The sequence below is a fragment of the Rhinichthys klamathensis genome, unplaced genomic scaffold, assembly GCF_029890125.1.
Source record: "Rhinichthys klamathensis goyatoka isolate OS25496 unplaced genomic scaffold, OSU_Roscu_1.1 h1tg000042l_1, whole genome shotgun sequence".
Lineage (NCBI taxonomy): Eukaryota > Metazoa > Chordata > Actinopteri > Cypriniformes > Leuciscidae > Rhinichthys > Rhinichthys klamathensis.
The window spans coordinates 915148-987236 of NW_026606589.1; the positions used below are offsets into that span (position 1 = coordinate 915148).

Consider the following 72089-nt stretch of genomic DNA (forward strand, 5'->3'; position numbering starts at 1 on the left):
ACATGGCACCCCAGCCCGTGGTGGAGGCATATGTTGAGGCAACAACATGCCTGGAAACTCGTTCTAAGGGCACTCTGGCCCATAGAAAGCTGTGGTTCGTCCACGGGGTGAAGGTCTGATGGCAGGTCGGAGTTACTGGTACTCGGAGCGTGCCTTGTTGCCATGCCCACCAGAGCTGAAGCGGTCTCATTAGAAGCAATCCGAGCGGCGTTGCTGCGGCTGCGGATGCCATATGCCCCAGGAGCCTCTGAAAAATTTCAGTGGAACCGCACTCTTGCCCTCGAATTGTTTCAGGCAAGTCAGCAGTGACTGCGCACGCTTGCTCGTAAGCTGCGCGCACATGGCGACAGAGTCGATTTCTATACCAAGAAAAGAGATCCTCTGCACGGGGCAAAGTTTGCTCTTCTCCAAGTTGACCCGAAGGCCCAGACAAGCTAGGTGCCGGAGCACTAGGTCCCTGTTTTCGCAAACCGGGTCTCGAGAGTGAGCTAGGATCAGCCAGTCGTCGAGATAGTTCAGGATGCGAAACCCGTGTTGCCATAGCGGCACAAGGGCTGCCTCGACGACTTTCCTGAAGGCGTGAGGAGACAGGGCTAGCCCGAATGTGAGAACCGCGTACTTGTATGTCCGCCTCTCAAAAACAAACCGAGGGAACGGTCTGTGTCGAGGAAGAAATGAGACATGGAAGTAGGCATCCTTCAGGTCGGTCGCTGCAAACCAATCCTGTGGCCGCACACATTCGAAAATGCTTTTGGCCATGAGCATCTCCCTTTTTAGAAGGGAACGGTTCAAGACGCGCAGGTCCAGGATCGGTCGAACCCACCGGTTTTCTTGGGTACAATGAAGTCGGGGCTGTAGAAGCCGGACTTCTTTTCGGCTGGAGGGGTGGTCTCGATCGTACCTTTCACCAGTAGGATGACGACCTCCGTACGCATGACAGGGGCATTGCCACCCACCACGGTATAGCAGATTCCCCGGAGAGGGGAGGAGACCGTGCGAACCGAATCGCATAGCCGAGCCTGATGATTCTCGTAAGCCAGCGGGACAGATAGGAAGCTCCAAAACTGAACCAACGGGGACATGTGAAGCACAGACGTACCCACGATGGGGAAGTGAGGCGGAATGTCTGGCCCAACGTGGGAGGCGGAGCGTCCCGATGTGGGGGCACAGTCATATGCCGCATCCTGACAGAGGAGGCCAGGGAAGGACCAGCGTTCCACGGGGGCCTGCTCTGTCAGGGGTCTGGCGACAGAGGGGGACGAGAGTGGCGAGGCTTGTAAGCGGCGCATACTGCCATCCGCACCCTCTGGGGGCTCAGAGATGGGAATGTCAGTTCTTTGGAGAAGAGGTTCTCCCCAGGCCCTCCACCGGGGGAAGGAGTGGCCCTGCAACCACTTCCTGAAAAAACTGCAACCCATCTCTGATCTGCCCGTAACGGGTGCGCCGCATCGCCTGGCGTTCGGCAGGCTGCGGGACTGGTGCTGCACACCTCTACGGCGTGGCCCGGGTGAAGGCTGCTGCTGGGGCCGGGCGGGAGGGGGCGGAAGTCACAGGAGGGCACGTTCGGCGGCAAGAGGACTGAGGCATCTGAGTCGGTGGCTGGGTGGCAGCAGCTGGCCGCGGGATCAGAACATGTTTGGTAGCCTCAGTCTGCTTCTGGGCGGCTGAGAACTATTGGGAAGAGTCCTCGACCGCGCCGCTGAAGAGGCCAGCCAGGGATATGGGGGAGTTGAGGAAGCGGGTTCGCTCAGCCTCGCGCATATCAACCAGGTTAAACCAGAGATGTCTGGCCAAGCATGTGGACATCACCTGACCCAGGGAGCGTGTGGTCAACTTCGTCGCTTGTAGAGCTAGGTCGGTGGGGGCAGGCAGCTCTTGGATGAGCCCTGAATCAGCCCTACCCTCGTGCATGTCATTGAGCACCCTGAAGGATGGCAATAACATGCAGTGAAGCGGCAGCCTGCCCCGCAATTCTATAGGTCTTTGCCACCGGAGTAGACAAAAACCTACAGGCATTGGAGGGGTGCTTAGGGTCGCCATGCCAGGTGGAGGCGCTGTGGGGACACAGATGTGTTGCCACAGAACACTCCACAAGGGGAACCCCAATGTACCCTTGGTCGAGGCCTCTGCGAGGGCAGAGAAGGTGGAAGAGGCTGCTGAGCAGTTGCGAAAAGTCAAAGTAGACTCCCACGATCTCATGACCTCTTCATGCACGTCCGGGTAGAAAGGATTTGGGTTAACCTCCCCAAAAACCAATCATCACCCTTGAGTGCTCAGGACATGGCAGAGGGTTCCACACAAGCCAGATACTTGCGGCGGCCCGGGAAAGCATAGCTGTCAACTCTGGATCAGACTCGTTATGCTAGTACACCCAAGGGTGGCAGCACAGAGGAACCCTCATCTCCAGAGGACTCCAGCTCACCTTGTGATGCGGCGATAGACATAATTTCATCAGCCGGGGAACCGAATGAGATGCTGGACCCGCCGGCGTCCTCGAACGCGTCCTGGTCAGCTAACTCATCCAGAACCACACGGGTTGCAATGTGAAAGAGGGGGGTGTGGACCGAGGATATTTCGTCGGTTTAGTTCCACACCAGCCGCCTCAGGTCACCCTGGCCACCAGCCAAAGTATTCTCTCGCTTGGAGAAAATAGATCGGGGTGTGGATGAGGAAACTCTCGCTCTATTGAGCTCATCGAGTCTTGACCATAACATTGCGATGGTCATGTTCCCGCTGTGAGAACATGACGCATCCACAGACGCTGTCTGAGCGTGATCGAAGCCCAAACATGCCAAAACAGCGTTCGTGCCCATCAGTTGAATCTATCAGACTACCGCACTCAGAAATACAAGGGGAATACTGTCGTTAAAAAACCGTGCCACGTGCACGCTCTTTTTGTGAGAGAAAAGCTTGCAGCAGTGCTGAAGCGCTCGGGGTGAAACACACACGCTGGTGCAGACCACTGCACAGTTCAGCAGGCAGGAATGTGAAACTCGCTGGAACACGCCATCACACCAACACCGAGTGGAAGCTGCTCGTCTAGAAGATTCTCGAAGATAGTCAGAGAATAGGATGCAGGAGTCTTGGCTCCGAAGCAAAAACATAACTGCATGTTGCCAGCGTACTTACTTATATACCCACGAGGTGGGGCGGAGTCACGCTATGCAAAATCCGCAGACCCACAGCATTTTTTTGCCATTGGCTCGTTTTGTAATACTCGAAGTTGATAGGCTTTCTAAGCGAAACCCCATTGGTCGTCACAACGTAACTCGTAGTGACTACGAAAGGGAACAGTCGTTACACAGTACAATGAAATTCTTATTCTGCGAATCCTCCAAGCAACATCGGACATCAATTAATCACCCTACAACATAAATAACAAGTGACAAATGACAAAGAGACATAAATAACTGTGCAAAAAGTAAGTAGTTGTGAATGTATATGCCATATAAACATGAGGAATCAGTGCAAAGTCTGCCGAGGTAGATTGTCAGTAGTTGTTCACTTCCATGTCCCTGTGCATGTGTTGCGTGTGTGTGTGTGTGTGTGTGTGTGTGTGTGTGTGTGTGTGTGCGTGCAAGGTGGGGTGGATCATTGCACCTCTCAAGATCTGGGGGAAGGGGCAGTGGGTGAGTGCCATTTACACGCCTGATGGCCTGTGGGTAAAAGCTGTTTTTCAGTCTTGTTCTCCTTGCTTTCACACTTCTGTAGCGTCTTCCTGATGGTAGAAGTGTGAATAGGTTATGCTGGGGTTGTCTACTGTCCTTAATGATGTTGTGGGCCCTCCTGTTGACCCTGATCTGGTAGATCTTCTCCAGCATTGTTAACCCTCTAGGCGCCACGGTCGAGTTTACTCGACAAGATGCGGCACTGAATAAAACGGCCGATTTTGTCAAATTGGGTGTCAAATTTCATTCGACCTCCCCTCCACTGGATAGCAGACATGTCATACTTCATCCCCGAATCAAAAAAACGTCATGTTTCTATACAAAATGTTCGAGTTAGTGCGCATTGAATCAGTGCGATCAAAAGCGGAGCTAGTGTGCGAGTGAGCCATGTTATCAGAGCCTCTCCGCAATCGCGGCGACAGTATTGTGGTGGAGACTTTGTCTAATACCACTGGGTATGTTAGACGAGGTCGAAGTATTCATAGGACAGTTAGGAGGCAACGTGGAGGCAGGGTGAGGAGTCGCAATGACAATGACAGTAGTCCGAGCTTTGCACACTCGGCGCGCGCGCGAGAGGCAGATCTGACCGCGCTGCTCGTATCATCTCACTCATGATCTGTGCCTTGCCGTGGCGAGTGAGCGTTTAAACTAAACAGGTCTTGTCTACTTGTGTTTGTATGTCATATGAATAATATATATGTGCCCCATACATGGAATCAGAGTGCCTACTGTATTTAGTAAATGGAAAATCTCTACAGCAAAAGGCCAACCACTACATGCATTCGGTTTGTTTCTACCATTTATTAGTAATGATTTACACAGTTTGTTTACTACTTACTATATACCTGAGCATTCAGTATTGTGCAATATAGCATACAGAAGGTGATGGACATTTTGGGGGGAAAGAAGTGCTGCATTTTATCATTTAAACGTGACTTTTCATGAAAATTCTATAATCCAAGATTGCCGCCACCATATGACGTCATATTATGCAAATTAGATGGGAAAATGTAATCCCTACATAAACTTTGGGTCATCCTTAATATTTCTCTAATTTACAGAAAGTCTCTATCTTTTATCACTTTTAAGATATAGCCTTTTGAAATTAAGATGTCAAAATCGAACTTTTAGGAAAAAACCTCTGGCGCCTAAAGGGTTAAGGCTGTTCCAGTAATGGTTTCGGCTGCTCTCACCACCTGTTGCAGAGCCTTGCGGTCCCGATTGTACTCTCGATTGTACATCTTGTAGAAGCTGCTGAGGATTTTTCCTGGCATGCCAGATTTCCTCAGATACAACTGCTGTCGGGATTTCCTCACCAGATGTGTGATGTTGTGAGTCCAGAAGAGATCCTCAGATATGTGAACACCAAGAAATTTTAATGTGCTCACTTTCTCCACCGCAGTCTCTCCAATATGCAGTGATTGGTGCTGCTTCCTCCTCCTCTGTGAGTCAACAATCATCTCCTTTGTTTTACTAACATTTAGGGAGAGATTGTTGTCCTGACACCACTTCACAAGGCCAGCCACCTCCCTCCTGTATGTGGACTCATCACCCCCAGATATCAGTCCTATGACTGTTGTCTCATCAGCAAATTTGATGATGCTGGTGTTAATCTGGGAGGCCACACAGTCATGGGTGGATAGTGTGTAGAGCATGGGACTCAGTACGCAACCCTGCAGAGTTCCTGTGTTTACAGTTATTGTCCTGGATGTGTGGCTGCCCATTCTAAAGCCCTATTCGCACTGGATTAGTATTATCTGGGGACCACGTATGACCCATTGCTTTCCTGTAGCTCAAACAATAGAGCGTATTATTAAGGGTCTAGATGTATGATGTATCATAAACAGAATAATGTTCCTTACCGCATGCTGCTAAACATGTCATTCATCTCCATCTAATCATTCTTTTTGTTTTTGCTCTTCTGATGGTTTTCAGCTTTCTCTTTCTGCAAATTGTATAGTTGTATGGTGTATAGCGATATGACCTAGCACCCAAAATACTATCAAAACACACCATTATTCGCGAAAGATGGATAAAAAAGCGCACAGGAAATAAAAACATTGAAAAAATTATATACGACCCCGCCAAATCACAGAGATGCCGATTCGCACAGGACTAATATTATCACAGGACCTCGGTGTTCGGCAAAATATGGTAGGTCATTTGCGGGGTAAGTTTTACTTTACAAATTACAGACATGGCCAATTCGCACCGAATTAAGATCACAGACAACCTCCGCAATTATTACAAATGACTAGAGGTCACCAGGTAATACTTATCCCGTGCGAATAGGGCTTAACAGACTGGGGTCTGCCTGTTAGAAAGTTCAGGACCCAGTTACAAAGGGTGGGTGGCACACCAAGGGTGGAAAGCTGACGAGCTTGGATGGTATAACAGTGTTAAACGCTGAACTGAAATCGATGAACAGCAGTCGAACAAAGCTGTCCCTGCTCTTTAGGTGCGTGAGGGCTGTGTGTATTGTTGTGCTGAGGGCATCCCCTGTAGACCTGTTCGGTTTGTACGCGAACTGGCAAGGGCCCAGAGTGTCCGGTATAATCGTCTGAATGTAGCTCATGACGATTCTCTCGAAGCATTTCATAACTATAGTTGTCAATGCAATGGGCCGGTAGTCATTAAGACAGGTTGCTTTATCCTTTTTTGGCAGTGATATGATAATGGTTGTCTTAAGGCAGGTAGGAATTGAGGTTTGTGAGATTGAATATGTCCACAAAGACATCTGCTAGCATCCATGCGCAGGTTTTGGGTGCTTGTCCAGGAATGTTGTCCGGGCCGGCTAATGATAATAGTGCGAGGTTAAATTTAGTTAATAAAGTTCACTCAAGTGCTATTTAGGTTTATTTAAACTCTAAAAGCATGCAAGTACCATTTTTGTTCATTAAAGACAGCATACATTCATTTAAACAGTGGTGGGCCGTCAGGGCCGGTAAGGCCTTAATATATTTTCTTCCATGAAGGAGTATTCAATTATTCCCAATAGTCCATTATCTTAATTTCATAGCTTTTCTCTTGGTTGCGTTGCTTCCAGTAGCGTATGTTTATGTTAGAGCTTTTATCCAATCATATTTCTGCCATCATGTATTGCCAGGGTCAAAGAAATCTGCCTTGAGGCCTTCATGATCAATAGTGTGGGCGCCTGTATCTTATAATAATAATAATAATAATAATAATTCATTACATTTATATAGCGCTTTTCTCTGCACTCAAAGCACTTTACATAGAAGGGGGAATCTCCACAACCACCACCAATGTGCACCCATCCACCTGGATGATGTGACGGCAGCCATAGTGCGCCAGAACGCCCACCACACACCATTCTTTCATAACTTATGAAGTTATGTCTTTTATAACTTTTCGGCCGGCCAGTTTCGATCCCTTAAGAAGCCTATGGAGGAGTGATCCAGCTCTCAGATTTAATCAAAAATATCTTAATTTGTGTTCCGAAGATGAACGAAAGTCTTACGGGGTTGGAACAACATGAGGGTGAGTAATTACTGACAGAATTTTCATTTTTGGGTGAACTAACCCTTTAAATGGCATTTCTGTGAATGTTCATAGCGCTTAAGGCGAGACACAGGCAAAAACATCGATTTTTCATGCAGTGATCAGTTTTGAGATTTTGGGCTAGTTTACTCCTTCAATATGTGTTCTTTCAAGCTGCTATAAAGAAAACGTTGAAAATAAATCATTAAAAAAAATCATTCCTGGCCTGATTTATGTGATATTTTAATTAAAAAAAAATATGGCGAAAATCGATTTTTTAAAGGGACATTGTGTAGGAATTTCTCCCATCTAGCGGTGAAATTGTTTTTTGCATTCAAACGAATAGGCTCTATGCACGATCGCTTCCATGTTTTGTCTCAGCCCGCCCAGTTACATCCGGTGCTGCGTCGCAAGCCGTTTTTGCATTAGGTGGAGATAATGGCAAATTACACTCGCTGTTTACAAGAACTTCCAGCAGTTAACGTGAATGATGTTAACAATATTGTGAGACAGTTAGCTGTCACACATAAGAGTAAGAAAGAGAAGGGCATTAAATTATATATTTCGAGCTACATCGACAACTTTGAGGGTGAGTAATCTCTCATATCATGTGAAATCCGACTAGCGAATCAGTTTCTAAAATTGTTGTCTCGTTTCTGAGAAAAAGATTTTTATTAAAGTTTGGCCGGTAGTACACTTCGCTATAGAACTCGCTATGCGGAGGTAAAGACACTGGCTGATATTCTACCGGAAATACGTCAGCAGCGTTCGTGCATAGAGCCTATTGTGCTCTCCAGCGCCTCGCTTTTTCAAATGCGTGTTGCATCTATGGTAGCCGTACCAAAGAGCTATGACAGGATGTCTTCTAATAGCACTTCGTCGAGTTTTCCTTCGGGTGAACAGGTTGCAAGAACAATCATATGTTCTATTAAAATATATTCTTATCGAATTTCTAGGTTACAAAAAGTAAACTTACAAACCTTGTTTTTAGCGCCTTCTCTACATAGCTGCTATTCATCAAAGAGCCTGTTTAACTTTTAACTATAAATGTTCTACTGTCTATATAATAAAGTACACAACCAAGCAATGAAAAAAGCTTGTAATTAAGACTGTAACATTGACTTACCTGTCGAGAAGAAAGCAGGACTTCAGCGTCTCTTGAAATCTTTCTCCTGCATTAACATTAGCTCTTTCCTTTGATTTCCTAGGTAATAAGCATATATCCTGAAATCCCGCTGAACTTTTTTTTTCATCTTGTGTGTAAACAAAACGAAAAAATAATTTTGCACCTGGCTTTATCATATGTTCAGATCTATCTACCTAAATGCAAAATCGTGCATATTTAATGAGATAATGCATAATTTGCATAATTAAACATCCAAATTTCAAAAACTTGTAATACATTTTTTTTTATATACTGTGTAAGTAATCAACTGAGGAAGTTTCATGGTGATATCTATTATTTAAAAATTTTACCCTATTCACCTGTAGTGTCTCGCCTTAAATTAACATTAATGTCTCTTACACGAATTCCATTTAAAAAGAATGTTTATAAATCGTCATTATCAACTGAATAAATATTCTGCTTCATAATTTGTAATAAAAGCAGCAGCACTTATCTCTCCCTTGCAATTGTGAGGGTTTTCGCGGACTTTTATTGTGAAAACCGCCAGAAGGAAATGTGTGTGACACGATGAATGAAGACGGAAGCGGGAAGTGTGTAGTACGATAATGGAGGATACACGTGCCGTTCTGCCGTCTCTGCCGAAACATTCCTATTGGTTTGATTTCTGGATGTTTCTGGTGTTTGATGTATTTTTTTTCTTAATCATGTACTTCGTCATTCCCTGAGTGGTGAGATTCATATCGTAACTTTTTTTTCCTACAAACTTAAAGTTAACAGTCACGTGATCATAACAAGACTCACCAGCAGTATGGTGTGTGTGTGTGTAACTTATGTATTAATATTTACAGCTTTATTTAATATATACTAAATGCATAAAAACCTTCGCTGGTGTATAGCCTATAAACTTAATTTTGTACACAATTTCATATTCCCGATCATTGTACCACATTGTACCTGCTATTTACACAGTGTATGACGCATACAAAGCTGAAATAATATAAAGCTTTATAATATATTTTACTGATGTATAAAGTTTAAATACTTTTAAAAGTTAATGTCCAGCCCATAATCATACCCACATCAAAATACTTTGTTTTCATGACAATTAACGTTACATTTCAAGCGTTAAGCTGTGTGTGACAATTTTTATGGTTGAGATTATATACGGTTGCGTGATTTCTAGATGTGGTTTTATACTGTATTTCTCTGTTTTTCAGCGGTAGACCTGTTCACCTCTGGTCCAGCTCAGCAGGAGAGCCTGAATCACTGCTAAAATGGTCAGTATGGTTGATTTCAAACATCACTTTTGTGTGAGTGGTAATCTTATACTGCAGTGAGTCATTTTATACTAAAATTAGTTCAGACTAGTGTTGTCAGATACCAATTATGACTTCGATATGATACCTAAATAAAATCTCAATACTACTACTGAACCGATACCACGACAAAAAACAGAAACAGGAAAAGTAATTGAATAATGTGACCCACATGGAACTTATATTCATTCTTTTATTTACTAATAAAAATAAATAAATAACTGAAATTTCTCACTTATTCAGCATGTGCCTGTCCTGTTTTTGAGCATTTGTTCCTCCACTTGAGCATTTCTTCCAAATAGTAGGGAGGTTAAGTGACTTTTGACTTCAAGTCATGATGCAAAGGTCCCCTTTGGTATGGAAGTACCTTAGGGCCATAGAAATAAATTTATCCTAAGACACAAGTGAGATCATGTTTTGTATCTTATATACGCACATTTTTAAAAAAATTTAGCTATAATGACAAATTTGGTATCAACGGGTACATTTTTGTGGTCAAGGAGTCCAATAAAATAGGTTCCAAGACTAAAAAACAATAATGTTGTCCTTAACATGACAATTGGAGGTGAAGTATGCAATTTTTTATTAAAAAACGCATGCCAAACACACAGTCCATTCTAGCCTGGGAAAACCCAGACAACTTCCGGCAAATTTAGATTTGCTCTGAAAGTTAGTCTGGCAAAGAGCTCATTCAAGCCCATTTCAGTGTGTCACAGCTCTGGAGCCCTGGAAGGCGGTCGACTGGTATCAGACAGGTGTAAACCTGGGAGTAATCTCTAAACTGATAGTGGTTTCGACAGACGCCTCCAATTCGGGCTGGGGCGCCATCTGTGAGGGCAGACCGACTTTTGGCCTGTGGTCAAGCCAAGAAAAGAGCTTGCACATAAACTGTCTAGAGATGAAGGCGGTCGAGAACGCCTTGCGGTTCTTCCTTCCCCTTCTAAAGGGCCACCATGTCCTTGTCCGCACGGACAACATGTCGGTGGTTTCCTACATAAATCGCCAGGGCAGTCTGAGATCACGGAACCTTCGTGCACTGGCAGAACGCATCCTTGTATGGGTTCAGCGCCCATCACTGGCCAAGCCCATCACTGGCGACTGGGCCGCCCATCACTGGCCCAGCCGCCCTCTCTATGCTTTCCCTCCGATCATGCTGTTACCACAGGTAATCAAGCCTATAAGGGAGAACGGTTCCTGTGTACTTCTAGTAGCTCCGTTCTGGCCGAACCAAGTTTGGTTTCCGGAGCTGATGCAGCTTCAGAGCTTGCCTCCGTGGCCTGTCCCGTTGAGGAGAGATCTCCTCTCACAGTCCGGGGATACAATTTGGCACCCACGACCCGAGCTTTGGGCTCTGCATGTGTGGGCCATCAACGGGTACCCGTCAGTCTCCCCGACGGAGTGTTAAACACGATTACGCAAGCTAGAGCGCCCTCTACTAGACGGCTTTATGCTTCCAAGTGGTCAGTGTTCTCAGGTCGGTGCTCAGCTCGCAACCTGGATCCACAAGATTGTGGGGTGTCGGAGGTTCTCTCCTTCCTACAGGAGCTCTTGGATAAGGATAGATCCCCATCCATGCTCAAGGTATATGTGGAGGCTATTGCTGCGTTTGTCAAACATTCGCATGGCCAGTCACTGGGTAGGAACAACCTTGTAGTCCGCTTCCTCAGGGGAGCTAGAAGGATGAACCCTCCTCGCCCCCCCCCCCCTCGGACCTTTCCTTGGTCCTGGAGGCCATGAAGGGTGCCCCTTTCGAACCTCTACAGTCTGTGGACCTTAAGTATCTCTCATTGAAAACCGCCTTTCTGGTGGCTATCGCCTCAGTCAAGCTGGTGGGTGACTTACACGCACTTTCTGTTAGGGCGTCGTGCCTTGAGTTTGGGCCTAACGACTCCAAGGTCATCCTCAAACCAAGACATGATTATGTCCCCAAAGTACTTGCCACTCCTTTCAGAGCACAAGTCTCTGTGGATCTGACAGCGAGTCTGACATTCTCTCGTCACAGGCGATTTTTGAGATTCGCCTTCGACGGCCAGGCATATCAATACACAGTCCTACCGTTCGGCCTGTCCCTGGCATCCTGTATATTATGATGTGCATGGACGCGGCTCTCGCGCCCCTGAAACTTCAGGGCATGCGAGCTTTGAACTATTTGGACGATTGACTGATTCTAGCTCGATCTCATTCAGAGCTCATAGAACACAGGACCATATTACTCGAACACCTCAAGAATCTTGGTCTCACAGTCAATTGGGCGAAGAGCTCGCTGTCCCCCAGCCAGGAAATATCCTTTCTGGGCACAGAGCTGAACTCACTGTCAATGACAGCGCGACTATCGCCAGAGCGCATACTGAACATTGCGGCACTATAGTCCCGCTCAAGAGATTTCAGAAAATGCTGGGCCTCATGGCCTCATCATCATCATCAGTACTCCAGCTGGGTCTGCTTCGCATGCGCCCACTGCAGTGGTGGCTGAAAGCACGAGTGCCGTCTCGAGCTTGGGCCTCCGATCTGTTTCGCCTCAGGGTCAATCAGAAATGCGTCGCAGCTCTGAAACCTTGGAAGGCGACCGACTGGTACTGGTACCACCGCCTCTTCAATCTGACATTCTCTCTTCGGATCTGACAGCGAGTCTGACGTGAATCTCCTTTGCCTGGTTAGGGCCCTTAGAATTTACGTGGAACGTTCGGCTGCTTTCAGACGGTCAGGACAGCTATTTGTTTCGTTTGGTGGCTGATCTAAAGGTCTAGCTGCCTCGAAACATAGCCTTTCCAGGTGGATAGTGGACGCTATCTCACTGGCTTATACATCTAAGAGCCTTCGTTGCCCTCTGGGCGTCAGAGCTCATTCCACTAGAGCCATGACTCTTCGTGGGCCTGGTCCAGTGGGATTTCCCTTCACGATATCTGTATGGCGGCAGGCTGGGCCTCTCTGTCTACATTTATAGGGTTCTATAACCTGGAAGTTCCCGCGCTCCAAGCTAGACTGTTGTCAGTTTAGTTTCAGGGCTCCAGACTGCGACCAAATGGTCGCATTTTGCGACTAAAATTTGAGAGTGTGCGACTGAATTTTACATCCAGTCGCACATGTGCGACCAGTAAATTTGCCTCACGTTAAACGCATGGTTAAGCGTGGAAGGGGCGCGTCAATGAATCCGGAATGAGTGAGCGTGACAAGAATAGAGAGCGTGCGTGTCTGTGGGAAGGAGACGGAGACAAATATCACAAGCTGCTATGTGCGTCTGAGCAATGAGCGATCTATCGACTCGTTACCAAGCAGCGAATGCAAACAAAATGAAAGTGGAACGAAAATACGCTACTCATGTAGGCCTATGCTTCACGGACCGTTAATTATTCCGGACCAATAATAGACAGAGCAGCGCATAGCCTTTCTTATGTATATCAATGGAGCGCAGCGCCCCGAACCATTGACAGTAAAGTAAAGACCCGAACTTAGCAGTCGCGGGCCGATCTCGCTCACGCGACACTGTTACTAGGAGATCCAGTGAAGAAATCCATGGAATTCGCCTCAGAATTAATAACATCATTGCTACGAGATCCAGTGAGAAACATTCCGATTCGTGATACTATTACTATACTGTGATACCGATACTGATACTATAATATCATATATAAATGCTTTTTTTAAAAAAAAAATTTATGTGATGACCAACACATTTTTTGTTCATCCTTCAAAGATTGTCCTAAAACTAAAAATTTTAAGATGTTGGATAACTCTTATTTAAACACTTATTTAAAAAAAACAAAAAACATTGTAAACAGTAGGATGTTTATTGGCTATGTTCACTCCTTAATATAATTTTTTTCACTCCTTTTGTTTTTTAATTAATATTAGGACATTATGAATGATAATAATAACAAAAGTTAATTTCATCTACACCCTAAATTAAGCTTAGTGATTTATTGTCAGCCCCAGTGCTACCAACAATATCTGTACGTTAAGTCGCTTTATTATTAAATAATTTGTCAGTATTACAGTTATTTTGGGGGAAATTTGAATAATTGCACTGCAAGCTGATTTAAGGTGTGCCCCTAAATTTTCTGCTTGTGCTCCTAAAATTTTCAGTCAGGGGCAACAGCGCTCCTAGTAAAAAAAGTTAGTCTGGAGCCCTGAGTTTATCCGCTCAGTTCTGCCGGACTCGGTTCCGCGGACTACAAAGTTTTCAGTTCAGGCAGGCTATTGCCTCCCCTGACTGTTATACCGTGTTAAGCACCCTCTGCATTTAAGGTAACCACGTTTACCTTATATAATTTTTATTAAGCCCATTCCCAATGTCGGCTTTTTATATCCCCATATCATATGAACTCAGGGCACTCGCCCTTGGGTCAGTGTTGTGGTAGATTTAGCACGCACGGCGTTTTAAATTGGATTCCCGTAGCGTAAGCTAGCTTACGCAACACGAGAGTACTCTCGTAAGAGAACGTCACGTTACTAACGAGCAGTGCCTCGATAGGTTGCAGCAGTTGCCGCATAGCATCCAATAGGCGCGCGAGCTGCCTCGCCTAGGTCTGCTAGCTGCAGTAAGTGTGTTTTAAATTAATACAAATTATAAGGATAATTTTTGGCTTCAGTATTCTCGAGAAAAGAGGTTTTCCCTCTAAGGTTTTTTTTTCCATAGTCAACTAGCTAGCTATTTATTAGTTATCTAACATTAAAAACATTTTTCTATTTAATGAGAAAGTCATACGAACCTCAAAGTGTTAACCTGTCACCTCTGACCTTCAACAGCTGTCACAGCTCCTGGTGCAGATGGGATGTGTTGTTGCAGGAACTGATATGCTATAGGCTACTCCTGACTGGTCGAAATCTCATGCTACTTAGGACAAATGTAATGTACAGAAGTAGCTGGACTGCTTAGATACAAAATTAAAGTTTTTGAACGAAAAGATAAGTAAAGTCACTCTGATGACAATTTGTATGTGAAATGTGCATATTTACCCCCAATTGTCATGGTATGGGGAAAATTATTATTTTTTTAAACTTGAAACCAATTTTATTGGATTCCTTGACCCCAAAAATGTACACTTTGACACCAAATTTGTCATTATAGCGATAACAGAAGCAAAGATATGGGCTCTAGAGTATTTTCGGCGCATTGGCGGCCATTTTTATAAAAACATGTTTATTTCTGATACAAAGTGTGATCTCACTCGTGTCTTAGGATAAATGTATTTGTATGACCCTAAGGTACTTCCATACCAAAGGAGACCTTTGCATCATGACTTGAAGTCAAAGGCCTATTTTTTGGGCTTAAGGCGAGACACGGCAGGCAAAAACATCGTTTTTTTTTTCATCGGTCAATTTTGAGATTTTGGGCTATTTGTCTTCAATAACATGTCTTCTTTCAGACTTGTGCTGAAAAAAAGTCCAAAATACACATTTAGGTCTTTATTTTACTACACTTTGTCTGTTTGCGTGTGTAGATTTCACATAAATTCATCAAAAGTTGGCGTTCTAAATCATCCCTCTGCTCCGCGATCGCGATCTGCACCCTGTCATCACACACCGTTAGAAAGCTCTCTCTCTCCTTTGCAACGCTATCTGATCCAAATATGGTCATTTCCTGTTTATCAGCAACCAATCTTGAAAGTAAAACCGGTGATTTAACTCGAAATGCGCATCTCATTGGCTTATGCCAATTTCTGACAACGTGATTCGTTCAGAATCATCACGTGACGCGCTCTGACATTATATACATGCATCACATAATACTATACTTTACACGCTATATATACAAAACAATTACATTACACAACACATTTCAGTTTTTGTATAATATACAAATCTGTAATTGTGGGATCCTAAAGTGGTTGTGAGTTCCTCAGGCAGAAACATATTCACCTGTGTGATGGACTGTTGATGTGTTGTTTTGATGTGTTGAAGTGTTGTTTTGGATGTTATGATCAGTGATGGATGAAGCAATGATGAGTTTTGGATGTTAAACAGTGTGATACATTGATTTTACTTGGACCTAAAGCATATTTTGTCTGTAATTCATGGCTTTCAATAGAAATTAGTGGAATTTTGCCATACAAATCTTTAAAGGCCGTTTTCTCAAAATGAGTTTTTTCTCACACTCCTAGTGACGATTTTCCACTTCAGTAGCACCTACATACACCAAACTTTACAGTCCTATTCCTAACTATATTCTGAAGGTTTGTTCAGAGGGATTTGTTGATATATCATTTTTGGCCTGATTTATATGACATTTTATGCCTAAAAATAGGGCGGAAATCAATTTTTTAAGACTATTGGCAGTATTTTCTGATTTACAGGGTAACAAAAGGAGATATTCATAATCCCCTCTGAAAATGTCTTTTTATTGAATATATCAACAAAATGCAAAAATAATTTTGAACCTTGTTTTTTTCATCTTCAAAAAACGTCACTTCAAAATATAGGCAAATTAGCGCATATTTAATTAGATATAGCCTGATTAGCATATTTAAACAAAAAATTACAAAAAACTTGCAATACATTTTTTTCTCCAATTCATGTGAGTAATCAACTGGTAAAGTTTCATGGTGATATCTGTAAGTTAAAATTTTTAGCCTATTCACCTGTAGTGTCTCGCCTTAAAGGAGAACTCCGGCGCAAAATGAACCTTTGGTCTAATTACACATTGTTACCTAGTCAACCGTTATCTGAGATTTGTTTTCATGATTATCGAATGTATATAGTTTTATCTCTAAAAACAGTTTAGCCTATAAAGCTAGTATAACGCTAGTATATTGGGCATAGTGTAATGACAAATAAAAATCGCTTGTTAATACCACTAACAAGGCTGAAAATAGACCCACACTAACACGGTAGCATAATGAGGGTCCCTACCTTCAAACCGAAGCATTGAGAACTTTGTAAGTGTACAGACAGTTTAATAAGAAGATATTTTAAACATACAGTCAACTTCGCGTATACAGGCAGAAGCCATCTTTGAAATACAGCCTTGACCAGTCGATCTACGAACGCCGATCCAAGTGCGCTGGTGAGATGTGAACGAGCTATAAGTTGTGATAAGGTGAGCGCGAACAGCAGGCTTGGATCGGCGTTCGTAGATCGACTGGTAAAGGCTTTATTTCAAAGATGGCTCCTGTCTGTATACGCGAAGTTGACTGTATGTTTAAAATATCTTCTTATTAAACTGTCTGTACACTTACAAAGTTCTCAATGCTTCGGTTTGAAGGTAGGGACCCTCATTATGCTAGCGTGTTAGTGTGGGTCTATTTTCAGCCTTGTTAGTGGTATTAACAAGCGATTTTTATTTGTCATTACACTATGCCCAATATACTAGCGTTATACTAGCTTTATAGGCTAAACTGTTTTTAGAGATAAAACTATATACATTCGATAATCATGAAAACAAATCTCAGATAACGGTTGACTAGGTAACAATGTGTAATTAGACCAAAGGTTCATTTTGCGCCGGAGTTCTCCTTTAACCTCCCTACTAAAAAAAAAAAAAGAAGAAAAAAAAAAAAATCACATGCCAGTGCGACCACACAGGTCAATGTTGAGCAACTACTAGTCTGTGATACAGCCGAGCCTACAGGTATGCCTATAGATCTTTGCTACATTGGCAACTTAGCTAAAAGGATAAAGCCAAATTAAACTGTTATTATTGACCTCAATTGCCCTCTCACAAAATATTTCACATTTTCTCATTTGACTTATATTTGAAGGCATGAGCTAAGGGTGGGAAATATGGTCATATATGTCATGATATAGTTATTTATGTTATTTTATTTTATCTTTGTTATTAATAATAAGATCAAAGATGCACGTAACAAACAATAGGACAAATACAATAAGCAAAGACGCAAATTAAATCAACAGTGCTTTAAGTTTTTCAGGTACCATAGGTCTATTTAACAGCAGCATTCAAAGCATCAGCCAAAATTATTAAATCAAAAGAAAAGCAAGTGATTTTTCTCTTTTTCTTTTGTTGTTTGATTAACATTATAGATACAGACAGTAGCGGGAACAGTTTATTAGGCTGCTGTCACTTTAAAGGTACAATATGTAGGATTTTTCGCCACCAGGGGTCGCTAACCTCTTACAATAACAAAGGCGTATATCGATGACGCAGAGCATTAAGCGGAATTATGGATCTTGTCGTCAAGCTGATGGATCTTTTATGGATGAGTGAATACTTTGATGTTTTTAACATGACTGTGGTATGAAGCAGGGCGCGATTGCTAATGAGAGACGTATAACGTTACCAGCGTCACACGCAACGCGAGTCCCGCGGATGTAAAGGAATAAGGGCATTTCATTCTACCGAACTACACGCAAGTCCTGAATTAACACTCCCACAGGTCAGTTTATTAGACGAATTAAACTTGAGGTAATGCAGCGCTGTTTCACTTGTTCTAACAGTTACACTATCTATCACACTAAACGGCATTTGGGTGTGTTGAATGTACATTTGATTTGCTCATGCAACACACGCGTCTCTGTCAAGTCGAAGTTAGTCGGGGACGTGGCTCTTGGCATCTCGAAAGATGTTGATCTTCGTTTTTTTTGTCTCAAAGTCTGCTTGCCATGGTCCATAATGTTTGAACAAAACAACAGCGTGAGCGTCCTGCTAAGCATAACCCAGTTGTCCACGTCTGTCGCCATGGTTACTATGGCAGTAAGAGCGGAAACCGAGGGTAACGCGGATATGCCGCCATTGACTGGCGACTCCTCACCCCTGCTCACACGTCCCGTTTCCTTGGTTAACCCTCTGGGGTCGGCGGTATCGCCGGCGATACCAGCTCACTTTTTTTCTTATAAGTGCAAAAGAGACTCAAAATACTCTGCTGATTTTGATCTTACATATAAGTGTTATACATCATTCGATCCTGTTAAGTGTTATACATCATTCGATCCTGTTAAGTGTCTGTGTATACTCACAATAAAAACAAAGTGTTCTGCTTTTTGTCAAATAAAGAAAAATAAACATGATGCGCGTTCTGCCTTCTCTCTGTCAGTGAAGTCCATTCTGAAACGCGTCCGAAAACTGAACTGTAACTAAGTAAATACTTGTCACAGAGACACGAGAGATTTCTCTTTATGAAGCTGAAATTCTCTTCTTTAAAATGAAGTAATTTATATAAAAAATGCTGTTTCATGCATAGTGAGTTTTTTACACTGTTAAAGAGTTGGATTCCCATGCTAAACATGGACAAAGTTTCAAAAATGAAGTTGTAAGTTTGATGGAGTAATTCTGTTCCAAAAATACTCCTTCCGGTTTGTCACAAGTTTCGAAAAGTTTTTTTCGAATACGGGCGTGTGTGACGTCAGAGTCGCCGGAATTTCCTTATACGGGTCTTAAGGGCACTTCTCCCGGAAGGGCGCGCGCGCATCTGTAGCCTAGTGCGTGCGAGAGTACACCTATGCCCATCCGAGTGCTGGGCTCGGCTGCGCTGCAATTAAAAAAATGGCACCAAAAAAGTGTGTTTTTGGTTGCCAGGGCAAGACAACACTGCACAAATTTCCAAAGAACCCAGCGTTAAGGGACCTGTGGATGGATTTTGTTTTTCCAGAGCAGCAACGGAGTTGTGCAAGTGTTTTTGTTTGTTCCCTTCATTTCGACGGTAATAGTTTTATAAACAAGGCCCAGTTCAACGCCGGATTTGCAGATCGCCTAATACTTAAAGATGGAGCAGTCCCAACAATAAAGGTTCACGGTCGTGCGTTGGAACCGCAGGCGGTGAGTAAAACTGCTTCAAATGTCTGTGAGTTGTTAACTATCGGCGTGTAAGCACAGCAAGTAAACAACATGATCACATACAGTTAATGTATCTATGGAGCATGCGATGTATGGTGTGTGTTTAAATACATTTGTTTAGCTGGCCACTGTAGGTGTCAGTTTGTTTATTGTAAAAATAAATCATGTCCTCATAAACCACGAGTCTGTCTGTTTACAACACACAAATGTTGTAAAACTCGCGCATGACATGGTGTTCTAAAAACACTGCGCTCAAGTTCAAATCATTTCTATTTTTAAAAAAACGCTCGAGACCTTATGTTTTTCACCCATTTCACTGCCCATCTCACGTTTTTGTGAGCAAAAACGCGTTCTGTATGAACGAGCCCTTAGTATTGTTTAGATCCTTGTTCTGCATGGGATTACTATCTGATTGTTAGCCATGGTTTATTTTCGGATGTCACTCACAGCTTCCAGACGCTCTCAACGCAAAAGCTTTGCGCGCTCGTGTCGTGATTATTTAGCTCCGCCCACACGGCACGCCTCCACCCGCTCGGGTTTTTCCGGAAAGACTCGGGACAGCCTATCTTTCTTTTATAAATATAATAAAACTAAAGACTTTTTGGAGATATGAAGGATGCAATACTACTCTATAGGTACTCAAGATTAACATGAGATTGAGTGAAACTGAGTGTTTCACCCCCCCTTTAATAATAATCCTGGAAAAAATTACCTCAGAAGTGCAGGTAGTTTCATTTTGAGGAGCAACGGATCCAGCTGAGGAATAGGTACATTCTTTATTTTCAAGTGCTTTGTTCTAATCGCGATATGAAATAGTGTCTGTAAACAAAAAGACTGTTTGAATATGAATCGCATTTTGGTGTGTGAATGAATCAACAGCTTTTACCTAACTATATTCCAATACTGAGATGAGTAAAAATCGACTGAAATATGTTGAAATAAAATATTTTTGTATAAGCAACGTATTAAACTGCAAATTAACATTTATATGCCCTAATCATAAAAACGATATGTTACATATGAAAGACAAGATGTCGTTTTTACTGTAAAATACTGCCACATCAAATAAGCTTGTTTGCTAAGATGTTATTATAGTGTTTGTTCGATTGTAGTCTATATTCAAACTAATTAATCCGCAACTGTGAAATATGTATGATAAAATGTATACTTTAGTTTATACAAAGAAAGATTACATTTGAAATATAGTTAAAATTTTAATTGTTGTTGTAATTGTAACCTTTTTATTAAAATAGCAAAAATATATGTACATATAAATAAATCTTAGGTAAATCTTAATAGCTCAATATAAGCCTCCTCTTTAAATTATTTGAATTGTGTTTTATTAGTGACACATTTGGGATATATTCCCAAACTTTCTGTAAATACAGTATGAGTATTAACTGAAAGAACTGTGAACCAATTTTGTATTATATAGGCCTATATATATATATATATATATATATATATATATATATATATATATATATATATATATATTGTCATTGCATTCTTGTGGCTCAGTGACACACCTGAATGAAAGGCTCATTAGTATGCAGCCCCATTATGCGCTCATTATGCGGGCCCATTGTCTTCTCAGGTGTGAATCACAGCAGGTCACACCCCTGCGCATATTGCCTTTCCAAACAAAAAGTGTCATTTTTAAATTTAAACCAATCTATTGTTTTATGTGAATGATTAGGGAGGATGATTTTCAGATCATTTTGAAGAAAAAACTCTAGGCGACAACATCCATTAGTCAAAAGTCTTGTGGACACATATTTAGTATGTGTTTTGTGGCCTTATTTCAGAAACTTTAAGTTTTAGTTTTTTCAATAACCACGCATAAACAATATTCTCTCAAAAATACAAACATGTGCATACATGTTGTTCACATGTTATGGTAGCCCTGTTTGTGCTAAATAGAGTGTAATTACACCTTTGCCAGTAATTTGTTTATAAGCAACTGAAAAAAGCACAAATGTCAGAGTATGTCAACATCTCAAGGACCCCAAAAACACCTTAGAACCCAGAGGGTTAATATCGCAATTTTCTCACGATTTACAAATAGTTGGAAACATTGGGGATATTGTAAGTAATCAACTAAACAAAATTGGCCTAGTGTTTTTTGGATATTTTACTGCAAAAATCCTACATATTGTACCTTTAATGCACGGGTCATATTGACACAGATCCGATTTTCTCCCAACTGTTTGCATTCAATTAAAGGAATAGTTCACCCCAAGATGAAAATTAGCCCATGATTTACTCACCCCGAAGCCATCCTAGGTGTATATGACATTCTTCTTTCAGACGAATACAATCGGAGTTATATTAAAAATGTCCTTGCTCTTCCAAGCTTTATAATGGCCGTTTGTGTTTTGAAGTCCATAAAAGTGCACGGCTCCGAGGGGTCAATAAAGGCCTTCTGAAGCGAAGCCATGCGTTTGTGTAAGGAAAACTAGTGTTGGTCGGTATGACCAAAAATCCATATCACGGTATTTTTCAAAATTATACCGGTTTCACGGTATATGACGGTATTTATTTTTTTCCAAGCATGACTGGATGTTAACCACATTTTCTACTGATTGAGAGAGGAAATACTGCAGTAGATTGACTTAGAATGCCCTTACAATATTGTAATAAAACATTGTGAATTATTTGGGTTTAGTTGCCGTGTTTCATCGCGTTGCTCCAGGAAGAGCACGTCCACAACATGCATCATTCTTAATCGCACGTAACTTAGTTCAATTTCACTTGTGCATTCACGTCATTTTGTGCAGATATAATTTGTAGTATTGTTTATTTTGTATATATCTGATTAATCTCATTCAGGATGCGTTTCTTCGAGTTATATAACGCGCTAGCAAAGTGCTCCAGTTTACCAGTGTTCATTCAGCGCGCAGCTCAAACAGCAATGCGCGACAAATAATAACTATGATTGGGACTATCATATTACATAACATGAGAACACTATTTTATTAAATCGTTTTGAATTCATTGGGTTTAGTTGCCGTGTTTCAGAGTGTTGTTCCAGGAAGAGCAGAAGTACACATGCTGACAAGCATGCATCTGAGGCTGCGTTGGTGACGCGTTGTATTAGTCGTTATATTTGATTATTAAATAAGTAATTTAATTAAATGATCAATCACATCGAAACATTTTACAATCCTACTAGCCCTTTACTTAGATTAAAAACCCTTCTCATTCATTTGGTGAGGAACAAAGTGTTTTGAGCAGCATTTGCAGACCCTGTCATGCTGTTGGCCATATGGCACTGCAGCACACTCATATTGTAGTCTAAAAGGCACACTGTGGAATTTTTGGCCACTAGGATGCGCTCGACCTGTAATTTTCACGTCTAGTGCCCCTAGAGGCCACAAGCGCCGCAGCATTGTCGCAAAAGTCAACAAACAGTCAACCGGTCAACCTCCCGTGTCTTTATGTGTGTGCAGACGGCATTTGATTTGTATGTTGGAGAAAGTTAATCGATTCACTACTGACCAAAATAATAATATAAATATAAGATTAATAATATAAATCCTATTAAGAAAACAAATTGAATAAAAGTAGAAAACAATGTCTGATCAGGTAAGTCGCATTGACAAGGGTTGCCCAATCCTGCTCCTGCCGATCGTCTGTCCTGCACAGTTCATCTCCAACCCTAATCAAACACACCTGAAGCAAACAATTAACGTCTTTAGGATCTCTTTGCAATGGGTTGGAGATGAAATCGAGTAGTCGGGAAATCGTGTAACAAAACTGATATAACTCACTAAATATTTCCGTTATTTGTAGTCTTCAGTTTGTTTTTCCTTTTACACAAATACAAACATATATGAGCTGAAAGAAAAAAAAAAAACATTTACATTTGTATACGGCAGTATGTTGTGACTTATATCAGTTTTGTTACACGAATTTGCAGTAAATATTACATTATATATACACTTTTATGCCGATGTTTATTTTAAACTCTCCCTTTTTCTTTTTTTGGTCTCCTCTGACAAAATCTTTGCTTTCTTCGCTTTCTTCCGAGTAGCTGTTGATTCAGCCATGACGACAACATACAGATGCCGGCAATCAAACGCGAGTTGAGCTCTCACGTTAGAATTTGAGGAAGTTGGGGTGGTGGGGGAAGTGACGTATGCCGTAAAGCGGTCGAATTTTGTAGTTCTTTTTGTGCTCGGGTTCCTACCCGAAACCCGAAGTTACATAGTGCTGGTAAAAGCGATACAGACACCTTCAGGCTTCGGCAGACGTGTCATTCAACCTATTGTAAGTCGATGTACCATCTCAATGGGTTTCGGTAATATATTATAAAGGTTGAAAAGTTCCACAGTGTGCCTTTAAGGCTAACGATTAATCGATTAATTAATCGTTAATTTAAACGACGATCGGTCATGGGAATTTGTGAAAATTGACATCCCTAGTCATGATTGAATATTGTACAAAAAATCCACACTAGTATTAATACAGGTTTGCAAGGCTTTACAAAGAGGTGCCAGCAGGAGGCACTTTAGGAGTGGCAGAAACGGCGGTTTCCCTGATAACGGCTGTACACAAAGCAGCACAGTGCTCAGAAATGCTGATTCATCAGGAAAGATTCAATTGAAATAACATTGAAACCTTTCTAAAGACCGTCAGTTTACTTCAGATACAATCATATAAAAACACCCGCACCGCGTTTTGACTTTGAAACGTGCAGTGCTCATGTTTATTCAACGATGTCAATGGCAACCACAAATAGATTTTCCAAAAGGCTGTGTTGATATTGTGGACCAATGTATGGGAAACACTGTAATATAATTTGACAGCTATCACTTATAGTTTAACCTATCCATCTTCACCGTCACGCTTAGTAAAGGCTGATTTATACTTCTGCGTCGGACCTACGCCGGAGCCTCTACCCTATAGACTACGTGCTGGTTTTCATTTACTTCTGCGTCGTTGTCCGCATTGACGCGCAATTACACATGCAGAGGGAGCATGTGAAACCCGGGGAGCGGTTCTAGCAGACCAATCACAGTGCTTGCGTCCGCGTAGAATTGACGCGTTGTTACATTTTTGGAGAAGTGCATGTCAGGGTACGCCGAAGGGTACGCGCGCTACACACAGCCTACGACGTAGCTACGGCGTGAGTTCGACGCAGAAGTATAAATTGGGCTTAACACATACAGCTGTGCATCACCACAGTGAAAAGGGACCTTCAAACGGTGTCGCGCCGCGTTCTGAACGTTGTTAAAGCCGACATACAGATTAATATCATAACAAAAATAAACACCGGTATTCTTTATGAACTGGTATACCGCCCAGCACTTGAAAATACCCATATTTAAAACTTTATAAACTATAAATACTGGCTTCCGACATACGGGCGTACGCATCGATTTACGGTGGAAGACTAACCCCTGACCCGACGCACAACTTAATGACGAACGCGGAAGCTCAGAGGAAAGAGTACAACAAAACAACGGTCGCGAATTAGAAATTTTGAAGAGAAATGTCGGAGGATTTCTATATAATAGAAGAGGAGCTTCAGTTTGTTGTTGCACAGCCCTATTTGTTTAAACCGCGAGAGGAGCCTAAGCTTACGATACTCCTACATCGTAAGTCATACATGCGTTAAGGGTTACTCTTGTGATGCAAGTTGACTTGCGTAGTATACGTACAGTCATCTGGCGGAAGCTAGTTATTTTAGATTATAAAGTTATAAATATGGGTATTTTTCTTACAAAAACCCATGGCTTCTCTTCAGAAGGCCTTTATTAACCCCCCGGTGCCATGTGTAGCACTTTTATGATGGACTTTTATGGACCATTCACTGTCATTATAAAGCTTGAAAGAGCCAGGACATTTAAAAAAAAAAAAAAAAAAAAAATTGTATTCGTCTTAAATAAGAATGTCATATACACTTGAGGGTAAATAAATCATGGGCTAATTTTAATTTTTGGGTGAACTTAACTATCCCTTTAAGTTATACCGATTGTGTATTTATTTGAATAATCGCCAAGACGGGCTTTTTTATATAATTGTAGCCTGTGTCCCAATGTGAAGGCTGCATCCTTCGAAGGCCGCGGACTTCGAAGGATGCAGCCTATCCGTCCTTCGAAGGACGCACCATGTAGCCTTCGTGGGATTTCCTAATTGCGCAACCAGGTGTTCCCGATTACCGCTCCAGGCGCCAAGCAACAGTGCGAGAGTACAGCTGCCATCCTGATCATTCATTTGATAAAATTGAGTAAACAGCTATGGAGCCAGAATTGGCTATTGTCATTTTTTTGTTTTATATTTTACTGGAGGACATGGGAGCAGGGGCGTAGCCAGAATTTTATTTTTGGGGGGTCCCGTCTTTAAATGAGGGGGCAACATATATATATTTTATATACAGGTCTATTCTGGGGTGCGGTGACGCGGTGGCGACATGTAGCGGTGGTGACATGTAAGGGTGGCGCTGCCAATAAAGCACCTAAAAGCTGTCACAAAGAACCGGCAAAAGTATGATTATGAATATGTAAAATATAGCAAGGAGATATTGTAATTGTTTATTAATAAACAAGTGTTTTCTTTGTCGGCTAAGATGAAGTTGACGATGCTGACTCGCGATCTTCAGTAGGCTAGCCTAGTGAACGTGCCAGAGAGAAATGCACATTTCATAAGGATTACATAAGCAGAGAGCAGTCTGTAGTCTGTTTTCTTTCGTTTTGAATTGTTCTGTTTAAAAGTAGACATGTGAGGCAAGTAGGCTACCTTATATGCTGAGTTTCGGTTAATTTATGTGACGAGCTCCAGTTCACGCGGCGGCGCCTCCGTTTCTTATCTATCGTCTGCTATATTTACTTCTTATTTATTAAATCCAGGCAATTGGTTGATGAAACATTGATTAAAATTAAGATACAATTAATACAAAACGAAATTCAGGTTAAAAAAAGGTTTTGTGCTTTCTGTTTGATGTCTCTGTGACAGTTTTAAAGCATCTTTTGCCGCTTTCAGAGTGGTCATGTCCGTAACGGAGGCCTCGTTTACACTGCAGGTCTTGATGCCCAATTCTGATTTGTTGCCTATATCCGATTTTTTATACCGTCCGTTTCTTTAAATTGTGACCCATATCCGAGTCATGTGTTTACACTTGACTGAAACATCGCGCATGTTTAAAGGGTTCTTCTTGCTCAGATGGACGAACGCGCAGCGAGATCTCAGGACAGGTGGGAACATACAACACGATCTCATAAAAGTGAGTATCTATAGCACAAATTGTATTTCTCATGCCATTTACACGCCAAAAATAGTTTTTGCTTGCATATGATACGCACTGTAAACGTTAAACGCCATAAAGTGCGTATCATGCACGCAAAAACTATTTTTGGCATAAATGCCACGTGAAAAAAAAATCGTGCAATAAACGCACTTTCATGAGATCGTGGCAGGCTTTAACGAGGAGCAGTGGGTCCGAAATTTTAGGATGAGCAAGCCAACCTTTGATATGTTGTGTCAATGTGTGTCCACATTCCTCTCCTACGACGGCACTGTTTCGTCGGGCCATCCGTCCATCCGCAGATGCGCGTCGGGGTTTCTCTCGTCATTAAACCGCAGAGACGCAGCCTAATGCCTCGGAAAATCCGATCTGCCTGTTTACTTGACTGTCGCATTGGCACATATCCGATTTACATCTGATTTATTATATGAACGAGGCCTGAAACCGATCTCGAAATATCCGAATGCATGCGTTTTTTTCCTATTCACTGTCATAGAACACATCCGATCTGTGTCGCATACGAGTAAAAAATCAGAATTGGGTCACATTTCACTGACAGTGTAAACGAGGCCTGAGAACACGTTTTTTCCTCATAAATGCGGACACGAAAAATAAAATAAAATAAAATGAATATTTTATGTACTGTGGAGTCTGAGAGCCAACCCTTATTCATCCGGTGGGTATTAGCCTAGCCTATTACTTTGGTTTGCGCAGTGTAATTCACATAATCACTAAAAAAATATTTTGCCTCCTAAAGTCTTTTTTTTTTTTCTTTTTTTTTTTAAGCAATCAGAAAACTGAGGGGACCGGACATGTAAATTAGTAACAATTTGTTAATATTGTGACAATAGACCTACATTTTGTTACTTTAATTTTCAAAATAACCAGTGGGGGAATGTAAGGAACTTCATACTGCGTTAAGTATTCATGTACAAATGTGAAGTAGCCTACTTTTTCCCTCACAGGACAGCAACACTACGCACTGTTACATTAAACTACACAAAAGTATATAGTTTAAATGTAGCCTATCAACCTTGCAAACACTCAGATACCATTACAAAAATAAACAATGTCCAGAGCCATGAATTTTATTTTATTTACACATTTAAAGCATAAAATAATAAAAAATGATGAATAATAAAGAAATATACAGAAATTTATTTTTTCGTTTTCGCGTTTCCACATGACAAATGAAGCCACGCAATGGTGACGAATGAGTTAAGATGAATACGAAAAAAAAACGTGTGGCTTTTAACTCTGGTTTCTCTAGCTATTTGAGTAAATAAAAACAGAATATTTTTACATTTAAATGTTAATTTGCCGTCCACCATCGAACTCTCCGCTGCCCTTTTTAAAAAAAATAAAAATGCTGTCGTCACCAGCGCAATGACTTATGGGGTAGGATAGGCCGCTTAGGATCCATTTATGTATCCTCTCTTTCACGGGGAAACGAAGGGTGCATTTGCTGTCGCTTTTGAATCAGGGTAGCCTTCGTCGCGCCGCAATGACGCAACCGGCCTTCGAATACGGCCTTCGGAGGACGCAGAATTGAATTGGGACAGCCTTCATCGCCCTGCGATGACGCAATCGGCCTTCAAATGCGACCTTCGGAGGGTGCAGCCTTTGAATTGGGACGTCCTTCGTCGCGCCGCTGTGACGCAATCGGCCTTCAAATACGGCCAAGCGGCCTTCAAATACAGCCTTCGGAGGATGCAGCCTTCACATTGGGACACAGCTTGTGTGTATTTGACTGTTCAAGTGAAATAAGTCATGAAACAGATCTGAATTTGAGATTGAATGCTGTCTGACAGGCAGCTTTCTGTGTGCGCGCTTTGGGTGTGTGATAACGTGCAAAGACTACATTAGGTTCTTTTTCGAGGCTTATTGCGCTTAACTCTTTTTAACATCAAGCTCGTCCCGCAGTTAATATTTTCATTCATGCATGTTTCTTTATCGCTCTTAACAAAATCGATAACTTTAAAGGGTCATGAAACCCCCCTCTTTCAGCTCAAGTCTAGCTCACAATCTTTTTGAAAAATGCAACTTAAATGGCTGTGAGAAGGGGTGTGGTATGGCCATCACTGTCATCGCCAGTATCCCATGCATATCGACTGTCACTAAAAGCAGTGGTAAAATGTGAGGAAATGCTAGATTTTTTTTATAGCTGGCAAAGTTAAAGTCTTATGAAATACGACTTTATTATTGTCCTTTCAAAAGTAACTGAATGCCCTGCAATATTAGCCTACAGTAATCGTAATTCTATTGAGAACATATTAATGTAGGCTACATGTATAATTATAATGTCATTATAAAATATATAGTTGTTTATAGACACTATAAATGCATATATTTGAAAATTATTAATTTTCCGCTTAAAAAGAACGTTCCGTGCATAGCCTAGTTCTTCGCGCCCCCTGAACCCCCATAATAAAGATGGCTCTGTGGAGGTGGATGACTTCTCATTTTAGACACACACACACACACACACCTCTGAAGGGATAGAAAAGTCCTCGGGACTTGGTACCGCATCACTCGCAAGACGCAACCTGCATTGGTTGTCAACAAGGCGAAGTCCACAATTCTCGAAGCTCTCTCGAGAAAAATGTTTGCGGCACACACATTTAGATGTGTCTGTGGTTGATGGAAAACCAACCGCCCGGAGCCAGAGTCTAGCCCGGGCAGCATCGCGGGGAAACATATTCAACCCAATTGGACTTTTGCACCACGAAAACAAACACTTGCGTGCGTCCCATGATTGCCTCTCTCATCTACTACGCGATATCACAGTTTGACATGTCTGTCATTGGAAAGATCCACGTGGTGTCATGAATAATTAAGAGACGGTGTCTTCTCATAGGATATGAAAACTCAGTCTCATTAATAATTATAAGACACCGATGAGTCATCAACGCACTCACAGTGTACTGCCACGTCACAGCCTGTGATGAAGATTTTAAACCCGGAAGACAAAAAAGCGGAAAAAAAAATTAAACCATTTTAACCCTACTATTAAATCTAACTGATGCTAACATTGTCTTCAATGGCGTTCAACACACATACCTCTGTAAAAATCTCAGAAAATTTGGTTTGAGGTTTCATGACCCTTTAAGCAGTCCTGCGCTATGTGGATATATAAAGTTTGGCATGGCCAGTGTGCCTGCTGGGAGTGGAAGCAGAGTGCTGCACACACTGCCCTGCTGTTGCACTTCAACTCAACTCTTGAAATATGGCTTATATTTAAACGCTGTCATTCACAAAGTACCTGTACTAGTAAAATGAGGAATCGTACTGTTTAGGGTATTGTGATACCTTTCTAGTACCAATATATCATGCAACACTAGTTCAGACTAGCTGACTGGTCATATTCACTCATATTAAGTCCATCAGCACAAGTGTCCAAAAATTTGTATTCTGGTGGTTTCACTGTATTTTTTGCTTTGTATGACAGAGCCTTTATAAAGAGTTAAAGTGGCTTATTTTACTATCAGGAGTGAATATAAAAAACAGTGTAAATGTCAAATGAAGGCCTTGATGACTTGTTTAGAGTGCATCAGTCAGGTTCCAGAAGTAAAAACTCCATGCAGTTTCCCCATAGGGAAAATGATTTTTAACAATAACATAAACCTTTAAAGACAGCCTTACTGTGAGCTACAAGATTTGTTATCAATAGTATTTGCTTCTGTTGAAGCCATCAGCCCGCATTATTTCAACCAGACATGGGGACTTGTGACTTGGTGACTTGGACTCGAGTCGCTATTTTTATGACTTGTGACTTGACTTGACATAAAATGAAATACTTGAGACTTGACTCGGACTTGGAAGTTAAAGACTCGGGACTTGACTTGAGACACGATGACTTGAATGACTTGAGTGTTAATCACATCATGTTTTCAGTTTGAATATAAAATATATATTATAAAACATTTTTTTTTTAAAAGTTGATCCAGCTGGAGCGCAGGCTGAGAATAGCGTTGTCATGACTGGATCACGACACTATCATCAGTCATGCCCTCTCGTACCTTACGCACATCACGCCCACTTAGACATCACATCAAAATGTCAGCCGGAGGGGTACCGAGGGTCATCGCTTTCGGCTTCAAGAATTATTCACAAGATGGCAAAAGACGAACAGCGCTTTGCAAGACATGCAACATTAACATTGCGGACAGCCAAACGACAACCTCCAATTCCGTCCGTCATTTGAAGAGCCATTCTGCCCAGTAAGTGCTTGTCAATTTGTTAATGTTATATGGTTAGTTGGTAGTTAGCTAATGTAATAATAGCTAAAGTAGCCATTAACCCTTTCACAAGTAAGTTTAAACTATTCTAACTGATTTTTTTTAGGCGACCGTTATTTAGAACCTGTCACTCACTTTAATGTTTCCATGGTGACGCGTCATTGCTTGTCACGTGACACAGCGCAACCACAACACAGTGCTGAATGAATGATGATCTGCTTTTGTCATTTTTCCTGTTTTATTCAAAATGTTCACAAATGTATTAGCTATAACATGAAACACTGATATTCCGATTGTCAAATATGTGGAAGTGGATGTGTTTTGTTGTTTAAACACCTGTATAACGATCGCGTTAGTTGAGCTGCCCTGGCTAGTCTGAGTCAAGAGTCAAGCTGCCCTGAGTCAAGTCACCTTATTATTGTAATTTTACAATAATAAGGTGACTTGACTTGGACTTGACTTGGACTTGACTTGACCTACTACAGGACTTGACTTGAATTGACTTGACATAGCCTGTGACTTGACTTGCCCAGGAAAAAAATACTTGGGACTTACTTGAGACTTGAAGGTTAAGACTTGAGACTTACTTGAGACTTGCACATGTGTGACTTGGTCCCATCTCTGATTTCAACTATTTTAAAATAGTGTTTAACAGCAGAATTTGTGGTGAAAAATTACATTAACAATGATGCTGTACAATAAATTCCACCAATCAGAGAGTCAAAACAAGCAAAACGTGCCAAAAGATCTGGTTCACTCCCATGAAGCACCGCAAAATGACATTTCGAGTCGGCCTCCCTGTGATATATGTGCATATTTTACAATAAACTTGATCTACTTACGCACCGCTCGTCTCCTGTCTTTCTCTCCTGCTGCAGACCTACAACCTAATTGAATTTCTTTTAATTTATTCCTAATTTAATTGAATTTGATTAATTGTGGCAATAGTCTGTTAACATTGGCTCAATCAGAAATATGTTGAGCCAATGGAAAACATTTGTTTACCAAACCGTGTTGTTGGTCCAATTAAATGTTTTAAATTGTTGTAGCAAGTATAATTTCTGTTCTCAATACACTTCATGACCATCTTGAAACTTGGCGTGACGTTGATTCTTCTCTTGGGAATGATGTTTGTTTTGGTCATCAGCACCGACTGATTCGGCTCCGTTCGCCCTCCCTCGCATCTGCGTTTGAATTATCCATACCAACGGTTTTCCTCAGGTGCATGTTGTGCATGCATAAACAGATAAAGAAACAAAGCACTACTCATTTAATTTCTATCTTTGTTCTGTTGTATTTATCTATGCTTGTAATTTGATTATTATTTTCTATGCAGATGCAATTCCTACAAAACCAGGAATGTGTTTTTTTTTTTTTTGCAATGTCAGTTTTTTTTCCAGTATCGTGCAGCCCTAATAAATATTATTAATTAAATGACAATGCATAGTGTAGTCTACATTCACACATTTAAGGTGCAGTCTGTAAGAATGACAGCTAGTGGTCGAAATAGGTACTGTAGTCCAAATTCAAAATATCGAAGATTGTTATTGTATCGAAGATCAGCTTCACAGGAGACTCGATCTAAATACTTTAAAGGGTTAGGCCTATTCACCCAAAAATGAATTCTGTCAGTAATTACTCACCCTCATGTTGTTCCAACCCCGTAAGACTCTCGTTCATCTTCAGAACACAAATTAAGATATTTTTGATTAAATCTGAGAGCTGTCTCACTCCTCCATAGGCTTCTATTGTAATTGAAACTTGCCGGCCCAGAAAGTAGATAAAAACATCGTTAAAATAGTCCAAGTGCAACCATAAGTTTGTCAAGTGACGAGAATACTTTTTGTGCGCAAAAAAACCCAAAATAACGACTTAAGTCAACTATTAGTTTTCTTCAATGTGGGCCTCAGTGTGAGTTCGTAGTGTTACAGCGCAGTGCTACATCAGAACATAGGCTCACATGCTGGCCAATAGTGAGAAAACGTTCTGATGTAGCGCTGTGCTGTTACACATTTTCCGAAGATGAACGAAAGTCTTGCGGGGTTGGAACAACATGAGGGTGAGTAATTACTGACAGAATTTTCATTTTTGGGTGAACTAACCCTTTAAATCCTTAATTTTAAAATATGCTGTGCTATATCCAGTTGCCCACTGTGTCATTCATATAGTTTTCACTGTGTGCTGTATGTAAAATAAGCGTTACCTTGTCTTTATTTGAACAAATTTGATTACCAGTGCGCACGAAATTACCAGATTACTGAGTCCCCTGTTACAGTGTTAACTTCCTTTTTATTCACATTCATATATTTTTTTAAACAATTACTTTATTTGTTAAAAAAACTGTAATAGGATTGCAGATTCAAGAAGTTCAATCTAAAGTATAAGCATGTTTATTTTAAAGATTTGTTTTCTAATTTATTAAATATTGATTAAAAAATAAATATAAAGTATATATAAAAATATCGGCCATCGGCCACCCTTCTCTAAGATATCGGCATCGGCCATCAAAAAAACAATATCTGTTGACCACTAGTTTTAGTATGCTCTCGTTCATAGATATTTTTTATATGGATACCAAGGCTTTTTAGGTTGGGTAGAATCTGCAATCTCTGACCCAGTTTGTTTGCTGGCTGCAATACGTTGTGTTTCTGGAACTGGAATCCCAGGGTGTCGAAATACTTTTGGGTGAACTGTGCGAGATCACACAGACCAAAACAGAATCAGACATTCCAACACGGAATGCACATTTCAAAGTAAAATAACTGGATCTACAAGTGTTTTTCAGAGGAACGAGTATGCAAACATATGGTATTTTTATGCTTTAGTAGAGTGAAAAAGTTAGATACAGCACCTTTAAGTCTCTACTGTTTTTGCTCTGTAATGCATGGAAGTCGAGTGTGTTTCGTGTTGTATTTAATGTTTCTATCATAGATGCTGCAGCAGTGCTAGTATTGATGTTTTCTCATTCGTTTTGTTTCTGTCAGGACTGGAACGGTAGCGACCGCTGGACTCAGTATCGCCCCGTACTGAAACAAACATTTCCCATTTTACTCACCTGCTTTTCTGCAAACAGATTGAAATGCATTTAAATAACCTAAAATTGTGAGGAATCACTCAAAATGTCAAGATACACATTCATCTGTCTGGATGTTTTATACACATTGGCCTGTAACATATGTGAATATTAGCCATTAGAGTGTGTACATATGTATGTATGTATGCATGTATGTATGTTATGTATGAAATTGAATTAAATTTGTGTTACTTTTAAATGTGTTTGTGTTTACTTTTACTAACAGAGTAAAACTGACCACAGCAACAATATAAGAAACAGTCCTGGACTGGCCAACGGGAGCATCGGAAGAATTCCCAGTGGCCTGGCAACTGATTTGGCCCACTGCCTTGGCCCACTGCCTTTAAAAATAAAAAAAGAACAAAACCGTCTGATCTCTGTCCTGCAAAACCTATTTATGAGCAAACATGAAACATTTCTTTGCACGTGTCTCGCATATATATATTCTAATTATTATTATATATTATTGCCTGCCCAAAGTACTAAAGTGATCATTTCCGAATTCGGCATGAATTATATCATGAATTGGTTAGTCTTGACTGGCAACGCTACAATTCAGCTCACGTCCATTGCCATGCCTCTTGCCCAAGTTTCCACTACTAAAAATATTTAGGTTGAGATTACATGATAATTTTATATTACATGTATGAATTAGCTTACTCAAATATTTCAATTTAAGAGCAATTAAAATAAATGAGCACAAAATAAAAATATGGAAGTTCTGTTCGCTTAAACTTTGAATTTCTCAACCTAAAAATTGTAATGGAACTAATTACCTAAATTCTTTTGAGTTTTGCCAACTTGTTCGGGTTTACTGTGAAATTTCTTAGTGAAATATCTGGATGCATTACAGTAATTACAGTAGAGGGATGAATTGTGCTTAATGGTCATGGAAATAATGCCACGATGTTGAATAAAACAGCTTGAGTTTCACATAAAAGAAGGAAACGGCGTGTTTCACATGAAAGCACGACGCCCGCCGTCTCAGTACATGTTTTGCTGGCTGTGAAGCGTATATTTTCTGAGCAGCGGCAGGTGGGAGCTGCATTCAGAAGGGCTACTGAAACACTTCCTGTCCGCGGAGATCGACAAGGCCGAATTATATTCGGCCAGTTTTTCTTAGGCCGCTTGATCTAACGGTGGCTGTTGTTGTGACCTATTGTCTTGTCTGGAGTCTCGGGGCATCAATTATTCTTCGCCTTTTCTATTGGCTCCAAGAACAAAACAAAGCCTAAAGCAAAATGAGGGCCGGAGACGCAGGGTGGGAAATTAATGAAGGGCCCGTGAAGCAGTCCATCATGTGTTATGCTGGGCTTTGTGTTTCTGTCGCACAGGGTCCATCTCGCCAAATAAATCAGCTAGACACGTGCAAAGAAATGTTTCATGTTTGCTCATAAATAGGTTTTGCAGGACAGAGGTCAGGCTGTTTTGTTCTGTCAACTTTTTTACTGACCTTTTATTGGTACGTGGCTGCTGACGGTGCAGCAAACCCAGCTTGTTTAAAAATGTATCTTTAGTTTTATAATATTAACATTTAATTGCATAGACCTACATGAAATGTCCTCGTAATCTTTAATCAAAATAACTTCCCCTCCGTCTTGTCATGTTACCTTCATTTATATAGCACTTTTTACAATACAGATTGTATCAAAGATTTACAGTGATAATAGGACAATTTTTGTTTTGGCTGTACAGCAGCTCTTGAAGAAAGTCATTGTCTAGTTTAAGTAAGTTTTTGATTGATTCATTTCAGTTGTAAAAATCATTAGTTATTAAATTACACGAAACTTTTCAACTGAAAACAGAAAACGTTTAATGCACTCTGGCCATTTACACGACAATGGCGTTTTGGTGGCCTGAGAACGCAAACTTTGAAATGGGTTTCAAAGTGCAAGTGTTTGAAAATGATACTGTTATCATCTCCGTGTAAACTTCAAAAACATGAATCTGTGAAAACGGTGACGGCACGCAAATGCCTATTACTTGTTTAGTCTATTGAGGATGAGAATGTGACGTCAAGCATTTCATTCCGCGTTGCATTGTGGGAAGGTGTCGCCATCTTGGAAGGATACGCTATCCGTTGTCATGGTTACTTCGACAGTGAGACTGAGAGAAATAGCGACAGAGAGAGAGAGCAGCTTGATATTTGTTTGCATTTTTGCGAAAAGGCACAGTTTCTTGGGAATAAATGAAGGGGGAAGCAAAAGGAAAGGGGCTCTATCGGGAGAGACTAAATAAACAACATGGACCCGTACGACCTGCTACAGAATGGACAAAGACCCAAAGCACTACCACCTTTCACATACCCTGACAGTCAATTACCTGGTTTATGGTATCAGTGCCTAACCTTACTGCCTACACAATGCAAGAGTTCAGAAGCTTTAAGTCATTAGAAGCTTATGAACAATTCTGCTGCAGCTGGGTGCAAGACTTAAGGCCCTTACACACCGGGCCGAATATCGGCGCGCGTTATTCGGCAGTGTTTTTCAACGCGTTTTTTGTGTTCACACCCAAGCGATTTTCGCTGACGATGAGCCGAGTGAACATGCCAATTCATTCCCTTACATTAGATGGCGCTTAATGTAAAACAGAAATAGTCATATGTTGTAGTCGCTGTCGCGTTTGTCATATAGTTCTTTATGTTCCGACACCAACGAGACCAGCAGCTCTACATTCATCTTGCCTTGCATCTTCCTCGTCTTATTTCTTCCTGGCAGTGTAGACGCGACTTGGCGTATATCTTCTTCGCCGTTACATATGTGTGCTTGGCAAGACCGTTTTGTGTTTGAGCGCCCCCAAGTTGTGTTTTACTGTAACTTCAGAAGCTCCAGACACGTGAGTAAAAGCGCCAATCTCATTGGTCGGATAGTTTTTGACGCGGGGCGTCAAACCCAAAAAACGAATCCGAGGCGTTTTAAAAAAAAATTACGCTTTTACGTGTGGCATTTTTCGTGTCGGTGTGCACACTCACATTGGCGCCCTTTGTTTAGTCACGAGGCGTTAAATGTCGGCGAATATCGCGCGCGAAATTCGTCCCGGTGTGAACAGGCCTTCAGAAACCCCCAAACCTGTAACTTTAAACTGCGAGAGTTCAGTCATACTTGATGTTTCAGGCCTCATTCATATGTGGAAATAAATCTGATATGAATCAGATAGGTGCATTTGCACCTGCCGTGCAACGTTAAGCGGACAGATCGGACATTCCCCAGTCAATGCGAGTCGTACATCATTAAAAAAAAAGTGTCTTTTTAAAACATTTTGCGGTACAGATATCTATAACAAATTAAACAACTCTTGTTGAATAAGAGTATTTATTTCGTTCGTTTGTGTTAAAAGGCGAACTGTGCTGAAATTTGTTGTTTTCGAAATCATGCTTTGCTCGCTGTTGCTGCTGTCAGTTTATTGACAAGCAGTTTCTCTAAATAAAGCTGGCTAGCATTGTTATTTAGTCTCTCCCGATAGAACCCCTTTCATTTCTCTTCCTTCTCCATATCTTCCAAAGAAACTGCGGCATATCGCTAAAATGTAAACAAATACTAAGCTGCGCAGTCTCTCTCACTATTTCTGGAATGTTTAGTCGCCCCTCTGTGAAGTTCTGAAGGCGTTGCCCCTGGCAATCAATAGCATCATGGCCGACCGGCTCAGACCCCGCCCAAATCAACACTTGACTCCTCACTCTCGCAGGGGTGCCCAACCCTGCTCCTGCCGATCGACTGTCCTGCAGTTTATCTCCAACCCTAATCAAACACACCTGAAGCAACCAATTAAGGTCTTTAGATCACTTGAAAATTAAAGGCAGGGGTGTTTGATTAGGGTTGGAGATGAACTGTGCAGGACAGTCGATCGGCAGGAGCAGGGTTGGGCACCCCTGGTCTATAGGCATGCATGCTTGAATGCGTATGAGCGCGCGGCGGGTGCATAGTATTCGAAAGAGAATCCAATTAGGTACTTCAGTATTCTTTTTATCGTCAAGACCTATAATGCACACTTCATGTTACAGTGTTGACGCATCATTCATTATATTACACACACACAAAGTGGTGAGGGCAAACAACAAAAAAACAGATGATCAAAGTAAATGAGGAAATATAAGTCCAAAGTTTTTATTCAACTGAGATAGATAGGCTATAATCTTATTTTGTATGCTGGATAACTTAGCCTGTATTACAGTTTTCTTGATCTCCAGGGTTGTTTGTTTTAACTGATCGATTTTGAGAACCATTTTATGTTATTATTTGTAGATATGTTTCTGCATGTTGCCTTAAATGAGACTTAAGTTTATTTGTGAACGTGTACAAGTGCGTATCGTCACAGTTTGCACGCTTGAGTAGACGGAGTTATCGCGATGTGCTTCATTCACAGCAAACTAATGGTGTTGAGTTCTCATTCACTAATATTATCCTTTAAAGTACGAAACACACATACTGTTCTGAATGTTCACTTTTCTCTATATGAATCATCATTACTGAAACAAAGGTTGCAAAAGTGGGTTTCCTCAGTGATGCAATAGAACCACCATTTTTTGGTTCCCCAAAGAACCTTTAAATGGAACAGTCCTTAAAAGAAGGGTTTTTTTTTTTCTTAGAGTGAAGAAAGTCCCTTTCAAGGAAAGTCTGTTCACTCTGCGGTCATATTTGCGACGGCACTGGGCAGCTATTTCGGGCATCCAAGACCAAGTCCTATCTATTTGAATAGGGGAATAAAATCAGAAACAAAATCTGACATGTACTAAAAGTTGCAAAACTACTTAACCTGCCCAAAGAAAACAAATAAACAACAGAACAGTACACCAACTCCCTAACTAACCAAAAACAGGAGAAAAGATACAAAAATCAAACAGGCACCCACCTCCCTACAGCTTCCACATTTGGGCTTGTGAATGTAGTACCAGCAATAATAGACCTCAGTAGGCTACAATAAGCCTTAGCTTGGTGAGAAATATTGCAGTCTTGATACAATATAACAGCAAAAACAAAAGCAGGTGAGGGACACAACACTCTGGAAGGCAAGCTTCAGTCCGAATGTCCTCCCAATAGTGATGTGACATTTGAACCGAGGCATCGGAGCTTGTGTCGAGAAAAAATGGGCGTGCCAGATGAAGCCGCGATTCGAGGCTTGTGTTGTTAACGTGAAAATCACGTGACTAATGACAAACGAGGCCTCGGTTTGTGTGCATACGTCATCGGTTCGGTCTGAGTGTCGCTTCTGGATAAAGGGGGTTCGAAACTCGCGCCACCTTGTGGCTCTTTTAGGAGTAGTAGAAGCAGGTGTAGTGTGTCTGAGTCAGAGTTAGAGAAATCTCATTGTTGTTATTGTGTCATATATGTGTTAGGGCTGTATATTATTACACTATATCAGGTTAGAATAATTGTTAATAATAATGAATAATTGTTATTATTAATTATTGTAGCTATATTATAGTCTTGTTATATTAATTAGATAAGATTATTTGGATTGCTTTGGATTTTTGGTAGCTTAGATTCTTGGATCTGGACTGGACTGCTTTTTAATTTGGATTGCCCTTTTGGATTTGTTTGCTTTTTATGACATCTTCCTTTTTCATGGTAATGGAGCCAGCAAGAAAGAGGAAATCCTCCCCTGTCTGGGCTCAACAGAAGCATCAGTATCTTCATTTATACCCGCTGGCACTGACATTTTATGTTCCCCTGCATCCTCTGTTCCTTGTGAAAGGATATTTTTCCAAGGCTGGTGAGGTTTTGTCCAAGAAGAGGAATTGTCTAGACCCCAACACTTCAAAAAATTCATTTTCTCAATAAAAATCTATTGCAATCCTTCCTCCATCCACCCCAAACTGCAGTGTTTACTGCAGTTTACTTTATTACACTTCCTCGAGTCCCTCCACCATAAGCACTGCACTCAACACAGTCACTTTTGTTGTTAATACTGTCCCTATCCAATATTTTTTGGAATAATTAATTAACTGTGTGTGTGACAGTCTCTGTACAATGCAGACAGAGAAATATACACGTTTCATTTCATACCCAGGCAATGGACAAATGTCTGCACAGATCTCTTTATTATTGCAAATGAAAGGTTACAGAGACATTAACTCATATTTAGAAGAAGATAAATAAATAAAACATTGCGGGAGGGGGGCGGGTCATTGGTTCAGAATGAATTAATTTGCCTGCAATTTCTTTGCACAATAGCTAGGTGTCACTAGTGAGCAATGCTGAATGCAGCTTCGAGTAATGAACCTTTGGTTGAAGCAATGGCCTGCGAGGTCTCAGTGGTTCAGGAAGCCTCATCTTGCCATCACTACCTCCCAAGCCTCTTTTGATCGTGCAGCTTCTCCAGCATAACGAGCAGCAGGTGTGAGCGATCACCTCTCTCTCCCGCACCTGGTAGATCAGCAGAGACACAGAGAGAGAAAGAAAAAAAAAAAAACACCAGCACTACCATAATACAACCACGAAATGTAACACTTTCTATATCTGTAGTCTTTGGTGAAGAGCATTAACCTAATTATTATAATTAAACTAACCATTTTCCACACCTATATTTCTAACATGAAATGTACTGTTTTGTCATTTTGAAGAAAAAATAAATGTGAATAATAAAATAACCTTTTTCCAATAAAGAATCTTTTGTGCAATGGAAAGATTATGTGGATGTTAATGGTTCTTCATGGAACGACAGATACCTAAGAACCTTTAAGAGTATGTGAGTCTTATATTCATAAACTTTGTATTATCACTAATTATCAGTGCATGGTTAGCATGAATGTAAAAACAAGCCTGAATCAGCCATGCACAAGTTATTTCAGTGAAGCTGATAAAGCGGTTAGAATCCATTGTACAGCTCACTGATTCGTTTGTAGCCTTTTCTCACTCCCTAAAACAGTAACAAGATACTTTAGAGAACAACAGGAGCATGGAATGAAGTGAATATTGACCTAGAAACCACCTACAAAATCATCCTATTTTTTTCCATTACGACAAGTGAGAAAACAAGAGTGTGTGGCATACTTGGAAAGGCAGTGTTAACATTATTCTAAGCATCTCATTTTGTGTTCAATATATTAATGTTCAATGTTCTATATAGAAGCTTAAATGGTTCCTTCAGGCGCTTTCTACATAGAACCTTTTAGGGGTTCCATCATGGGATCATTTTATGGATTTAGTTTTAAATAATGAATTTGTTTTAATTAATTTTTAATTTGAATTAAATTGTATTAATTAAGCAGCTCGTAAACCTACTTCATCACTAGAAAACCTTGAAAGTATATACACTCACCGGCCACTTTATTAGGTACACCTGTCCAACTGCTCGTTAACACTTAATTTCTAAGCAGCCAATCACATGGCGGCAACTCAGTGCATTTAGGCATGTAGACATGGTCAAGACAATCTCCTGCAGTTTAAACCGAGCATCAGTATGGGGAAGAAAGTTGATTTGAGTGACTTTGAACGTGGCATGATTGTTGGTGCCAGAAGGGCTGGTCTGAGTATTTCAGAAACTGCTAATCTACTGGGATTTTCACGCACAACCATCTCTAGGGTTTACAGAGAATGGTCCGAAAAAGAAAAAACATCCAGTGAGCGGCAGTTCTGTGGGCGGAAATGCCTTGTTGATGCCAGAGGTCAGAGGAGAATGGCCAGACTGGTTCGAGCTGATAGAAGGGCAACAGTGACTGAAATAACCACTCGTTACAACCGAGGTATGCAGCAAAGCATTTGTGAAGCCACAACACGCACAACCTTGAGGCGGATGGGCTACAAAAGCAGAAGACTCCACCGGGTACCACTCATCTCCACTACAAATAGGAAAAAGAGGCTACAATTTGCAAGAGCTCACCAAAATTGAAGAGTTGAAGACTGGAAAAATGTTGCCTGGTCTGATGAGTCTCGATTTCTGTTGAGACATTCAGATGTTAGAGTCAGAATTTGGCGTAAACAGAATGAGAACATGGAACCATCATGCCTTGTTACCACTGTGCAGGCTGGTGGTGGTGGTGTAATGGTGTGGGGGATGTTTTCCTGGCACACTTTAGGCCCCTTAGTGCCAATTGGGCATCGTTTAAATGCCACGGCCTACCTGAGCATTGTTTCTGACCATGTCCATCCCTTTATGGCCACCATGTACCCATCCTCTGATGGCTACTTCCACTATGTCACAAAGCTCGAATCATTTCAAATTGGTTTCTTGAACATGACAATGAGTTCACTGTACTAAAATGGCCTCCACAGTCACCAGATCTCAACCCAATAGAGCATCTTTGGAATGTGGTGGAACGGGAGATTCGCATCATGGATGTGCAGCCGACAAATCTGCGGCAACTATGTGATGCCATCATGTCAATATGGACCAAACTCCCTGAGGAATGCTTCCAGCACCTTGTTGAATCTATGCCACGAAGAATTGAGGCAGTTCTGAAGGCAAAAGGGGGTCCAACCCGTTACTAGCATGGGGTACCTAATAAAGTGGCCGGTGAGTGTATATCTTTATATAGAACCATTTTAGCATAAATAACTTTAAAAAATTTGTCAAGAACCATATAGAACCCCATTAAACTTTTTTTTTTTTTAAAGGAACACGCCGACTTTTTGGGACTTTAGCTTATTCACGTATCCCCCAGAGTTAGATAAGTCCATACATACCTTTTTCATCTCCGTGCGTGCTGTAACTCTGTCTGACGCACCCACCGCTAGCCTAGCTTAGCACAAAGACTGGATTTAAATGGCTCCAGCTAGCATACTAATCCCAATAAGTGACAAAATAACGCAAACATTTTCCTATTTACATGTTGTGATTTGTATAGTCACAGAGTGTACAAATAACAAGGTCATATGAGACACAGCCATCTTTTAACCGTATACATATTGGGAACTATATTCTCAGAAGGCGAAGCACTGCTACTTGGGCGGATTACCGCAGCACCTGAGACGCACCGTGGTGAGGAGCAGAGAGTTCGTTCAGAGTTGGATAGAGTCAGCAATTAGATAGTAAAAGCATAGTTTACAATCATGGGTGTTCGCTATTGTAAAGAGCTGCGACAATAAACAGGGGAGACCAGGTAACACCATGATGTTTCACAGAATTCCAACCAAAAACGCTGACCTGATGAATAAATGGCTAAGTTGCTCTGGATATAAAGTTAGAACCAAACACACCTGAAGAGATCATCAAGGACCATCGTGTTTGCTCAGTACATTTCACTGAGGACGACTATTTTGAAAAATGGAATTTGCCACACGGACCATGAAACGTGTGCTGAAGGATACGGGGCCATCCCATCGATAGCACAGACAGGACAAAGTGGATCACCTGCGGCTGCGGTAAGTGTTCCGTTATGTTTTTAGATGACTTAGCCTACTGTAACAGTGCCATTAGCCATATCTAAAGTGACACTATTATAAGGCTGGTCACTACTATTGCAGTTGTTCCCGGTCTCCATGTAACCCCTGTAAGGCACCATTCACATATAGCGCCTAAAAACGCGTAGAAAACGCTAGGCGCGCCGCGTTCTCCTTTTTCCAAAGCGCTAGGGCTGTTGCGCTCCGGTTGTTTCTTGCCACGTGACCTACGGATGCAGCGCGGATACGCTTGGAAAAAACGAGCGCGTCGCTTCCATTATGAGCGCGCTTTCCGCGCGCCTACATTTGAAATAACGAACTTGAGCGCGCAAAAGACGCGATATGTGATTAGGCCCTAATGTTAGTATTTGTCACGAACGCGCGCTTTCACCCCAGTAACAAATGAGCGGAGCTAGAGGTAAACTCAGGACTGTATCCTTCACCTTGCTATAATGAATCGGATTTTTTTTTTTTTCTTCGGAGAAACAGTGACCTTGTCCAGTACGGGTAGGCTACTGTCTGGGGGTTCATTGTGCAAAAACTATTTGCCTTGTGCTATTACTTTCCCCTTATTCTAGCCTATTGTAATGCAATTATCTAATTACTGTATTATATGCTGTTGAATACATTTGGTTCAGCTGTAATAAATTGCATTTAAAATATATCGATTCCTGTAATAATACTTCTTTATTTGTGTTCTGTGATATTTATTAATCAGGATGCGTTTTTGGTTGGAATTATATGAAACATCATTGTATTACCTGGTCTCCCCTGTTTATTGTCGCAGCTCTTTACAATACAGCGAACACCCATGATTGTAAACTATGCTTTTACTATCTAGTGATTGCTGACTCTATTACTCCAACTCTGAACGAACTCTCTGCTCCTCACCACGGTGCATGCTGCGGTAATCACTCTTCCCAAGTAGCAGTGCTTCGCCTTCTGAGAATATAGTTCCCAATATTTATACGGTTAAAAGATGGCTGTGTCTCATATGACCTTGTTATTTGTACACTCTGTGACTATACAAATCACAACATGTAGGAAAATGTTTGCGTTATTTTGTCACTTATAGACCTTATTCGCAAACACCGGAAGTAGCTAACCGCGGCCATATTGTTGACATGACATCTGTCCTGCTGCCTCTAGTAGCCACGCGCAGATTTGAGTTGAGAGGAGCAGTAACGTTAGCCTAATGGCTTCATCTCGTCGGTATCAAGAGAAGATAAGCTTTATTGGTGTGGACCCACATCAAATAGACCCAAGATCCGTCCTTATTGCCAGCCGTAACTTATCCGAATATTTATAACTAACTTATCTCGTTCATACAGTATCCGTATAAGTTACAAACTACAATTTACCTCAACAAGGCAACATAATGAACGACACTCGTCTCATTCGTGGAGGTGGAAAAACAAGTTCTTTGTGACATGCAAGATTTGTTGTATTAAAATGTAAATGCAAAAGAAAAGGCATGAGAGTCGGTTGTTTTTGTCAATTTTAAGTTTTAATTTAAAATGTTTGCGATTTTAATATAAGTACATGGTTACATATTTGACCACTTGCTTGAGCAACTTAATATATAGAAGTAATGCATGGAATAATTGGCTTACGTTGTTAAAATAGTGAGTATGTGTTAAAATAAAAATAGTGAGAAACGTTACCGGGGTGTTTGTGGTACAGCCGCGGATCAGTTACGCACTGCAAACACAGCATATAAACCATTATAGCGCGTCCTGCTTCTGTATACGCACCGCACACACATTGCACACGGATCATGTGTGAAACCTGTGGTAAAATGATGGGAACAGACTTTTCTGTGGGGAGTTGGCTGAAAGTTTAGCCTATTTATCCTAGCTAGCCTCTCCTACGCTGGCTCAACTCTGTCTCCTTCCCTTCACGTTTTCTGACAGTCGGTAGCTTATCGCATAAAAACTAACTCCGGGGTTCTTATTGCTGTTGTTAGAACAGCCGTGTATTACACAACACACCATCACGCTGTTTAAAAAAAAAATACAGTGATAATACCATGGATAATACCGACGCTGCCTCGCTTGTCAATTGACAGACTGACAGTTGCCGTGGTTTCTATGTCAACAATATGGCCGCCGCAAACATTGATGACGCAGATCGAATAACATCTATTGGGATTAGTATGCTAGCTGGAGCCATTTACATCCAGTCTTTGTGCTAAGCTAGGCTAGCGGTGGGTGCGTCAGACAGAGTTACAGCACGCACGGAGATGAAAAAGGTATGTATGGACTTATCTAACTCTGGGGGATACGGTGAATAAGCTAAAGTCCCAAAAAGTTGGCGTGTTCCTTTAAGAGTGATACAGTTTGAAATGACAAGACGGTGAATAGCCTAAGTAAAGTAAGAATTTTAATTATTTGTTAACTATCAACAATTCCTCGAAGGAGTAGTTTTATTCGAGATGTTGGAAATGTGGTCGAAAAGAGAGCAAATCAACGACCTCATGGCGTTAAAACTGCTATTAACGCGTTTCAAATGTAATCGTCATGCATTAAACAATCTTACTGAGACCCTTTACAGGCCTGTTAAGCATTTAAATGTATGCAAACTGTGTCAATTTCTTTGCAGACATGAAAATCAAACAATGGTAAAAGAAAGAGCTCATAAAGTTGATATATTATGCTGTGTGGGTTTGTGCGTCAGATTAATGGCTGGTTTAAATCTTGAAATATGTGTATGATGTCAGTTTTCAGCCGTCCAACACATGTTTCCTGGACACGGTTGAAGACCACATGAGCGCCATGAAAATCCCGCTTGACCCAGAAAGTCTCTCTCTTTCGGTGATGAGTTTGACAGAAATGAGAAATTTCTTGCGTTTTTAATGGGTTCCAGCTAAAGCATGACAACTTGAATGGAAATATTAAAATTTGTTTAATTAGTACATTTTTCCCCACTTCCAAACTTAGACAGATACCATCACTTGTGTTGTCAGCCCGTTCGCATCTTTATCTTCTTACGAGAATGTCTCTTTTTGTGCCGGAGATAAGGCGTTTAATTTCAGAGATTACTTTTTTGATGTGAGAAATGAGAACGAGAAGGAAACGCAAGATAATTTTTTGTCAGCTGTGATCTTATTTTGTCTATGTTTTATTGCTGACTTTGGAATCAAAGATGATTTTTATGAGACTGGAGATGATGAGGGTTTGATCGTCTTATCAGCTGCTGCTGGTCTCAGAACACTTTCTTTATTCAGCTTATTTTAGTTTGGATCAGAATTATCCTCAGTAATCAAAATCTAGCAGGCTGATGTCCTAGACAGCATTTCTACCCCTCAACGCAATCGAACACGGAAAACAATTTTTCCTCAAAATCCGCATTGAAAGTAACAGAAAATTCTGTCATTATTTACTCACTTTTGTGTCATTCCAAAAAAAGCTAAATCTTTGAAGAATCTTAAGGCAATTCTTTTTTCCATAGAACAGTTCATAGTCATGAATTATGTGTCCAGAATGCAAAAAAATGTATGTCCAATTCAGATACTACAAAAACCAATGCCATTCTTGGATTGAGCTGGTATGAATTGAGGAGATGGTTATCAATGAATAATGACTTAAATTTGGGTCTGTTTTCTCAAACAACAATATCATATGAATTGAGAACCATAAATCAAATATAAATAGAAACAATAAATTAAATATAGAACAATTTGTATAGATTACTTTTGGAGCTCATCATTTATTATGAACTGTCATTGTATGGAAAAGACCTGTAAAATACTGTATTTAATTAAGTGTAAAATACTGTCAAATTGATGATTTTTGCAAGTAAAAACTATGAAATGCCATATGATTTACAGTAAAAAAAAAAACAATAAAAAAGCTCTATTACAAATCACATATGATTACATATAATTTTGTTTCTTCAAATTTTTTGTTACTTGTACTGTATATTAGTGTTTTGTTACATTTTATGTTGTGCAGTGTTTGGTAACGCTTCCTTTTACAGTACAGTACTTACGTGTACTTACAGTGTACTTACCTAGAAAGTACTGGCTAATATAAGGTAAGTACATGGGTTAGGGGTAGGTTTAGGGGTAGGTTCAGGGTTAGTACCTAGTTATTACCCAGTAATTATAATTACTATAATAAGTACATAGTAAGTACATGGGTAACAGGACTGTAAAAGGAAGCGTTACCCAGTGTTTATTGCATTATTTTAGTGTCATGTTACCCTAATGCTGTTTTGTCTTTGTATGTATGATCCTGTGCACCGTCTATATACAAGTATTGACCACGTTTTATCAACAGGCTGTGCCACTTGTACTATTGTGTTGGTTATTGGTACATTTTGGGGGAAAAGCAGATTTTGAAGAACATATGTTAGCATTATATCACTGAAATACGGTATTACGACTGTCAGGGTTAAGTCGCAACAATAAAAAGAGAAAGAAAATAAAACATACAAACTCCCCGCACAGCTGTCAGACCAAGAAATAAAAATCCACATTAAACAAAAATAGCTTTGATAAACATTGTATTGTGATATTAAAAATTGTTGAGAGCTTCAGAGTAACAAAAAAAAAAGGTGTGTAGACTTCAGGGTGACCCTGCATGGGCCCAAATTAAGAAACAAATGGAGACAATTTCAAAACAGAAAAGAAAAGAAAAAATGAGTGAGTGAATGTTATCTCACAAAAGAAAAGGGCAGGTCATCCCTACAAAGAACACTGCTTGACATATACAACAATCATGTGACAATAACATTATTGGTCTGGCGGCTGGTGGGGAGAGAGGAAAGGCACGACCGGCCCAAAGTCGCAGCACCTCCTTTTTTAAGGTTTTAAGCCTGCTGCGATCAGTGCAATCCAATCCAATGGAATCAGGCAAAGCAGGCAATGTTTTATTACACAAATGCTTCATCCTAAACAATAAAGAGTCAACATTTACTCATCTTCATGTCATTCCAAACTGAAGCACAAAATTCGATTAGCAGAATGTTCATGCTGATTTTGTCCTAATGAAAGCCGATTTAGGGCAATGACAAGAAACATCAGAAAATCCTTTTTTCTGTCTTCTGCCATAGCAAACCAATCTCATTCACATTTGTTCATGTGAAAAGATGTGCAGTAGTGGCCAAAAGTGATGTTCGGCCTAGGAAATGTGACCCTTCATTCAAATAATATTAAATTAAATTGAGTCAATTGTTTTATTTGTGATAACCCAATGAAACATGCCAAATTGTACAGACTTCATTTATGGCCAGGCTGTCATACAAAGAAATTATGAACACATGAAAAAAGCAAGAGAAAATCAACAAAATGTGTTGTCAATGGATGCTTCTGCCTGTGAGCTTTTTGTTTTTCTATGCATTTTTTTTTTTTGGCATAGTAAAATAAAACCTGTATAGCTGTTTTTTTGCCAAATAATTTTGTCAGATAAATACCTTAAGCAAGTTTAATGTTTGTTCTTCCCTCATATTTAAAATAATATGGTTATATCATATTTTGATGGTTTAATCGAACTTGTGGGTCATTTAAAACAAATATCCCCTCCAGACATCACTTTTGGCCACTACTTACTAAATGGCTTTGATTCTCGTGTGTCACATAACCAGTTGCATACACTAAGTCTGATATGTGCAACTTAAAGTCTGTTCTTCACACTGATGTCAAAAGACTTGGAATATAGTGTATTTGGAGTACAATCATATACATTTTTAATTTCATTGTGTGGAAAAGAGCAGCGTGAACATTCTTCTAAACATCTGTTTTTGTTTTCTTTAGTCTAACAGGTTTGGAGCGACATCAAGGTGAGTAAATGATCACTGAATTGGTGACAGAATTGTCTGAACTGTTCCCAAGTCAAGGGCCGTCACTGCAGGTTTATTGGTCTGTTGGAAGGAATGTATTAACCGATTTGACTTCAATGATTTGAGTATTTTGAAGCGTAACTAAGTGGTCAAAACATCACTGTTCAGTGTGGTTTTGTTTAAGGGATCGAAATCCGTGTGACTACAGGCAGAGTGCGGGTGAAGTTTTGCAATGGTGAAATTTTCAATGGGTTTCCATAGAAACCAAACAGTTTTCCTCTTTTGGCTCTTTATCAGTCAGTGAGTCATGCCACACCAGATGAGTTATTTGTGGTTGTGTGTGTGTGTGTCCAGTAAGACTGTTTTGGGATTTTATTTATTCATGTTGACTTTGATTACAGGAACATATGACCAACACATTCTACTTACTCCCCTCCATCTCTCTGTCTGGCACTTTGTCTCGCTCACTCTGTCAATGAGATGCATCAGGAATAGGAAGTGGAGTTTCGTGGTTGAGATGATGTCAGATGTTCTGCATGTGTTTGTGTGGATGCAGATATTAGATTATTTATTCTCATCAACTGAATGCTGTAGAAACACATAACCTGCATCCATTATTTAGGACCTGCTGTTTTGATGCAATATATGCAAATAGTGGAATTTTTCAGAGTAAACCTTTGTTGTGCAACACTTTGTTTGCCAAAAATAAATAAAAGGAATTGTTAATTTTCATTTGATTATATTTTAAAAGATTAAATTGTTAATGTTTTATGCCTGCATTTGGTTACCACCATTTCATTTTTATATAACAATTGTTTTAAATCATAAATCCTGAAAAATTAAAACACAACAGAATGTCTGCAAAATAAGACATTTCATAGGGCACTATTATATAGTTGCAATCGAAATTATTCAACCCCCATTGCAAATCAGGTTTATTGGCAAAATTTACAGACTTTCAGCTGTTTGCAATTGTAACAAGTTGGGAAGAGAGAAATATTATTTGTATTTTATTTTTATATGATGAACTTCCCAAAACTTATCTGTCTAGCTAAAACTAACTAAAGGACTTTCGGTTTAGTTTTGTATTGGAAACTTGTGCGAGTGAGTCATTCAGTGTTGTTGTGGTTGGGAACTATCAATTGAGGTGTTTCGTTGAGTGGGACGCTTATCAGTGTTGCGCGCTATGCCTTTAGAGAGTGCGTGAGTTACGTCAGCTTCAGATCGCAAATGGACGCTGGCGAGGCAAGACCATAGACAGTATAAGAAGTGGACAGAGCCATCTCATTGGAACTCAGTTGAGACAGTTGAAGCCCATTTTTAGCGATTTTTGAGCACTTCCGTTCCTGACGCGCAGACTCAAACCGACTCAAACTAAGCTTGATGACGTGAGCAACCTGTCTGACAGACGTTAATCTTCTAGTAGCTGTGTGTGAAAATTGCCAACGTTAATCTTGCAGAGACGGGGTACTTGAGCAAAGAGTTCTTTGGCGTGAGTGAGCAGGAGTAAGTATTCCGTTGCTTTTATGGACTCATTATCTATGGGCTTCTCCCTTGACGGGACGTCCCCCCGATTGCCTGCGAGCTTCTCCTCCTGTCTGTACGGTAATTTCTGTACAGCGCGACAGAGAGTCGAGTGGTTATGACGCAATCGTTAGCCTATTTTTACAAAATCTGTTTCTACGGGGCCATAATGTAACATAGAAGGTAATGGAGCCCTTTATACATTGTCGTGTTTCTTTAGAAATAAATAATGGACAAATTGAGTCTTTAAATGCCTCAGATGTAAAGTTATTCGCTGTCAAAGGGACGCCAAAATGAATGGGAGTCAATGGAAATGCTAACGCAAGTGAAGTTCTGCTACAACATGGCGGCACCCGGCCGGCTTCAACTTCCGGTCGATGGATTACCCCCTTGGGCAAGACGCGCTTTTTTCTTCTTCTCACTCTTTCCACTACAGTCCGTAGCTTTTTCCTCTTTGTCGCCATCTCTGTTCGAAATCTGTAACTGCAGTGATTCGCGGAATTATCAACTTTACGTGAGTTGTACATTGGCATGAAACAGCGCGGATGAACACATTGTTTTGAGGAGAGTGCTGCCGTTACACGAACTATTGAAATGTCTTACCTGTCCAGCAGAAAAAAAGCCGTCTCTGCGTGCGTTTTGAACCCCTTCAAGTCACGGAGTTCACGCCACCTTTCAAAAGCCCTGCCGATGTTTATTCTTGTTTTCGCGAGGCCACGGTTGCAGTCTCTTTTTTTCTCTACCCACTCAGAAGTCCGAATTCTTTTTGGTTTTACAACTGTTGAATCTACAGTTGTCACTGGTGATTGTCGATTCCTTTCTAGATCCGCCATAATTTTAATTATTGTGCTGTGAGAAAAGGCTAAAAATGACCACCTCCAACATGATCACACGCAATATAACCTGCTTGCCGGGGCTCCTTCTTCGTGTGTACAGATGTGACGTAATGACGCAAAGACATGCTCGAATTTCCCGCGGAAACCCACCAGTACCACTGGAATTAAAAGCATTATTACAAGCTAACCGTTTTGAATCGAGAAAAGGTAAGCAGATATTTTTGAACACTGGATGATTATGTTTTTTATTATTATTATTATTTTGGATATTTTTAACTCAAAAAAGTTACGGACTGCAGCTTTAATATTGTTGTTTAAAAGTGTTCATTCGGTTAAAGTTCATTAAATATTAAGCACAATGTGTTACTGAATCGATTATACACATGTATGTTGTGTATTGTGAGTTTTATGTGAGTTTTATCTGACGCACGTGGAGCTAACTAATTAGTGATTTGTGCACAGTGTATAACGTGGAAAGAGGTTGGCGCAACGGGGTAATATTGTGATCAAGTTGTCCCATATGTTTCCAGGTATGTTCAATTCTTCAATTTAACCAGTATAAAGTGATCTAATTTGGGTCTATAATGTATATGTGGATTGTGTTTTTGAACAGATGTATTTTATCTTTATTTCTCATTCTGTAATACATTTTATTGTTTAACTTCCATCTATTACGCTGGCCTTGCGGTTCTATAGAGTATAATGTAAATGTGCCTGATGTTTTGAGGGGATATTTGTTTGTCGATCTGTACAAACATTATTCTTATATGTTATTAATGATATGTTTGAAGAATACACATCCAGCCATTTTATTACTTACTTAATTTTTTTCCTTTAACAACAGTAATGCTTTATCTGCTTTAATGTGTAGGCTATTACATAATGTTAAACATGTATACAATTGAGTTACGTCAGCTTGAGATCGCAAATGGACGCTGGCGAGTGTATAACGTGGAAAGAGGTTGGCGCAACGGGGTAATATTGTGATCAAGTTGTCCCATATGTTTCCAGGGTCAATAAATACAGTCGTTTTGAAGCCATCCTGCTGTCTGCTGTGTGGAATTCCTTATGTACAGAACTGGATCTGCTACATAAAACTGGTGCCGTGACCTTCTTGGATACATCTGATCAGCCACTACCGATCGCCGGGTGTTGTTCGTTTACGTGGAACTGTTGCTGTGACTTCCCTGGATTTTGAAAGCCAACCGCAGTCTTCTGCCAGGTGTCAAGCCGTGGATCAAGTCCTGCCTTCCAGTGTCAGCTAATGAACTTTCCTTTTTTCAGTTATATTCAGTTTCTCTTACATTCTTAACATTGACTTTCGACTCAGACATTGAATCACTAAGACATTGAATCAATTAATTCTGTTATATGCTAGTGACCAGTATGGACAGTGAGATGTACAATATGTCTACACCAGTCTTGGGGAGGGGTAGAGGTTTCATCAGCTCAGATGGTGTTGTGAGACGTAAAGAAAACGAGCAAATTGGCGATATCAATTTAGGCTTTTCACAAATGGAAGGAAAAGTCAACGCTGGTGCTTCATCTTTTACACCTGCCCCAATCTGTGATGATTCTCGTTTGCAGATAACAGAGCTACTTGAGGAGCTTGGTAGCTTGGTAGCCAGATTGGTGACAGTATTTTGGACAGGCTCTTAGCTGATCGTAGTCCTTCTGCTCTGGTGCATCAGACTGCCCCTGAGCCAGCTAAAAGTGATCAAGCTAGCACTACACTGGACTTATCCAGGTTGAATCTGATCGTACATTCTGACAATAGGGGCCCTCCTATTTTCCGTGGTGATGGTACGGATAAACATACTGTTCATGAGTGGATAGAGTTAATGGAGGTTTACTTACAGAAGTGTGATCGCCCGAAAGCGGAGCATGCCAATGAGGTTCTGAACCAACTTTTGGGGAGAGCTAAAAACATTGTAAAAAGTAATCACTCACCTGACATGGTTGTTACCCCTGAAACCATTTACAAAATGCTCTTACGCTATTTCAGTGAGAGCCCAGAGTCTTGTCTTCCACTGGCAGACTTCTACTCTACAATGCCATGTGCCAAAGAAAGCCCTGTCGACTATTGGGTCCGTCTCAATAATGCGGCCGAAATCGTTGATAATCACCTGCAGAAACAGGGTAGTCAAATGAAGAACATTTCACAGGAAATTGCAATGATGTTCATTAGAAACTGCCCTAATGTTGAACTTTCTAGTGTGTTCAGGTACAAGCCTATCACGAAGTGGTCATCAGCAGAGGTGCAAGAAGCAATTGATGAGCATCAAAGGGAGCTGAGAACGAAGAAATCACATCCTTACTCTCTCCCTGGCAATTCGTTCCAAGTAGCAACTGCCGCTGTCAGCCACACAGAGACCACTACTGTGGACAACACTGCAGTTAACTCAGCAGCGTGCATCCCTAGTACCCATACCACAAAGACTGAGATCGCCACAGTGCCTCCACACACGGCCTTGACTGACACAGGTACATTAGAGCGAGTGCTCAGCATGCTGGAAAGGGTGCTTGACCGCACTAATGCACAGGCTGCTCCTGATAGACCGCAAATCCCTTCTTGGTCTCGTCCATCTAGATGTCGTGTTTGTGGTGAGAGAACCCATTCCACAAGGTCACACTGCATGTCTGAGAAAAGATGTCTAAACTCCTTGGAAGTCGGTCACCAACGCAGGGATTGTCCTAAGAAAAGTTCTGAGTTTGGGAGCTGCTCCCAGATTCAGGGAAACTGACACACCTGCACTTGGGAGGGGATAGTGTGGGTGAAGAAGTTCAGACCCTTCAAGATGATGCGTTAAATGTATATGAGTCGACTCGTCAGACACTTGCAAGTGATAATGTGGTTCTATTTCAGAATGTGACGCAGTTGGCACGTGCAGACAGTCTTTTCTATACTGACGTCCTAGTCAATGATAGCATTCCTTTGAGAGCATTGTTAGACAGTGGCTCTATGGCTTGCACCATCAGTGAATTTGCAGAATCTCGCTTATTGGACACAGGTATGTCTCTGGATCAGTGTGAGATGCAGGCCAATATTATGCTGGTTGGATGTGTGGTGTTCAGGTTGCGCCGAAATGTATATATCAGCTGAAGATGAGAGTGTATGAAGTCAGTGTACCAACGCTGGTCGTTACAGGACAACGGGATGATTTGATACTGGGCACCAACGTCCTTAAATTCATCTTGAGCCAGTTTAAAAACCCACATACTGGCGTGTTGTAAATAGGCCTGAATCAACGAAAGATGCGGAGGTTGAGCAGTTCCTTAATGTACTTTCTGGTCTTAACAGATGGAGAGGTGATGAGATGCCTGACATCATTGGCACGGCCAAACTGGTTCAAGCCGTCACGTTGCTGCCAAGGCAGGAGCACCTGGTGTGGGCCAAGCTCCCTCCTACAACACCTATATCAGAAGGCAGTGCGGTGTTGATTGAGCCAACTAGGTCACCAACCCATAAGAAGGATGTCATCGTGGGACGTGTGGTGGTTTCTATGACTGCTGATAGGTGGGTGCCAGTAAAGATGCTTAACCCTACCGACAAGCCCATCACTTTGAAGAGAAATTCTAAGGTAGTCAATGTTTCTCCATGTGTGGCATTGGAAGATTTGGAAATGGATGGGGTACGACCCTTTGAGACTGTTAACCCTCTGGGGACCAAGAACGCGCCGGCGCGTTTTGCTGTTTTTTTTTTCACATAGCAGCAACATAGACTTAAAATACTCCGTCATGTATGGTCATATAAATAAAATCAATACATGATTATAAACTATAGAGGGTCTTCTTTTTTTGTGTACACTCACATTAACATCAAAACCTTGTTTTTTTTTTAAATAAATAAAACAAACAGGGTGCGCTTTCAGCTCACTCTGTCTCCGCAAAAATCTTTCTGAAACATGTCTGGAAAATGAACGGAAACTCCGCTAATACTTATCACACAAACATGAAACATACGTCTAAAGAACGCTTTAAATTTCTACTTTTAAATAAAACAATTCACATTTAAAACAAATATTCTCCTGCAATGTAATCTGTCTGAAACTAAAGAGAAGTAAAGTTTCTCCTGTCTCAGCTCATTATCGTTAATTTGTTCACACCCACTCGCAGAGCGCTATTCATAAGGTAATGTGTTGAGGCCATATGCTATAGATAAACGCCCCCAGGCAAATGCTGTAAACTCTATAAACACACTATATTTTTTAGTCAGATTAAGATTCGTCTTGCGCGGCTATGAGGAATAATCCTGGGACATTTACCACAGAAGTGCTGGTTTATTTTCACTTCGAGGAGGAACAACAGATTCAGCTGAGAAGTGTAAGTGTTTTATGCTTGTGCTTTGTTCTAATCGCGATATAGAATAACGTTAGTGTCTGAAAACGGAAAAATAGCATACTGTTTAAATGTGAATCATGTTTCTCTCTGTGTGTGTGTGTGTGTGTGTGTGTGTGTGTGTGTGTGTGTGTGTGTGTGTGTGTGTGTGTGTGTGTGTGTGTGTGTGTATGAATGAATGAATGAACGCACAGATACGCACTGTTACAGACGAAATAAAAGACAAAATTTCGTTGACTAGTTTTGGATAAAGTTTTTCAAATCAAATAAGCTTCAAAATAAAGACATCAGCTTTTGTTAGGAGTTTCTGGGGATAGAAGTGTCCAGACATATGCACCCTGTATTTTAAAGAAGAACATTTAATTATTTGCGATACATTATTCATTCACAAAGAATTCAGGGACATTATTCATGTCCCTAAAGGTTGGAGTTTTCCTCATTTTTTAATTAAGGCATTAAGATTTTTTATTCCTCTTTTTAGTCAACTTTAGCATGGGTGTGTTCACTTCTAATTCTAAGCAGTGTGTGTGTGTGTGTATATATATATATATATAATTAAAAAGCCATTTTAACCAGAAAAATCTACAATGCATGCCCAAAGTCATGCAGCCATATAGTTTCTCTTGATATCAGCATGTTCACAGGTGTTTTTTTTTGTTTTGTTTTTACAGGGACAAAATGCCACTAATGAGTCCTGCTGAGTTCAACATTCACAGGAGACTGTAATGAAAAATCAAACACCTTGGAAATGACAGGTATGTACTAGGGGTGGAACGGTACACAGAAGTCACGGTTCGGTTCATACCTCGGTTCAGACATCACGGTTCGGTACGATTTCGGTACAATGGAGGGAAAAGCAAAACAAAAATGCAGAAGGCATTGTATTTTTTAAATAAGTTTTATTATATAAAGGCATAGAACCAGTTTATTTGTAGTGCACTGACAATAGTTTTATATAATTAGTTTATTAATTAAATTAATGAAAAGACAAAAAGACCTTGCGATATGTTTGGTAATTGTACCTGAATTAATTTAAAATGAATTTGCTATATTTCAGATCAATATATTTGTTTTCCTTCATTTTAATTAACATTATTAATTAACAATGTAACATTATTCTCATCTGAATTATAAATAATTTTCTTTTTTAATCAATGTAGAATGTGTAAGATTAGTGCTCCGAGGACAGGAAATGAAAACCAATGCAATATGATGAATGTCCAAAAGATGGGACCCACAGACTGTTTTGAAATGGAGTTGGATAAATATGTTTTTCTTTTAAAACAGTGTGTGTGTGTGTGTGTGTGTGATTTTGGTTGAGTGACAGTTGTAGGTTACAGTTTGACAAGAGTTTACAGTGTGCACAATGTTGTGTTTTATTGCGAGTGTAGCCTACACAAATATAAGTAAACACTTTGCAGGATTAATGATCTGTATGAACAAAATTACGGAGTATGTTTTTTTTTTATGTTTCCACTGTTCGGTCGCGCGCCTCTCTCTCTCTCTCTCTCTCTCTCTCTCTCTCTCTCTCTCTCTCTCTCTCTCTCTCTCTCTCTCTCTCTCTCTCTTTCTCATTCTGTATGTATGTAATGGCAGTTGATAAACTTTATAGTTGGCCAAGCAAAAATGGCAATGTATATTTCAAGGAAAAACATGATTCAAAATATGCATTGCCAGGATAGTGTACTGTTGTTTAAGGCAGGGATTCCCAAAGTGTGGTACGCGCACCCCCAGGGGTACGCGAGCTGCCACCAGGGGGTGCGCGGGAGGAAAAATGTAATGGTGGTCTGTTTTGTAAGTGGGATTTTTCCATACAATAAAATACAAACCATGAACAGTAAACATTTCCTTTGTAATCGCTTTTATTTTAAATAAAAAAACTATCATTTATTAGTTTTTGATAGAAACGTTGAAAACAGCTGCTGTCTTCTACGCACTGCTCTGCACTGCAGCCGCTAACGTGACAAATGTGCTTTCGCGCGTTGGCTGCTGACATATATCACAACCATTGAGTGTTTTCAACCACATAATGTTTATTTTAGGTTTCAGACATTTAAATACACATAAGTACTAGCAAAACAATGATTTTGATTTTGCTGATTTCTATGGAAGCGGCAATATTAATCCTTTTCATTATAATAAGATGACACGTTTTATTCATATCAGATACACATTGTGTACCTAGCTTCACATTTTACCCTATTCTTCTCCCAGTTCACCGGCCTCTTACTTTCATGTATTTCGTGAGAAGTGGAGGAATTGACGTCACGTGTTGTAAATCCAACAGATCCGATTCTCTGAACTGTGGCACAAACTAACGATCGTTATGAAGGTGTTTAAACAACAAAACAAATCCACTTGCACATATTTGACAATCGGAATATCAGTGTTTCATGCTATAGCTAATAGATTTGTGAATATTTTTGATAAAAAAGGAAAAATTACATAAAAGAAAATCATCATTCATTCAGCGCTGTGTTGTGGTTGCGCTGTGTCACGTGACAAGCAATGACGCGTCACCATGGAAACATTAAAGTGACAAGTTCTAAATAACGGTCGCCTTGAAAAACTCACGCTGGGGGGTCAGTTAAAATATTTTAAACTTACGTGTGAAAGGGTTAAAAGTGGAAGCTTGTGCGTAGCTTTGTTACATTATATTGAAACTTTGTTGATGTTGTTATTGTCATGCGTGTTCTGGTTATTAGCGCATGATTAAACTTGAGTCTTTATAGGGCGATAAAACAAAGCTTTGTTGCATTTTTTTTTTAGAAGTGGGGATTGGGGGTGCGCCAACCGGGTTGGGACATAGAAGGGGGTGCGCAGGAAAAAAAGTTTGGGAACCGCTGGTTTAAGGCATTTATTAGATCTAGGATCTCAGTCGAGTTTAGGAGATGCAAGATTTGGGAACCTTTATATTGCAGTGGTGTTTCAATGAAGTTTGTTGTGCTGTGTTTGAGGGGGATTTAACTTTGAGCGTTTTGCTGTGTTGATTGTGTTTGAGAGGATGCAATGATAGATTTTTGTCACTGACCTAATAAAAGTGTGGTTAAAAATCAAAATCAATCTCTCTCTCTCTCTCTCTCTCTCTCTCTCTCTCTCTCTCTCTCTCTCTCTCTCTCTCTCTCTCTCTCTCTCTCTCTCTCTCTCTCTCTCTCTCTCTCTCTGCCTCACACAAACACACACACACACACAGTTCGATCTCGCCTCTCTCTCTCGCGCGCGCGCACACACACACACACACACACAGACACAGTCCAGCATTGCAATCTTGACATCGCAGCCTTCATTATGCGGTCACACCAGACACGAATAGAGCGTCAAATTCGCGTCTATCGCGTCTAGTTCGACGCTAGTCCAAAGCGAATAGGACGCGCGTATAAAGCCAACGTTTGAAGTGAACGCGCGTTCAGAGCTAAGCCGATGGTACAGATTATGTGTCCCTAAAGAACCCGCGTATCTAACAGTAGTTCCGCATTACATTAATTAATTTGCACGCGAGTTTTATTTATTTTTATACCGTGTATTCTCCGTGTAAATTCGTGCACCGAACCGTGACGCCCGTACCGTTTCGGTTCGATACGAATACATGTACCGTTCCACCCCTAGTATGTACTATGTTTCAGGAATGGGACCATGCTGTGTGACTGTGCAAGCCTCTGTCTTTAGATCAGTGTGTTTACTAATGTGCTTTTTTGTCCTTTGTTGTGTATCTTTGGATTATGTTGTGTTGTAAATAAATCCAAACAATCTAAAAGCCATTCTTTTTTAAAATCTCCTCATTCTTTGTCCAAGGCTCCTCGTAATGATAGGGCCTGATAGCACCTAATAGGGCCATTATGGGAGGGTCTTTGTCTTTCTCAGGTGTGAAATGCCATACATATTAATGAGAGATCACACCTCCTCGCATAAAGCTTTCTCAAACAAAACACGTCATTACACATTCTAAAAGACTTTATTGACTTATCTGAATGAGTAGTCAGGATGATTTTCACATAGTTTTGGAGCAAATATTCTAGACTATGTGACACAATTTTCAAAAGTCTTGTGAAGAAATAATCAATATGTGTTTTGTGGCCTTATTTCAGAAACTTTTATTTTTAAGTTTTTCAATAACCATGCATAAATAATATTCTCTCAAAAATACAAACATGTACATACATGTTTCTCACATATTATGATAGCCCCGTTTGTGCTATATAGAGTGAATTTACACCTTTGCCATTAACATGTTTATAAATAACTGAAAAAAGCACAAATGTCAATGCATGTCAAAACATCCCAAGGGCCCCAAAAACCCCTTGGTCCCCAGAGGGTTAAGTTGTAATGTGATTTAGGTGGTTTGTATTGTTGTTGCTAATGATTTGATAAGATATTGTGTCTGTAAATAGTTGTTTCCACTAAAAAAGTATGAATTTTTACATTACAAATCTTTAAATGCTGTTTTCTCAAAATGAGTTTTTTGTCATTCTCCAGTAGAAACTTCTCAGCCTGTGTAGCACCTATGTACACCAAACTTTCCAGTTATACACTTAGCAGTATTCTGAAGATATTTTCAGAGGGATTTATTTATAAATCATTCCTGGCCTGATTTATGTGACATTTTAATATAAAAAATATGGCGAGAATTGATTTTTTAAGGCTATGGACAATATATTTAGATTTCCTAGGTAATGAAAGCATATATCCTGAAATCCCTCTGAAATTCTTTTTTCATCTTGTGTGTAAACAAAATGAAAAAATAATTTTGCACCTAGCTTTATCATATGTTCAGATCTATCTACCGAAAATGTGTGCAAAATTATGCATATTTAATGAGATAATGCCTAATTTGCATAATTAAACATAAAAATTTCAAAAACTTGTAATACATTTTTTATATATACTTATGTAAGTAATCAACTGAAAAAGTTTCATGGTGATATCTATTATTTAAAAAATTTACCCTATTCACCTGTAGTGTCTCGCCTTAATGAAATGTTTTATATTTTTTCTGATGGTGCAATGTTGTGTAATATGGCCCATGCAATGTCACAGGCCCTGTCAGGTGCAACCCTCAGACTTTTCAGACACTTTAGTTGGCTAAAGTTCACTTCATTGTGTGGCCTTGTCCTGGCTAGAGCAGCATTGTAACTGGTTTGGGTCAGGGAATGGGGTCATAAAACACCTGTCTCCAAGCAGTATCCTGTTGTAATCACCTGTATAATGGAAAATGTCAGTTCTGTTAGGATAAGCATAAGTGTATGTAATACAGTGAGCTTTTCCTTACCACGTTCAAATAATGTGCATAAATCTCGGAAAATTCTTGAGTCATGCACAGATCCTGGCCATATTTGTGATATGGAACATAGTCACACACCATCTAAGAGATTTTAGTCTGTCAACTGCCTTTTTAAAATTTGATATAATATTACTAATCTGGATGAGAATCGCAATAGTAACTTGCCTGCACTGTTATTAAAGCCCGACTCCGACGAGTCGAACATTTATGCGTTTCCAACAAATTAATGATGTAAACGTCATCCTCACGAGTCATGAGAAAAATTATATCTCTCAAAAAGCACTATCGTGCTGCGCTAAAAGACTTCCCGTATCACCTCCGCTTATAAAGCCGCAATCTAATCCTGTTAACATGAAATAAGCCTGCTCGCAAGCAGGTTTAAGTTTGCGCACCTGTTGCTATGACAGCAAGTCCAGGATGAGCGTCGAAGAACCAAACAATCCAAGATCATGCCAAATCGCCAACAATCAAATCCAGCTAAGTGAGTTAGCGACCTACGAAGAACGGGCCCCTGGTCTCTGATGAATGTTTATTTTTGGTAAAGTTGTCAAATGTAAATTTTTGGTAAAGTTTACTAGCATAGAGTTAGCAATGTTAGCAACGTTTTGACACCGTTTGACTTGCTTCAGCTTCACCAAACACAAGCAAATGTTGTCCACATTGTACAAACAAATGCTCCCAACCTTTCCACTAAGAAATTAATTGTAAGCATCCAGACTGCGACATTCTTTTACCGCATCTCTCGTGCACACCATATCAACCAGGTAATGAGAGTCGTTTGGATAAGATATTTAGGTAAACGTGAAATGTTCTGTCTGAAAAGTTTGCACCTCAAAGTCTTTTTTAAAGTACGGTATTCCACATCATTGTTTATTTTCAGTTCCGTTTTCGTTTGCACTAGACAAAAAAAATTAGCGAATCTAGTTTTGACAGACCTGTGAATTAAAAATGGCACCACCGGAAATGCTTCAGGACCAGACATGCGCAGTAGTATTCCAGTGCATTTTTTTTAGTTTATGTCCTTGAAATGGTCTATATTATCTGCTTATTGTTCCAGAATAAAAGTGCAGTATTGTTTTAAATTTTGCTGATTGGTCAAGAATGTCCATACAGAATGTTCCTTGCTTATCAGTCCAAAACGATTTTGTGAAATCTCCCTAGTCTATGCTGATTGGTCCAGAATGTCTCTATGGAATGTCCCTGGTCTTTGCTGATTAGTCTTAAATGATTATTTTCATTCTCCCTGTGAGGGACCAAGAAGTCAGGAACAAGGAACACAAGCTTTTTATGAAAAATGGGTCTTTATTTGCAATCTGCCATAAAACGAAAAGAAGAAGAAGACTCTAATTTTCGTCACACCAGGATGCGGCTGCAGCGGACCATGTCTGAAGTTCATCACCGGTAAACTTAAACTCAAAATAGAAACAAATATAAATAACAGATACAACACAACTAATTTGTGTGCACTTCAAATCAGTAACAATGTATATAAAATGTGTTGTAAATATAAACATATGCAAACCTAACAATAAAGAATTAATGAATATCATTTGTCTTGTGTGGTTATTATGAGCTATCATTATACTGAAACAAATAAATGTGAATGACAAAAGAGAGAAGTTTAAATAAGGATTATTCTTAAATGCATGTCCTACGTGTATGTGTGTGTGTGTGTGTGTGTGTGTGTGTGTGTGAGATGATATGATACATCAACATTACCACTCTTGTGTGGCCACCACTCGGGCCGTCACACTCCCCTATGACGACTGGGCTGCGTTCAGCCCCGACAAAACGTTACACAACGTTTTTTAAAAAGAAACGTTGATGCGTTGAACACACTGTTCTGATGACGCAAGAGTTGCAACTATGGCAGCTGAGGAGGCCATTCTTTATGTTCTTTGTGAAGAATTTTCGGAGCCTGATGAAGTCTGTATAAATATGTGTTTAATACTACAAAATATGCCCGATGTTACAGTTACTGCACTTGCCGCCCAGAACACAAGAGAACATCCCAATCGAGGGAAGGGACTGCTGAAACTGAAATGGAAGCACACATCTTACCTAATTCAGACTAAAACACATCTATTTAGCCTCACATACTGACTTTATTTGTAGTTCATACTGTTTTAATACCCTGTATTTTCTTTCTCATTTTTAGGAAAAGCACTTAATTACCATTGTTTATTTCTATACCAAATGCCATACACTTGCAATGAAGCTAAACATATAAACAACTACATTATGTTGATATCCTATATTTTTACAATAAAACTTACGACAAACATGTCTTCTAATATCCTCAGTTGTTGCGTATACCGAGCTGCATCGAACACATTTGTAAATTAATTTCCTTGAACCCATTGTGCGAGTTCACTTTAATACCGCGTGCTTTATATACATGTTGCTGCTGATTGGAAAGATTGCAGTTCTGACACACCCACCAAACAAGAGAAAACGTATCTCAAACCCCGTTGCACACCGGTGCACGCCGTTTCCAGGAAACATGACGTTCAACCCGGAAACCGTAGCAAAACGTTGCGCACCGTTTTGAACTTGAACGTGCCCCTGGTCAAGAACCCTGTGGAGTTGTCAGTCTCTGCTGATTGGTCAAGAATGTCCCTGGTCTCTGCTGATTGAATTAAAACGATTCTGTGGAATCTTCCTAGTCTATGCTGATTGGTCGGCATCTGATTGGAATCTCTCTGGTACTTGGCAATCGGTGGAATCTCCATGGTCTCTGCTGATGTATGATTCTTATTTTGGACAGTGGTTTGGATGTCACTATTAAAGCACACAATGTTTGACAGAACCCACATTTGCTTTAATGACATGCTGGTTTGGCTTAGCATGAAACCTCCATCAGCTTATTTGGTTAATTACATTCCCCATAATAGTTGTCTTCCTGAACTCTTGATCGCTGCGGTTAAGTACATTTCATCCAATTATGGTAAGGTTTACAAGAAAACCCCAAAACTGAGCAAGGTCAGAGAGCAGAACCAGTGCATGTATTCTCAGTGTGGGAATGCTCAGGCTTTGACATTTGGGAGCTTTTGAAACCAGCGACAGCATTTTCAGGAATTGTTGAGCTGCTTGTGGAAGCCCAAAACTTTTGGGTGTTGAGTCAAGAGATCATAACCTATCTTAGAGAAGAAATCAATGTAGTGTTAAACAATGTGTAGCACACTACTGTCCACATAAGACCTGAGGTCATAGCTGCAGAATTTCTGTTGAAGCTTTTCCAATACAGATAGCGAAATCTATCTGACCACTTTCAGAGCGCAGAGAAGGGTTTTGAGACCAGGACACAACATTGATTAAACAAACAAGAATAAAAACAAACTATTATATAAAACAGCTCCGGGAGCTTCCTTGTGTCTCTTGACCCCGATTGGTCGAGTGTGGAGGAAGTTTGAATCAGATGAACATTTTCAGAAAACGCTTTTAAACCCACAGGCTGCAGTGGGCTCCATATCCCTCTTCTCCTTTATCTAGCCTGTGTGACGCTCTCCTTCCTCTTTGTCTGCTGTGAAAAAAGCGTTTCTTTGGAGAGGAGGACACAGAAATGTTCAATTGTAAGAGAGGAAGTCAAGGTCAATGACTGCCTCTGGCCAGAATCACAGCACAAATCTCACGGACATACACAAAAACACACATAAAGGAATTTGTTCTAAAATTATTTAAGCATTTTCACATTTGGCTCATTCTAAATAATATCTACTTTATTTTTTAGATAAATATAGAGCTGTCTCTATTTTAATAAAAACAATTATGACGTGCTGATTAATCAAAGTAACTCTAGTAATCTGAAAACTGTAACACGTTTCCAAGGAAGACGAAGGTGTTTTAAAAAAATGTATTAAATAACTCAGAATAGTAATGCAACCAATGATCCAACAATACGAAACAGTGTGCTGTGCACAAATAATACCAGACAAAGAGTGATTCAAAATTAAGGGCTTAAATACACAAATGGTGATGAACAATTACAAACAGCTTTGCTCATTAAATGAATAACCATGACAAGAGATAGATTGGAGGAAAACTGAACAAAGGAACACATATGTGACTGAAATGTGAAACTAAAAGTCCACAATAATGTAACAGACCGAACATAAACGTGACAAAAACATTCAATTATTGCAGTGGATGAATAAATAATTAAAAAGGGGTTGCAAAAGATTGTTTTCTTGGTCAATATATTATATCATATTGTTGATCCTCCTCACAGAGATAGAATTAGAGGCCATTCACAGGTTGTTTTCTTGTATTCTGTATTTTTTTATCAAATACAATGACATTTTAACTATTTTAAATGTGACCTAAGTGTCCACAAATACCCAAAAACATTCCAGGACCAATGTATCTGAATAGGAAAAAGTCTGTTTTGTGCACCCACTAAAAAAGTTAAATTAAAAAGCTTTAAAGTTCTGCAGAATTAGGGAGCTGTACAAGAGAATCTAAAGAGAGATGTAAGCTCATAATGTACTGAATAATGACTCTATTTAAAAAAAAAAAGATACGCACACACACACAAATATATATAGATATGTAACGGGGTTCGTTGTTATGGGAAGAAGGAGGCGGGAACCGGCGAACGTTCAATGATTTTAATAAATAAACAAATACAAAAATGAAAGTAAAACCAGCAGCCCCTCACGGACGACTGCTGGCCACAGAAACAAAACACAACATAAAATAAGGCCTGTTCCTCTCTCGATCTTCACCGTCGTCGCTCCTCCTTTATGCTTCCGCTCCTCTGTGAGTGATGCGAGACCGGTGCGTCTCACAGGTGTCGCTCATTACCACTCACGCCACCGGCCTCGCGCCGCTCTCACGTCACTCGGCCTCGTCCTGCTCGCCACATACCCCCATCGCCCCTCGCAGGTCGGGGGGTACCCACGAGACTGCGCTCTACCCCCCCCCCCCCCCCCCCCTCCGGGGGAACCGATCACGGTGGCCGCGGCACCTGGGGGTATGGATAGACGAGGCGAGAGAACAGGAGACGGAAGCATGAGGAGCGACAGATACGAGAGAGGGGAGAGAGGAGAAAAAAAAAAATCATGGTCCGGTTCCCGGACACACTGCCGCTCGATCCTCAGCCAGCTGAGAGACTCACTCGCGGTGCCATGCGATGGTACTGGACATCCGTTGGGGAAAGGTTCGACACTCCTCCGCCTCCTGGCGGACGGCGATGGCTCCTCCGGTCGAGGGCAGCCGGCAGCGAGTCCTCCGTTCCCTGCTCCGCCCCCATCAAGGCCGACGGCAACAGGCTCCGGCCCACGGCGAACGGGAGCGACTCCTCCGCTCCCTCTCGGACAACAGGCACCCCTCCTCGACCCAGGAGCACGGCAGCGAGGTCCCTGTCCCACCTGCTGTTACATTGCTCCAGCACCATCGCCTCGGGCAACAATCGGCGGCCATGGCTCCCTTGTGCTACCCGACCTCCTCAGCACCGCGATCCACCTCAGCAGCGAGGGCTCTCCGACAGCGTGTCCCTCCTTCCTCCCGGGTTTCGGCACCAATGTAACGGGGTTCGTTGTTATGGGAAGAAGGAGGCGGGAACCGGCGAACGTTCAATGATTTTAATAAATAAACAAATACAAAAATGAAAGTAAAACCAGCAGCCCCTCACGGACGACTGCTGGCCACAGAAACAAAACACAACATAAAATAAGGCCTGTTCCTCTCTCGATCTTCACCGTCGTCGCTCCTCCTTTATGCTTCCGCTCCTCCGTGAGAGATGCGAGACCGGTGCGTCTCACAGGTGTCGCTCATTACCACTCACGCCACCGGCCTCGCGCCGCTCTCACGTCACTCGGCCTCGTCCTGCTCGCCACAATATATGTGTGTGTGTGTGTTTGTGTTTCTAAATCTAATCTGTTTAAGGCAACAGCAGTTTGTTGCAGTAATCACACATCTCCTTCTACGTAGTTTTATCTATTTATCACTTGCAGCATGCCTGGATACTGAAACCACATTTTCATATAATGCTAGTTGCAAGGATGTTATGAAGCAGGAGCCATTCTCATTGTGAAAAGGTGATTTTGGAAGTATATTGTTTCGAGGGTTAATAAATTGCATTGGGCTATCTCAAGCTAAAGCGCACGACACTACAAGGTGTCATTAAGTCCACCAAAGTTGTCACACACATTCAGCCTGTTCAGCTGTCTCTGGATGATTTATAATACATCATATTATTATGATTATGTGTTTTAAAATCACTACCATTGTGCATTAGGCTGTTTCACCATCAGTAACTAGACATTGGTGAACAGAGCTTTTTATGGAAGATCCAGGGTGAAATGAGATGTCCAATGTCTTTCCACATCTAAGAGCTTCATTAATACATCCATTAATAAGATCATACACTCGTTAGAGAGCATTAACATATAAAACTGATGTTCATCTGGATATTCAAGCTAATTAAGAATGAGATATAAGCTCAGAGACCTAAATTCATTTTATTTGTTTAATTTGATTTGAAGAGATATTCTGTAAAAGACCACCACAGACAGTGTAATCACCATGGGAAAATCTCAGAGTAAAACTGGGAGTTGAGAAAAATATGATACACCGGTGTTTTGCCAGATGCGACGTTTATCAATGTATCATCTTTTTACTCTTTTAATTCATTTTGTAACTGTATCATATAGCTCTTTTAATTTCTTTTATAACCATTTTAATTTTTTTTTAAATTAAAATCTTGCTTTTATTTTCTGATTATTTTAATTCCTTTCTGTGAAGCACTTTGAATTGCCATAGTGTATGAAATGTGCTATATAAATAAACTTGCCTTGCCTTGCCTAATAAGATATTACAAGTCTTTCTAAGCCAATGACATTAACAAAATGCAACATCAAGCTTTACAGGATGCCGTTAATGCTTTCATGTTTTATGGGGAATTCCAGACATTATGATTTTTATACTGTACAAATTGTATATTCTATCCCCTTACACTAACCCCACCCGTAGGGTTGGGTTTCCATGTTTTATGGGGACTTCCAGATATTATGATTTTTATACTGTACAAACTGTATATTCTAATCCCAAACCCTAAACCTACTTATCATAGAAAGCATAATTTAGTGTGATTTAGAAGCTGTTTTCTACATGGGAACCAAAAAATGTCCCCATATCAGGACCACACACATACAGTGGGAATTTAATGTTCAAGGGTTTTGACCCGAATTACCTATAGAATTACTGAAATCTGACACTGTCCTCCTATTACACTGAACTAAAACTGATCCATAAACTTCACTTTAGATAAAAAATGTGTGCTATGAGAATTATAAATTACCCAGAAATATAGATAGAGCCCTTACAGAATTATAACTAAATTAATTATAGCCACATTGATCTCATCTCTCCAAGCATTTTAGTATATGTTTGGATGTTTTTTTTGGATTTAATTGTGTCTAAAGCATGTGTGTGAACTCAGACCAATGGCATGAAAGAACGTCATAAGCGGGGTGAGGTCAGGACCAGGAAGCTATAAAGCACACCAAGACCAAACATTGTCAGCTTCTAATAGGCCGAAGCAAGACGATCAGAGGGACACAGAGAGTATGGCAGTGAGACGCAGCGTCTTGTTTCCTTCTCAGGGAACAAGGGTTACAGTTGTAACCCGAGACATTCCCTTTCAAGTGAACTCGTGCTGCGCCAAGGACACTTTGGGAATGACAATACCCAAATGCCATGCTTACAAGTGCCTGTCTGTGTGAATCACAGCGAGCACACTAAGACGAAAGCACCAGAGAACCTGGTTTAGAGCCCAGGTCCAGATTGTAAAATCCTACAAATGTGAGCGGAGAGGACCAGCCTGCTACATACCACATCCTGTCGGGATACCCCTTATATAATAAGGCTTTCTAAGCCACCATACTCCTGTCCTGGCCTCAAAGCACCATGAAGGAAATGTGCCAATGGGTTTCTCCCCAGGGATACACCCCTCAAAGGGACATGGTAGGCAGCTAAGGCCGCCACGTACACCTTCAGTGTGGAAGGGGATAACCCTGGGGAAAAACGATCCTGTAGTTTCTCCAGCACTGTACCAACCGGGCATTTAACTGGGTCCCACTGTCGAGTTCCGCACCATGGAGTGAAAACCCTCTACTTAAATGCATACAGTTTCCTCGTGAAGGGAGCTCTGGAATGAAGTATGGTCTCAAAAACCTCAGTTGAGAAACCTGAGTCTATGAAATGGCCCCCTTCAGAGGCCAAACGTACAGGTTCCATAAGTCTGGTCGGGGATGAAGAATCGTGTCTCCCTGAGACAGAAGGTCCCTCCTGACTGGAATCTCCTAGGGAGAGCTGTCAAGGAGGGACACAAGGTCCCAGAACCACACTCGGTTCAGCCAGTACGACACTACTAGTAGTAGACTTATTCCTGTCATGATCCTGGTATCCTTCTCCTTTTCTCTGCCTCCCTATTCTGGTCATACTTGTTATTGCATCCTCTTACACATTCTCATTCACACTCATTATCTCATTCATCTCCAGCCGTTTCTCATTATCCCATCTTTCCTTCCTCTTCTCCGCACCTGTTTCCCACTTTCTCTGATCCTACTCCCTATTTCTAGGCTTACCTTTTCCTTTGATCTTTGTCAGATTATTGCCATATGCTGTGTATCTACCTGCTCGTTGATCCAGTGGTTTTGTACTCTGACCTGTCCTGTCTCGTCTCGTCTGCTGTCAGAATTATTCAGATGACTCTGTTCTTCGCCTCTGCTTATCCAAGCCTCAGCTAACGTGAGTGGTCTTCGGTTTGGCGTTCCCGCACATCTCTCTACGGACCCAGCCAGTCTCTATCATCGGGGATTCCTGTTTCGGCTAATGCCAAGAATTTCTGTTTCATTAATTGAGAGGGTTTTGTTACATTTGCCAAAGACTGTCTTCTGTTCAAGTTTTGCCAAGCGGCCACCTGTGTTGTTTCTCCTTAACTGAGATTAAAGATTATCAGCGCACCTTTGCGTTTGGGTTCTCTATTCACACACTTGACAGAATAATCTGACCAACAATGGACCCAGCGAAGGAAGGTTCTCTTCAGTCGGCACTCGAGATCCAGGGAGCCATGCTGGGACGACATGAGGATGAACTGGCCGTCACTCGTCATGCCATGGACTCTCTCGCGGCTCGCATGTCAGAGATTTCCCAGCAGCTTCATCATCTCCGAGTTGATTCATCTCCGGCAAGGAGTCATGACGTTCCTGAACCTAGAGTGAACAATCCGCCGTGTTATTCCGGTGAGCCTAAAGAGTGTCGATCTTTCTTAACCCAGTGTGAAGTTGTCTTTTCACTACAGACTACCACGTACGCAAATGATCGCTCTCGCATCGCCTTCGTCATCTCCTTGCTGACTGGCCGTGCGCGAGAGTGGGGTACAGCTGTCTGGAACTCCGAGGCCGAATGTCTCAGCCGATATTCCTTCTTCAAAGAGGAGATGTTGCGTGTCTTTGACCGCTCTGCTTGTGGCGCGGAGGCTTCCCGGCTTTTGTCTACTCTCCGCCAAGGGAGGAGGACAGCGGCATATTTTTCTATTGAATTCCGAACCCTGTCTGCTTCCTGTGATTGGAACGAGCCAGCTCTGGTAGCCCGTTTTCTCGAAGGGCTCAACGCCGACATCAAGGACGAGATCCTAGCCCGCGAGAACCCCACTCGACTGGACACCCTGATCGACATGGCCATTGGCATGGAGAAGTGTTTTGAGGTTCGCCGCCGCACCCGCGGTTTTGACAGGTCTTTTCTCTCTGCTTCTCCGACCTCCTCAGCTTCCTCCGCCACTGCTGAGACCGAGCCCATGCAACTGGGAGGGCTGCGTATCTCCACTGCTGAGCGCCAACGCCGCATCTTGGCCGGTCTGTGTATGTACTGTGGATCTGCCTCCCATCTTGTCGCCACCTGCCCGGTAAAAGCCAGGGCTCACCAGTAGAGAGAGGGTTACTGGTGAGCGCTTCAACCCTAGATCCTCCGCCACGCACTCGCACTACTTTTCCGTCCCGTCTCCGTTGTCCAGGAGTTTCCGTCTCATGTTTGGCCCTTATCGATTCGGGCGCCGAGGGCAATTTCGTTGATGAGACCTGGGCTCGAGAGCAGGGGATCCCCCTCATTATTCAGAAAGACTCCTCTCCTGTCCACGCCCTCGATGGTAGTATTCTCTCTTGAGTGCGATATTCTACTGCCCCGGTAAGTCTCACCGTCTCAGGCAATCATCAAGAGACAATTTCTTTTCTAGTTCTGCATTCCCCTTTTAATCATGTTGTTTTAGGCCATCCCTGGTTAGTAGAACATAATCCCCAGATTAATTGGTCTAATGGCTCCATTCTTTCTTGGAGTTTGTCGTGTCATGTTAAATGTTTGATGTCTGCTGTTCCTCCTGTCTCTTCTGTTTCTGTTTTTCAGGAGGAGCCAGGTGATTTGTCTGTTGTCCCGGAGGAGTACCATGATCTTCGCGCGGTCTTTAGTCGTTACAGGGCCACTTCTCTCCCTCCCCATCGACCGTATGACTGTGGCATCGACCTCCTTCCTGGCACTACTCCCCCTCGCGGGAGACTTTATTCTCTCTCTGTCCCAGAACGCGAGGCACTTGAGAAGTATCTGTCCGACTCGCTCGACGCAGGTACTATTGTTCCCTCCTCTTCCCCTGCCGGTGCGGGTTTTTTCTTCGTTAAGAAGAAAGATGGTTCATTACATCCCTGCATAGATTATTGAGGTTTAAATGACATCATGGTCAAGAATCGGAATCCCTTGCCGCTCATGTCATCTGCCTTCGAGATCTTGCAGGGGGCCAAGGTCTTTACTAAACTGGATCTCCGTAATGCGTACCATCTAATCCGCATCAAGGAGGGGGACGAGTGGAAGACAGCGTTTAACACCCCCTTAGGGCACTTCGAATACTCAGTTCTTCCTTTCGGTTTGGTCAACGCTCCTGCCGTGTTCCAGGCGTTGATTAATGATGTTCTCAGAGACATGTTAAACATTTTCGTTTTTGTCTATCTTGACAATATTTAGATTTTCTCTCCTTCTCTCCAAGTGCACACTAAACACGTCCGTCAGGTTCTCCAACGTCTCCTCGAGAATCGACTGTTCGTTAAGGCCGAGAAATGTGAGTTTCA

At 41.0% G+C, this 72089-nt stretch overlaps 1 long non-coding RNA gene across 1 annotated transcript; it reads left to right on the plus strand.

Moving 5' to 3' along the window:
- The first annotated feature begins 8863 nt into the window (after positions 1–8863).
- Positions 8864–34055, plus strand: LOC130082258 (uncharacterized). The gene is made up of 3 exons (XR_008806751.1): positions 8864–9023; positions 9513–9572; positions 33813–34055. It is a non-coding gene; the product is annotated as an uncharacterized LOC130082258 (long non-coding RNA).
- The last annotated feature ends 38034 nt before the right edge of the window (positions 34056–72089 follow it).